We start from the raw sequence: 72089 nt of genomic DNA, 5'->3' as shown, positions 1-72089 counted from the left end.
ACCAGACAAGCAAAACGTTTCGAGTCATGCCACCCGAGCCCGAAGGACCATGCCGCGAGTGTTATCGTCTGTTGCAGCTGTTCTACAACATAAACCTGAAATAAATTACTTTATACATGCTTTATGCACACCTGATATTGAGATACCTACACTCAAAGCATTCTCCATGCAATTGAGCTAATTTGGCAAAATATATATTGCGTTTCACTGCACATATTGCTCAATACCTGTAGCCTTTGTGAAGTGGAGTAGCAGTGACTGCATGCACTTTTCTTGTTCTTGAAAGGTCTGCTGCAGAAGTTACATGGTGCATTAACGTGGAGTGGGTGCCTTTAGTAACAGCTGCATGAGGAGACAATTTGCACCCCCCCCCCTCCTCCCCTCCTCCCCCATGACTACAGTGCACGCAATTCCACGAAGCATCTTTTTTCAGACATTGCTATATGGTTCTCAAAAATGCCTGAAATGTGTATCTTTCCTTAGAAGACATCAGGGCTGTCATGAAAAGGTGGAGAAACCTTTGTGATACATTTGGCAAAAAGCTGAAAGAGATGAAGAAAAGGAGTAGTGCTGGGGCAGCCGAGCCCGCCTTAAAGGGATACTGAAGCGAAACTTGAAATACACCTATTATGGTCAGAAATAGGTTCAATATGATCAATGATATTCATAAATCATAATCGCGCGTTTGTATTTTGAACGGATGGCTATATTTTTCACCCTGATGGACCCGATTGGGCGCGCGCTCAAAAATCGGCCATCGGAGAGCGCGATGCGTCTCGGGATATTGGGCGCATTCGTGACGTCACTTGTGCCGGTCGGGAAAGGCTACGGCGTGAATGTTGTGGTTACGAGCATTGCCACTTGGTGGCGCGTCGACGATTTACGACCTGTGACAACGTGGCCGTTTGAGATGTGCAAGGGCTGCACGCACGCTGCACCACGGGACCACGGCAAGTCGGCAACCACGGCAGCACTGACAAAACCAGCTCCGAGGCCGGATTCTCAAAGCGAATTGTCTTAACCTTTGCGCAGGTTACGACAGAATTCTACGACAGCTCCGAAGCTGTCTTACGCACTTTTTACGATCAAATCAACAAGGCCGACAGCGTCGCTCAGTTACTTGGTATCGGCCACCAACGGACATTTATTTTTCTTCGTGCTCTTCTCGTGCGTCCCGACTTCAACCAGCAAGAAAAAAAGGAAGGAGTACTTAAAACAGACCACGACGATCAAGAACGCATAATCCACAAACACGCGAGAAGAGCTACAACAGCCACGATTCTGCCGACCGAGCGAGCTCGGCAGAATATAGTAGGCCTAGCAGCAACATCGACTCGGCGCACCGTTGCTCCGGCGGTCCTTGGCCAAGACCGTCTGTCCATGACCGGCTGGCCTGCTGAATGGAATATGCCCGCGCGACCCTTGTGGACCCTTACCGGATGAGTAGTTTGATCCCTGAACTAAATTTCAGAGGTCAATATTTTCCCCTTGTCATCTCGATCTCCTTGTTTTCCGAGACAGCGGTGACGAACGCTGTCGTCGAAAAGGGACTCTCATTGATTCTATCTCCTTGTTTTGTGTGATATAGAGCTCAAATAAACGCCATACGGATTACCTTGGCAACTCTGTATGTACACTCTGTTATTAGTATGCCATTTTTATTCTGACTCGACGCTACGTCAGTGTCGAGCTATAGCAGTTCGTGGGAGCTACGCGATGTCGGTCTAACCTTTGTTTGCCGAGTGTCATGTCAGTATCGAGTTGCAATCGTAAAAGATCGGCCCAGAAGCGCTTACCGAAACGCGGTCTAACAGAGCGAATCCAGCACTTCGATCAAACGCGCGTGTCCGCTCCGAGTGTGAACAGGTATTTGGCATTTGCGTGGCTCTTGCTGACACCCTCGTAGTTCAAACATATCCTTTTTAACGTCGGCTCGCAGCTCGCGACTCGCAGCAACTAATACCGGCCGTGCCAGAAGCATGTTCGGGCCGTGTCGTGCAAAGAGCCGCAACGAGAACGAGCTCACTGTGGCCAACTACGCTTTGGCTTTCTCCGCCAAGGCTTTGCAAACGCGTTCAGGCCTAGGCGAATTCTGCCGGCACGCCGTATTGCCGCAGAACGGCGCTGCTATTTTGGCACAAGTGATGTCACGAGAACTTCCCCCCATCCACCAGATGAGAATTTGAAATCGTTTAATTATGTTTAAAATTAGTTCTCCTGTGTTTTACAGCGCAATATTTATATTTCCGAGGTGGTGCCTGTCCCTAGCCCATATTTATGCAACAAGATCGGCGCTAAAATTTCGTTTCACTACCCCTTTAAAATGGGCATACATCAGTCAAATGCTCTTCCTTCGGGACATCATGGAGCCACGCGTGTATGTATACCAATTTTTCAAGTCTTTATAAAATAGAAAATTTGCATATGTGGATGATTTCAATGCACTCAACAGCCAATGAAAAAAATGTTTAATCTGTGTTTAGGACCACCAGCAACATTGAACTTGACGTGGAAAATGAAAACTCGGTGCAAGAGGTCCTGCAAGGCTACGAGGAGGAGCTGGAGGACAGCGCATCACAGATACTTTCCGCCATCGTAGACGGGCGTGGCAGCGACAGCCCTGCGCACTCGGCCTCCTCTACCCCCACCCACTCCCCGCATGCCCCTCCTACCTTGCCTTCCCAATCTGCCGCTCTTCACCCTCAAGCTTCCACCTCCGCTCCATGCCGTTCCCTTCCTTCTCCTCAGTCCGTCTATGCTGCTTTTGCAAACCCTGTCTCTCCAAACACTCTTTCCGGCACATCACGACCGCCCAGTCAAAAGAGAACTACTAACGACACTGAGCTCATCCAAGACATTGACCGGCAGTTACAGAACAAAGAAACTCCGTCCCAACAGTTCCTCCTTTCCCTGTCTAGCCATCTGGACATTGTGCCAGAGCACCTCTACGGTTACTGCAAAATACATTTCCTGGATGTGGTGTTACAGTACCGAAGAGGTGTAATACCTACTACCCTAATGCAGGTGCAAGGACCGCAAAATAATGTACAGTAGTATACACATTCTTTCGAGTGAAGTTCCTTCCCCTATCATCACATGCCCCTGTCGTATGTCTTAAGGAATGCTACTTCCCCGTCCTAGAGAGCAGATTGGGGAGCACTAAATGCTCCTATCTCATCTGCTTTGGAGGACGGGCAAGTAGCATTCCTAAGGCATTTGACATGCGCATGTGAGGATGGGGGGAAAGAAGATGTACAGATGTGTTTGTCTGCCCAATCCTTCGATTTATCCTTTATTCTTTAGTTTTACAAGATAATCGTAAAAATTTCATAACACAACCTCTAAAGGACACTTGTGCAGTACATCACAACATAATGCCTAAGCTTCTTACTAACTTTCATCGCTCTTACTAACCAATGAATCAACCATGCAACGTCGGAAATAATAAAACAGTGCAATCTTAAAAAAATTTTGTCTTGAGTGCACCACTGGAACACAAATAAGATAAACATTGGACAAATACTCTAATTTGCACCACTGGAACACAACTAAGATAACACTGCACATATATTCTAATTTTACATTCCCCTAGACCGAGTTGAGGGAAAAAAATTAATTCACAGCTTGGCAACTTCCAGCCACGAAACAAGACTGCTTATGCAGCAGTTTATTTATTTTATTTTGAGTGACACACCAACAGCCTTACACATTCTTTGTGGTGCACTTGTCAATGAGTCAATTAGCAGTAAAATTTTAAACGGGATTACAGCTAAATGTTAGGACAAAGTAGTAGTCTCAACACTTTCCAGATTAAGGCTCTTCATCAAAAATATCAAGACTAACATTTCCACAAATCTGTTCTAAATGGTTATGCATCAGTTGTAAGCATGTCATGGGTGCAGCATGGTAAAATTCGGTAGGGTAAAACAAAGTATAAAGTCTACAAGACCTACGAGGAACGTGCAAGTAGATGTAACTGAGTAGCTCTGGTGAATCAATTGCACCATTTACAATCTTATACAAATGTGTCAGTCCACGAAATATTTTCCTGTTGGGCAACGAGTAACTACACGAGTTCACAAATCCTCTTATAACTATAGTAATAATTCGGTTGAAAATAACAATCAAACAAAACACGAATGAATCTACGTTGAGCACACGTAATTACGCCTGAATTTGTCACTCCCATACACTCCCAGACAACTGAGGTATATTCAACACGACTATGCACCAGTGGAGAAAACAAACGTAAAATAGAATGTGGGTTAGAAAAACCTTGTGTCACTCGCGTAATGTCTAGCACCCTAAAGGAAGCATTCACAATTGTAGTCTCGTAATGATTTAAATTTATTGCAGGATTCATAAAAACGCCTACATCACAGATGACCTCAATCCGAGTAATATTGGTGGAATCTAATACACAGGGAAAACTCAGAATTTCACGCTTCCTAGAAAAGGACATTTTTTTCATCTTTAACTCATTGAAGAGTAGGTCATTTGAACAACAACATGCTGAAATAGAATATATGTAACACTGAAGACATTCCCAATCGTCAACCGTTTTAACCGCCGTAAACATCTTAAGGTCATCGGTAAATAACAAGAACCGCGTGTGGTGTGTTTACTACAGGAAGATAGATCATTTAGAAAAATTAAAAACAGCAAAGGACCAAGGTTAATGCCTTGAGGAACCCCAGACGTAGATAAAAAAAAAGAATGGATAATCGGCCGGATGCTTGCACAAAGTTCAGCAGATGAAATGAACTATCGAGGAAACAACAAAACTGAAGACAATAGAACAACAGTACAGAACCAAATAAAGCACATTTTCCAAGCGAAGTTGCATGATGATTAGATCTATAGTTGTTGACACGTTAAGAACACAGAAGATGCTACACCTCCAGCACATGCTTGTTGCCTTCTACCGAACTTAGACAACGCATACGCTGCAATGTACCCAAGACAGAGCGTCAAGTTCTTAACCTGTCATTGATGACAGAACATACCTACATTTCAAAACTAGTATGGAACATAATGACAATCACCAATTGTTTCCAGGCAGTGGCCGCAGGGGAAAGCTTCTGCCAAAAACATGTTTCTTAGATATTCTGCGTGCACGAGCATGTGGTTTTCCAAAAAGATATTTATGCGCAAGTATTCGCACAAACAAAAAATCTGCAGTGCCTAGCTGCACCGGAGCCTTTACCACCACTGAAAACGACTTCTGAAACTATACAACAACTCATTTTTACAAACAAACCGGAGCACCCCTAGCGGACGCCACTGGCGCTGCGCATGCGCGATGGGGTGTGGGCAAAAAGCTCGCTGTCGCCCATAAACAAACCATTGAAATGCGACGCTGTCAGCATCGGTGTGAGTCTCCCTGACCTTTTTCGCGTTTGAATTGTTGATTCTACGTCTTCTTGGCAATGTCTGACTACTTGAGCGGCCTCACAGAAATTAACGAGGCTCGTTACACCGCAATACTTCGAGTGAATAATGTGACATGCAGCGATTCATTCTGTGTAGACGCTGCAGAAAGGATGCTAAAGCCTTATTCGCATGACAAGATTTCGCTCGCAATTTTCAGTTGCCACGTCGCTCGGGCTGCCAAAGCGTGAACCATAGCTGAGATGGTTGACGTCGATACTGAAAATCGCAAGCAGAATCGGACCAAGGGAATCGGGCATAACGAGTCGGTGATGGCCACTGGTAACAATGATCAACATCTCCTTGTATCTACTGTTTACATTGAGCCTGCTTACCAACCTTTAAATTTAAGTCTTTCGAGGACTGCACTTACTTCATATCGTAAGCAACGGGCCACCATTTGGTCTACGGGTCATGTCGTCTAAGAGAGCAGACGGCAAGCAGAAACGTTTGAAAGAGCAGACGACAGTTCGAATGATCAGGCGGCCGTTTGAAGTTATAGAGGCGCTAAACCTAGTCCGCAGGTGGTCTGTAGAACTGGACGGCTTTCCGGCGTTCATGTGGGAACAAAACAAATAAATCTGATGATTACAAGTATCTGTGAATTGAACCCAAAGTGCTTCCCGCCCAAGCAATCGTGGTTCGACGGCATCTGCTTTTCCCATTTTACGGCACATATCCACGTTCTCAGACGAACCAAGCACATAAAAACTGACTTTCAAACCTTTCTCGACTCTTTTAAAACAGTCCCAGTCGAGGCGTTGTGACGAGAAGGCAGGTTTTTGTCTGGTTCCTTTCAAAACAATGCAGGAATACACGTCTCACATGGGGAGTTCCGCCCACAGCCCGACCGGAAGAGCGCCCGACGCGACACCACCACGCCGTGACGTAAGATAGATGAGTTTGTGTATACACCACATGCAGAATATCTAATTTTCTCCTGTAGGTCACAGTCTGGAAAGTGCAGGATGCTGTACTGGAATGCTTAACCTACAATAGACCATTTGCTATATTACCCAATCATCAAGGAGAATGCAGGGATTGGTGTTCCACGCGCCACACGCGCACGCCTTCCCTGTATAAAAGATTCGAAGTAAATAACCAAAATAAAGCGTTGACGAGCGCACGTGCAATATGTTATTTGTTTTAAATATTTGCTCTAGAAAAGTTGCTACTGCCGAGGTCAGCATGTGCAGCGTGAGGAACACCAGTTTCTGTATTCTCCTTGATGCTTGGGTAATATAGCAATAGGTCTATTGAGCCTTTTAGTTAACACTTCAACACAGCATCTTGCCAGGACACTTTGCCTGCAGCACTATTGAAGTACAACTTGTACAAATCCCGCACATACCGGGCCATGTCGGCAAAGTTCCGCGCCAGTGTTCGCGCCACCTGCATTGGTGGCTGAACAAGCAGTTTGCGCCACTCGCCGCCCTGCCTCTCACCAGTTGAATTCACAGAGTCTGCGTACCCAGCTGCGCAGTATGCGTCGTCTCCTGCGTGCTGCTGCATCAAAAAACTGTGGAGTACACAGAATGCCTTCACCAGGTCTTCGGCGTTCTGTGGGCTCTCCCCCAGTCGCTTTTCTAGGATCCTCCAACGTGTGACCAGGATGCCAAAGGCATTTTCCGCACATCTCCTTTAGGTGCGAGAAAAGAGCAAAGCAAGAGGTTATTTCTTCAATTCCCACTTGAGAGGCATGAACATACCTGTCAACTCTCAAAATAGTATGTCAAGTTCAAGAATTTAGGCCTCATTCCCAAATTATTTTGTCCTATTTTACAATAAATCTTTTTGTTGTGAAAAATCTTGAGAAGTGCAGAGAAAGAACCTTACGATCCACAAGGTGGTGTAACTAAGTCCCACAGATAGTTGCTTACAGGAGCCAAAGCCCACTCTCCTCCTCGAAGTTTGGCAGCTGTAGACCGAGGAGACAACTTTTTTGCACAATGTGCCCGCCACGGTGCTTTCCCCAGAATCTGGCACGAGGGTGCGCTTCGGCGGCCGCCATGATGAGCGTCTGCTACGGATTACCCTGACTGGAAATTGCGCTTGTGGCTTTGCGGTGCATATTGTCGAGCAGGTGTGCCAGGTTTTAGAAAGAACCGAGCTTCTTGCTCAGTCAACTTTCCATTACTTGTTACTTTTAAGATGCAATATCAGGAGGCAACGACTGCAGCAGGTGATTGCTGTTGAAGGAAATTTAACTGGTCATTCATTGTGACTTTTGTTTCATTTTTCACATTAAATTGCTTCATCCTTTTTTTATGATGAATAAATGCCTTGTACTTGCCTTTCTTCTCAGTCTTTCAATGCTGTGTACATCCCCTGCACCCACCTTCGCAGAACGGGGTATGGGCTTTTACCAACAGCCACCGTTAACAGATTGTTTGCTGGGTGAGATATTGCATTTACAGAGTTCACATCACCTTAGTTAACCGTGTGACTCGCAGATAATAATAATTAAAAAAAGGTATGAGTAGAGTTGAAGCTAACATTTTTTTCTAAAACCTGGAGCGCCCGCTCGGTTATATGTGCCACAAAGCCACAAGCGCCATCTCTATTCAGAGTAATACGTAGCAGACGCTCATCACGATGGCCGCCGAAGCGGGCCCTCGCGTTGGATTCTTGGGAAATCACCACACCGAAAAAGAGACTGAAGATTCATGCATGAAAAGCACAAAAAGACTCATGTGAGCTATTATGTGGTCTCAAAACTAGGTGAGCCATTAGCAGATGGAGCGCCTATGTACTTCGGTGAATGCTCATGCGTCTAGGGGATGTTTGTCTGCAATAGTACATGCTTCCGGTTTACACGCAGCGTTCACAACATTCCGATATTTTGTCAGGTTTTATAGCGCAGTGGCACAGAAAGAACGTCCACAGTGAGATTTGTGTGCTTCATACCACCGAAAAAAAAGATGTGAGGTGACGTGTAGTTGTGACATAGGCATTTTAGATAATGGCTAAGGCCGACATCAAACTGCACATTTCTGCATTCAGACACAAAAGGCATGTGCGAGCCACAGCTATCCCGTGAGAGCTTTACTAATTTTCATGTCTGCAGGTATACTGTGAACTCTCTAATTGCATATCCTTTTTTTTTAAATTCAAGTTTTGGAAATAATTGCCAGACATAATATTTTGCGATTTGGAGTGATATGGTATGTATTCATAACGTGGCGTAATATATTTGCGAGACTATTTGTATGTCACAGTTGTCAGGTTGCTAAATGAATGAAAATGACACGATTTACAATACATTGAACATGCAGATTTTCAAGAAACTCTGCCCTTACAAGAGTCTAGACCTAGTTCCTTTCACCTTGCTCGGCTGAGCCGGTAGTTAAAGATGCGCTTGTCCCCGTCAAGGCCACGTCCGGAATAGGGCCTCAGGAAATCTGACCTCAACTGGAACGCCTCATCCCTCACGAACACGCATGGGGCAGGGATCCTTGTGCTGGGCAGTGGCAGGTCCTTCGGCAGCTCCAGACGGCCTTGCTCAAGGAGCTGGCGGAAGGCAGACTGCTGGAGGACCCCTCCATCGCTCTGCTTCCCGTAGGCGCCAACATCCACAACAACAAACTTGTAGTCGCTGTCTACTACGGCAAGCAGTACAATGGAGCAGGTCCCCTGGAATGAACAACATTATTTTGCTTAAGGGCAGTGTGGGTACAGTGGACTCACAATAATTCAAACTCATACATTTTGTACTTCCGGTTAATTCAAAATATTTCAAATTTTGCCTGTCCCTCTTTGATTTTGATGCATTTATAACCTGCTTAATTCAAACATACTATTTGTTCATTGCAGCCCCATTGAGTTTGCTCCTCACCGAGCACCTGTGTACTGCAGTTTGTGTTAGTTTAAATTTAAAGATTAAATCTACAGATGTTCAGCAGAAGTCTGGCTGGTTGGATTAAAATTATAATAAAGGAAGTAACTACTAACTGACCAACTGCTCCCCCCCCCTCCCCTGATATCTAGCCGACCCTATAATATAAATAAGCATTTTGAACCCCCCTCTTCCTCTCTCCTCCCACCCGCGGCCCCCCTGGCAAAAACATTCTTGGCCACAGTGCAATGTTTTAAAACCAACTGTACCTAGTACTAAGTATGGGAGTTATTTCAATTAATAGTACTTGAGAGTTTATGTCATGAGTAGTAAGTAGATTCTGCAAAATTGCCATGAACTGCTGCATGTTATGCAGGGATAAACCTCTATATTAACATAAAAAATGTTTTATAGGAAGATACGAGTGATGTAATCGAACATTGGAAAGAAATCACTATCCGAACGGCAAAGAATTGGTTGAATTAAGAATTGTGCATGGAATTCGCGACACACATTGGAGTTGAAGAACATACTGCCAGACTTTGCAGGAGCCTGGATCAGTATGTGTTTGCCATCAACTGCCCCCAAGCAGTTCGGGAATTGCCAGCTCCTGCTGAACCCATCAGCCACCCGAAGCCAGGCAGCAGTATCTGGTTTCTAGTCAAAAGCAAACAAGAAACACAGGGCATGTGAGTTTATTTAGAGGATCACATGCATACATGCTTATTGGCCAACACTAGAAGTTCAGAGACACAGATACAGTTACTCCATATTACTTCCGATTTTGAGATGTTGGCAAGAGCAGTAATCTATGCCAATTGAAGTGGTGCAGCTTGCGACTAAGGTTCGCCTAGTATAGACCTTTGTAAAAAGAGCACTCTGGCCGCCGCTATTTTGCGATTCGAGCGATTCCTATAAGCCAGAAATATCTGCAATTCGCCCGAGCTGTAAAAACCCGATCAGCGCAACTCCCCACTTGCATTGTGCGTTCTAAGTTTGCCAGCTTCTCTTGAAGGTTTTTATTTTATTTGCCTGTTCAGGATGCTTATCCTTTATTTCTTATCTTCCACTTTGAGAACCAGAGAATACCAAAGCTCGTAGCTTGCTCAGCCTTCGCAGGAAACGAATGATGAAAGTGAACGAACACGAAGGGAGAAAGTCAAAAGCCTGTTTTTCAGTACGAAAATTTGAAAATACGGTGAAGAATTTCTGACTTCTTTTTTCTTTTAAAGCTCTTTGTCTTTTCACATTTGATGCATCCGCAATGCCCAAGCACGTCAGCCGATCCCAGCTCACACATTGGATACGAGCACCATGTCACTCGGACGTACAGTATTTTCCGATGTATAAGTTGCGGTTTTTTTCAAAAATTTCTGGCGGTGCATCCTATACAGCGGTGCGACTTGTATGCGCCGACGGTGGAATCTCGTGCATCTCGCCCGTCCACGTTGACCGTGAATGTCGACGGATGAGATTCCACTGACGTCGACAGTGGAATCTCTTGCATCTCAAGCGCTGACGTGCGGCTTTTTTTAAACAAAAAGGATCAGGAAACGCTACCATCGACGTACTAATTTTCTTAGTTCTGGCGGGCTGAGCGTTTCGGACTCCGCACGGATCCGAAAGGAGTGCGGCCACTGTTGGGGGCCACGCAGTTTCCGGCGTCAACTTCCGGTTGCCAATCTGTTTTTCTTTCTTTATGCCCCACCATCCCGGAACGTGCCTACTGTCTTTTCACCTGTGTCGAGCACTGCAGCAACATGGCACCGTCCAGAACGCGAAATAGCTACACAGCAAAGTTCCAGCTTAGCGTTGTTCCATACGCACCCCGAAAATGGAAACCGGGCTGCCGGGCGAGAATTCAATGTGAGTGAAAAAATCGTCAGGAACTGGCGGAAAGCTGGGAACTTGCTGCGTTCAATAAAAGGAACCAAGAAAGCTGATAGCGGTAAAACGGCGCACTGGCCGCAGCTTGAGGATCGTCTTCGTACGTGGATATTGGAACAGTGAGCCGAAGGCCGGGTTCTTTCGACAGTGCAAGTGCGCCTGAAAGCCATGACAATTGCGAAAGACATGAACTTGGTCAACTTTACAGGCGGCCCGTCTTGGTGCCTTCGTTTTATGAGACGCAAACACCTATCCATCGGGGCCCGAACAACAATGTGCCGAAAACTGCCGGATGATTTTCAGCAGAAGCTCGACAGCTTTCGGGAATTTGTGCTGAAGGAAATTCAGGAGCAGGATGTAGCTGCTTGCAACATTGTGAACATGGGTGAAGTTCCATTGACGTTTGACATCCATATGGGAAGGAGCGTGAACGAAAAAGGCAAGAAGACCGTTACGGTCCAGACGACCGGCCATGAGAAGTCCCATTTTACCCTGGTACTGGCTTGCTGCGCCGACGGGATGAAACTCCCGCCAATGCTAATATTCAAAAGAAAAACAGTGCCAAATGATCCGTTTCCGCCCGGAGTCATGGTGGATGGATGAAGATATGATGGGTGTGTGGCTAGACAGATGCTTTTCCCAGTGACCTGGTGGATTTTTTCACACACACAATGGCCTTTTGGTAATGGACAGCATGAAGGCCCATTTAACCGATTTGATTAAGAAAGAGATCAAATCCAAGTACTGCGTTCCAATGAAAATCCCAGGCAATATGACCAAGACGCTTCAGCCACTGGAAATTTCCGCCAACCGCAGTTTCAAAGCTGTTCCGAGACGTATATAGGAGACTTGGATGACCGACGGAGACCATAGCTTCACCAAAACGGGACGCATGAGAGCACACGTCTTTTGGCGAGGTGGCCAAATGGGTCAAAGAGGCTTGAAATTCTGTTTCCAAGGGCACGGTGATAGCCAGCTTCAAGAAAGCCTGCCTCATTGAGCCTGTGCCTGGGAGTGACGCCGACAAAGCAAGCATCAGCAGTGAGTCTGAGGACGACGCTGAAGACACACAAACCACGCTAGACCCCGAGATCGCTGAACTATTCCTTACCGACTCGGGGGAAGAGGACTTTGATGGTTTTGTTTAACCCTAACGAACGGAATGAATACAATAAACAGGAGCACAGTTGACATTGCATAGTTCGACCGCAGGTGGGTCTGTTCTTAATTTTTTTAACATTCACCTACTCGCGTCTTATTTTCGATAGTATATTTATTGTACTGCTACATTGTAACGGGTCTGAATCCATCAGGCGTAGCCTTCGGTTACTGAGGGTCGGCTTTCCCTCGTAATCCGCTCCCGACAACATCGGTGGCTAGTAGACGCAAGCACCAGCGTATCGAACCGCATTTGCCGTGCCAGTTATTTTTCTCGTTTGATTCGTTGGCGAAATTGGCTCCCGCTTCCGTATGTGTCGCGATCCCAATTTACATAACACAGGATTAGCAATGCCGCACCGACTGTACAAAAAGTGTGACTTATACAAAGGTGCGACCTGTGTACCAACTTTTGCATGAAAACAACCATTTTTAGGGGGGTGCGACTTATACAAAGGTGCGACTTATAGACCGGAAAATACAGTATGCACTTGTCAACAATCAGTCCGTTGACAGATATTTGGATTCACAAACATGGCCAATCAGTGCAATGACAGCACTTATCACTTGCGAATGACAAGTTGTATGGTGTGACGAAAATAATCCCTACAGAAGGGGAACAAAGGGCAAACACAAATCTCCAAACACAGCTAGGTGACTGGTGCACGACCGAAAAAATCCGCCTGGCTGATAAAACCTGTTTGATCTACTGACGTCTAACCGCTGGTTAGCGTAGTTGGTAGAGTGCTCCACTGGAAATGGAGGTGCCCCAAGTTCGATACCCAGACGAGGCAAATTTTTTCGGTCGCGCACCAGTCACCTAGCTGTGTTTGGAGATTTGTGTTTGTCCTTTGTCCCTCTGGTTCCCCTTCTCCAGGGATTATTTTCGTCATTCTTGTCCAGCTCGCTTGCATCTTTGCATTTAATTGCATTATAATCGTTCTATGGTGTGCCTGAAAATCACGGTGGGAGCTTGGAGTCATTGTCTCCGGTGCCAAGCATGTCACAACCACATGATTCCTCGATTCGCTTTTGAGTTGAGGTGAAAAGCTAAGGAGGGAGAAGTTGAAAAATCATTTCGTGGTCCCTTTAAGGACAGGTTAGTTGCAACATCGCAAAACCCTGCTCTTCCAAACCCATTCAAAGCAGCTCCTTACTTCAAACATGTTAACGGGCCAAGTGCTATGTGGATTATAGATGAACTTCGCAAAAGCCTGAGCTTTTAGCTGTGGCACGATAAAAAAATGTGGTGCATCTGGTATCTGCAGCAATTTAGAAAGCTGCGGAATTACCACCAGATAGAGCGGCTGGAGCCTGGTCCACAGAGCCTTGCAGGTGACTCGCACCGCCAACCGGGCCGTCGATATGCCCACCCGAAAAGAGAGGGCGATGTCTTGGATCAAGTCGCCGGAGGACAAGTACCTGCAAAGGGAAATCGGGATGTCCACAACTTCAAACAGACATGCTAGAAATTGTAAGGGCCCCTGTGACTATGAGCAGAACAAAATGCAACAGGTAGCGAATTGAGTATTTCAGTGTTAATTATTTGATTGCAGCATGTCAAATAGCCACTCTCGCATCCATTCCTCATGGCATAACATTCATAATTTTTCCAAGCAGTACTTGAGCATACCTGACCTGAAATTATGAAACAACTAAGGTAATGAGTACAGTCACTGAACACACACAGCCCCAATATCATTTCATGGGTGCTATGTCGTGATGGCATTTTCTGAGATTTTTTTTCAAAATTAGTAGCATTTCGAAACACTGATTAATCTAGGGAATTTATAAAATAGTACCTTACAATCACCACCTTCTTTGTTTCGACATGCGACATATTTTTTAAATGCAATATGTCAATTTTACTGTTTTTGTCTGTGTGGCAAAAATATTGCGGTACCAATCGTCAACAGAAATGCCAAAATATGAGTGGTAGAAAAAAACCGTGAAGGAGTGCCACGGCAATAGTGCATAGGCTTATATTTTATTTCTTTTTTGCTAGATTCAGTCTTTTTGACCAGTATCGCCCAACACAAAGGGTTCAACTGCTATAATCTAATCCAATCCAGTCCAACTGCAGTTGCATCCCTCGGTCATGAGGCAGCAAAGCAATCGCAAGGCCAGCAATAGGCAATCGTGTGCACACATTTACATTGGTTTTCTAAGAGAGAGTCCTCCTATGGGTTTTCCATGGCAGCAACAGTGTTACAAGTGGGAAGGTGCGAGTGAGATTTCATAAAACTGTATTTGCAAACTGGTACTGCTTTCAGTTCACAAGTTGGATACCACTTATGTCAGGAACATTATTTCACTTGACAAGGCATTCTTTCACTGTAGAAGTATTTATATGTGCAGAATGCTGCTTCAATTCATGGGAGCTGTGAGCCTGACTAGCATTCTTGTGTTGTACTTGCAAGGTGTTGTCACAAGTGAATATAAAAAAAGTTAATCTTGGGACATGTAAGACATTGCTGTATTATTGCACTGAAGATGAGCGCAATCCTAACTTTGTGCCAAAATATTTGGCATAATGGGTAATAAGAAGGTCTTTCTCCACTTTTGTGCTACTTTTCTTAGATCATTGTTCTATGCGGGTGTCACCACTAACAACATGGTAAATAATTACTAGGTCTGCCAACTGTTGGCCACGTTGGAAATGCGCAAATGCAGACGTGCCATAGAAGCGGCTCTTGTTTGCTGTTTTGTGTTGTTTGCAGGCTTCCACCTACTACTTCATCACGACAGATGCTCTATGTTTTTAGTTGCATGTAAGATGATTTTTTTTACCCTAGTAACAAAACAGGTGGCCTGGAATAGGCTTTGAGTACTGAACTCAATTTTTCCAAATTCAGTAAAGTGATGGCTATCAATATATGCTAATATCAATGGAAGCTGCTTCTGGATGATTAAGCCCACGGGATCAACAAGCACTTTGCAAGGTTTCGACCGTGCACCTGTTACCTGTTCCATGCCCTCTACTGCATCTTGTGGCAGTCAAATCCCATGGTCAATAGGTTTGTTGAGAAATAGAGGACGTGGAAGAGCACGCGGACAATTGGGTAGCACGCGGGGCTTAGGCACCCGCAAAGTCAGTGTTCCATAAACGGCCATCCGAACAGGACACGTCTCGGGTCCCTTCCTCCACATAGAAATTGGTGCCGAAACCCCTCGAGAGGACATGGACCGCCTACGCAGGACCCGCGGCGTTGTCCGCTCCGCCGTCACCAGGACGATATCCCAGCTGGACGATCTTATCCAGAACCCGAACACAACAGAGCTTGACTTGCGGCTCCCGCTCCACTATCTCATCCAGAAGCAGACGAGCCTAGGTGACCTGGACGGGAATATTCTTACATCGACAACCGACGACGACTTGGAGAACGAAATCGAGGAAGCAGAGGACTACCGCACGGGGATTAGCCACGGCATCACGCGTCTTCGTTACGCCCTTAACAAACTAAACCGACCCACGATCATCGCCACGCGTGTTGCAAGCACCCCAACGGACACACTGCAGCACAGCGGCCACCCTCCCACAACCGAAACCTTGAGCAGCCTTTCTTCCACCGGAACCGTCCCTACAGCACCCGCTCAGGGCAGTCATCGAAGGGTCGCCCTTCCCAAACTCCAGGTACCTACCTTTGCCGGAAACATCAGTGATTGACAGGGATTTTGGGACCATTTTGATGTCACGATTCACAGAAATCCCGATCTCCCTGCTATCGAGAAATTTAAGTACCTCATGACATACCTCACTCACAACGCAAAGCGGGCTGTCGAAGGCATTCGTCTCTCCGAGCAGAATTATGACCTTGCAGTTCGTACACTTCATGGCAGATTTGGAAGACGTGATATCTTGATCGACGAACACATTAACCAGCTACTGAATCTTCCGAAAATAAGCAGTTCAAGAAATGTCACGCAACTGCGTCAGCTGTTCAACGCCATTCGTTTCCACACAACATCTCTAGAAGGCTTGAATGTTCCACCCAACAACTACGCGGTGGTTCTTCATCGTGTACTGATGAGAGCTCTTCCCGAAGGTCTAGCACTCATGTACCGGGAGAAAATAAAGGAAAGTGCGACAACAGACAGCCCCAACGCGCTCGAATGGCGCCCAGACGATCAAGTCAAGCTTATCATGACGTTTCTTCAAATCCAGATCGAGATACGAGAGGAAGGGTGCATGGAACAACCTACTCGGGCATCCGAAGGTCCACCACATCAGCCGAACTTACAAACTCAGTCTTCATCGTACAATCCATCTGCACTTGCACTGACCAACGAATCAGTTCACCACCAAGTTCTATCGTGTCCGCTCTGTGGTTCCTCCGAACACGACGTTCAGAGCTGCCAGGATACACTATCGACGCAAGAAAAACGATTAAGGCTCACACAGGCACGCTGCTGCTTTAAGTGTGCCAAACGGAACCACATCGCCCGTGCCTGCCGCACAGCAAGGAGCCTAACCTGTAACGCTTGCGGAGGGCACCACCTGACCATTCTATGCGACGTTTCCCGACCCCCTCAAGCTGCGCAGGGCATCGGCCAATCTGGAGAAGACTCTCCTCCAAACTCTGCGGCAGTTATTAGTGCTCCAACAAACGCGGCAAAGCAAGGACCGTCAGTTCTGCTTCAAACGGGCCAAGTGTGGGCTTCTTCGCTCCATGAAAGAGTCCCTGTTCGAATATTGCTGGACAGCGGCAGTCAAAGACCTTTCGTGCGTCGCGACGTCTCAAAACAATTGAACTGCACAGTTCTTGGACACGAAGAGCTCATCATATTCACGTTTGATAACGCTCGACCACCTTCACGCTATCACTGTCGACGAGTTACCATCGAACTATGTAGTCAAACCACCGGCACACGCATCCACTTGGATGCATTGGAGGTGCTAGAAATCTTCACTGTCATCAGTCATCCGGTCAACGAAGAGCTGCAAGCTCGACTCCACTCTGAAAACATGCTGAGCGCCGATATAGCACCGAGAGGTGTGCCATGCCCAAATGAAATAGGTGTCCTCATCGGATCTGACGCCTATTGGAAGATTGCCACAGGCAAGATTAAACGCCTCAGCGAGACATTAACGGCAGTTGAAACCGTCTTCAGCTGGATGATACAAGGAACGTATACCTGTCATTCTAGCAACCCACGAAGTACAGTCACCACCCTTTCTCTGTCATGTGAATTCTCCAACGACGGCAACGAGGATTTTGATCCTTCACAAATATGGCACCCAGATGCCATAAGTGTCACCGATTTAGTCGACACTCAACCAATTGATCACCCAGCGCTCCCACCATTTGAAAGAAGCATAAAAAAGCGTGATGTGCGGTACGAAGTGCCTTTCATGATAAGCACCGCAGGCCTAAAACCAGATTGCTATGACCTCAAGAAACACAAGAGAGAGATTAGTGCGGCGGTATTGTCGGAACCAATGTCCCTGTGCAGTAGTGTTGGCCACAGAAAGATCTACGCGCGAGACTGCACACCCACGAGACTGTCGGCTGCCACACAGGATGACGTCTTCGAAGAAATGGGGCACCAATTGAAAGGTCCCGTCACTGCACGCGAGAAAGGAAGAACTACGATGCTACTCTCGGAACCAATGTCTTTGTGCGATAGCATCGCCCTCGGAGAGAGCGGCACACATAGCTTTATAGCCACGGAGGATGCCTGCGACAGACGGGTAAATCGTTCGGCCTCAAAAAAAAAACGGAAACCGCTTCACCGCAAGCTGTTGCAGTCCAGGAGGAGCGAACCCTTGCCCGACACCTTTCACCGACACCGACACCTTTTAGGCACGGTTCAGCAGTCAAGACTCGTCCATAACAAGCTGAAAATGCGGCCAGCTGCCGCGGGGCGTACGGACAAGGAACACCGGATCTCCCCACGGAACGGAATCTCGGAACCGGCGGATATCGTGTGCTCAGCACGACCCGGAAAATTCGAGCACTGCAAAGTCTCGCAAGGGAGCGAGCCGTCTGAAACGGCCGACACCACGGATGCGTCTACAAGCCGAGAACAACTCGATATGTCAAGAGTTGTGGGACTACTATCAACAGGCAAGCAGACCGTTCGACAAAGCGTACACAGCTCTAGAAGGACAAAAGATGGAGAAACGAAAGTAATACTGCCAGGTCTAAAGTACAGAAGAGCGACTGAGGGAGGGTCAGAGAAGCCGAATTCGGCGTGCGTCAAAGAATCGCCAACTTCAAACTTTTGTCACTCCGAATTCGAAGGCGACGGCAGCTGTCGGTCAGAAGGGACTTTGAAAGGCGCACAAGCGGAGGTCTGCAAGGCTTTTAGAGCTGGGGTAACGGACGGTTTTTCACTTCCGAAAGGCAGAGGGGGCGCAGCTTCTCCGGAGTTCACGCACAATCCGAACGCAAAGTCAATTGCCACAGTCCAAGCTGAGCAGAAAACGACGAATATGCTAATGAGAAAAGAGCTACCGTCCGAGGACTCCCAAGCAGATCCTCTTCCAAGCACCGAACAGCCAGCTCCTCCAAGGTGGTGGAAGGTGAAATGGAAAGACATCACCAAGCGAAAGACAAAATGTGCTCTCGGAGCGGGCGTGGCAGACGTCAACGACGACCGGGAAAGTCCGTGGGAGGATTTTGGCGGGACGACTTCTTGAGTGACGAGGGTCCAGACGAAAACATCCTGGGCGAGAAATCAACAGGCCTGTCCAGCGGCTCTTCCTTCATGATGCAGCATCGACACCAGCGCCGGCCCGGCAGGATGTTGAGAAATAGAGGACGAGGAAGAGCACGCGGACAATTGGGTAGCACGCGGGGCTTAGGCACCCGCAAAGTCAGTGTTCCATAAACGGCCATCCGAACAGGACACGTCTCGGGTCCCTTCCTCCACAATGATGATGGGTATGCCTGAATGAGGGCCTAAAGAGGCAAACAAACAGACTGTCACTATGACAGTATCACATATCAGGTCATCAAAGGACGAGTTTTTGGAGTACGGATCTGTGTACACTTACAACCCCAAGCAGACATTTTTTTCAGTTATTTATGCATTTGTCCTTCCCCTTAGCCAGTTTCCCCAGTCTGGTTGAATGATTATGTAAAAACCTTATGAAAATAATTTTGAGTGTAAACGTAGAGTTATTAAGTGTAAACACGACGAGATAAGCATTCCATGTGCCGAACATAAAATATCCACACAGCCTGTTGTTTGTTATTACCTCAGCGTCATGGCCAATCGCTCCGCAGGGCATATGGGTTCCCTGCAGAGATACTGTCTCTCCAGATCCTCACGAAGGAGGCTCAGCAGAAAGACAAACTTCTGGGGAGTCATTCTGTAATATTTTTTTTTTTTAAATATTCCAGATCTCCCTCACGCATCCTTTGCATCTGGAAAAGAAAAAAAATAATCATTCAGATCACGGCGTAGCCAAGGCACTGTAGCCAATAAAGTCTCTGAAACAACACAAGAGCAGCATTTCTTCTAAATAATGAAAAAAAAATTATTCGAGAAATGACAACAGAGATCTCTGAAAGAACACAAGAGCAGCATCTCTTCTAAATAATGAAAAAAATTATTCGAGAAATGACAACAGAGAAATGTCTTAAAGGTCCCTTTTTTCGTGCAGGTATTACCGAAAGAGCCCACCTCTTTGCACACATTCGCTACTTCGGAATGTGGAAGGGTGACACTTTCAACGCTTCATTTCAAAGGTCAAATAAAGGGTGCGGTCACAAGGACCACCACATTTGGCACGCCCTGCGAAATTCAAATTCTAAACATGCATACGTGAAACTGGGTACAGGAACATTGTTTTGCAAAGAAGATATATGCCAATTTTTTTTAGAACTCGCCTGGGAGCTGGAGAAATTGAAAAAGAGAGAATAATGGCAGCCAAGCATTTTCTGTGTCCTATACACCAACATGCGGCTCTGACATCACACCACAGCGGTGGCATCGCTAATGGCAGGGAGCATGCGTGGATGCTTCGCTTCATGTAAATCTGGTTCCTGCAGACATGCAGTGCCCACACTTTGCGTGAGAACTGCACGTTTGCCCACGCCTTGTGTGGGAACCGGCGTATTTCCCCACACCTCATCTGCGGTTGTTTGTTAACAGCATGTTGGCCTCGCCAGCTTGTTCCTTCGTCTGCATATTGGTTTCCAAGCTCGCTCCCAGATTGGATGGTGAACACAAAAACTGCTGAGATTGACGTAGGGGAGCCTCACAACAAGAAGGGAAAACCAAAATGAATAATGATTTAACGAAATATATGAACAATGAAACAGTTTCAGTTCGCATTTAGAAGCAAAAAAAAGTTTCCTGTTCGAAGAAAAAAAAATTCTAAGAGCAGACGAGTTTGTCTGCCATTTGTTTGCACATCTCTGCTGGATGCGGAAGGCACGTAGGGAGGAGTGGATAAATATCAGATCACAAAGTGAAAAAAAAAGAAAAAAAATCGTCTACTCTGGAATTTATTTTTTTTTTCAAACCAAAAAGGATTTCTTTTTTTTTTTTGGGGGGGGGGGGTTTAAATGCGAACTGAAACTGCATCATCGTTTTTATATTTTTTAGCTCCTAGTTATCCCCTCTCTCTCTCACTCTATCTATCTATCTATCTATCTATCTATCTATCTATCTATCTATCTATCTATCTATCTATCTATCTATCTATCTATCTATCTATCTATCTATCTATCTATCTATCTATCTATCTATCTATCTATCTATCTATCTATCTATCTATCTATCTATCTATCTATCTATCTATCTATCTATCTATCTATCTATCTATCTATCTATCTATCTATCTATCTATCTATCTATCTATCTATCTATCTATCTATCTATCTATCTATCTATCTATCTATCTATCTATCTATCTATCTATCTATCTATCTATCTATCTATCTATCTATCTATCTATCTATCTATCTGTCTATCTATCTATCTATCTATCTATCTATCTATCTATCTATCTATCTATCTATCTATCCATATATACCTTATATGCAACATTTTTCGCGAAACGACGTTCACACGGCCAGTTTTACGCATGTACGCTTGAAATTCGAATTTTTGCAAGGCGGGCGAAGCAAATGTCGTTGCAAACATCCGCACTCCAAACATGGACCTGAACGCGTCTTCCGCTGTGCTACCGGAACGCGGAGCGGCAGGTCCCCCTTTCTTTCCAGTGTCTTTCTGTTTGACTGATCCGCGCGATACCTCTCCAGCGGGGTAATCTCCGGGTGCCTATTTTGAAAAGTAATTCACCGCGGAATAAACACCCAACTCGAGTCCTATATATGTCTGTATTGCCCTAGCCGCGGTTTCTCATGAATATTAGTTTATTTACCCCTATATATCGCAGCCAAGGTGCAAGTGATCGCAGCAAACAAAGGAAACTGTTCTTACCGTCGTAAAAACTCGCTCTCGGTGCGTCATTTCCTCCAGGCAGGCCTCACCCACCACTTGCGCCGCTTTTCTCTAAGTCTTCTAAGAAGAAGAATCTTCTTTTTGAGGAGAAGAAGTTTCGTGCGGTGACCTAGATACGCCATCGCGAGGAACAAGACGAGTCAAAAACAGAAAGCGCGAAACTACACCATAACGAAACCTTCTTAGTTGCCAGCATTGAAGACCGAATCAACCGAACTCCTCTAGCCACTTTTTTTAAGTAATGTCTAGAAGGAAACAAACGGAATTTAGTAACCACATTGTTTTATAATAAAAAAAGGTGTTTTGCTTGCTTTACAACAAAAATAAAAACCGCTTGCTCGTACCTTTATCGTGCGGAGTCGGGCAACATTGAGATGCTGATGCTTAGTGGCAAAGCCTCCTTGTAGTGATACCGGAACTGGGCGGAGACTACGGAACGACGCGTCGGAAGCCATGTGTCTCGAACCGTCGTGTGCGGCGATTCGGAGCAGCCATCTTTCGGACAGTTCGCACGCCAGATCGGACAGGTTTGACGCGCACGTGTCTCGCGCTTTACACTTAGCAGAATTCGCGAGATGTCCGGACGACCCGCAACGGTAGCACTTTTTCTAAAGTAGATGATGAAGGCTCACCTTCTTATAAACGCGGTGGTCGTCCGAGGTTCAGTGCAGACTTAGCGTCCACCTTTTGTACCGCTGAAGATGATACGAGTTCTTTGGAGTAGCGGACTGCTTCTTCGACCAGACGGCCCATGACCAGCGCCCGGTCCAGCGTGAGACCAGAACTTTCCAGAAGAAGGCGTTCTCGTAGCTGCTGGCTTGAAGTCTTTGCCACCAGCTGGTTTCGGATGAACACGTCCGCCATGAACCCAAGTTTGCAGTTCGATCGACCGTCAATCGCAGGACGTTGTGCGCGAGTTGGAGGCGATTCGAGACACCGTAGCGGCGCACGAGCGCGCGACACGGTCGGTGGCGGAGCGCGTCCAGCTGGAAAACTCTGACCGCGAAGCAAACACCTCGGGCGACAAGAAACCCAACGCGGAAGGCAGTTCGGACTCGCGTACCAGCATGAAAGACCGATTTACCGGCATCGAGGCTTCTCTGGAGAGGCTTTGCACCAAGGTCTCGAACCATCCTGCCCTGTAGCAAGGACCTGCCGAAGGTGCGGGTGCTGCGGGTCTGTTGACGAGAGATGACACTGCGCAAGCGGTGCAGGAGGTGCTCTCCTGCCAGTCGATGCAACAGAAGGGCTTGCTGGAAGACGCCGTGCTAGGAGCCCAGGTCAGCCGGTTCAAGCCGGGAAAGAGTGTTCGGATCAAACTACCGGGTCACGTTTCAAAAGGCAGCACCAGCTACTCGGCGTTCAAGAAGGTGGTGAAGCACTAGGGAAAAGACGCGTACCTTCTCGAAGACGACAGGGTATAGAACCGGCGGAGGCTCGTGAGGTCCAACGAAAAGTCATCTCCGCAGGTTGCCCTAAACCATACCTTATGTTTTGAGGCACCATTAGCGACCTCATCATCAACAAGGGCACCACCGGCACAAAGGGTCGCGCCCCCACAGTCACCGCACACGACATCGCAAGACGTTTTCGAGACACCGTTCCCAGTTGCACGACAGTCACCCCGCACAACACCATCGGAGAGAGCGGTATCGTCATCGGAGTCATCTGTCGCCCCATCAGGAGTACAGATATCTGCCAGGCAGACATGGAGGCCTCAAAGACTGGACGATTTTGTGTCATATTAAGAGTTTGTTGTTCTGTTATCTTGAATCTGTAAATATTTTTTTTTCCTGCCATTTGTTTTTCTTTCTTGAGGGGGGGGGGGGGGGGGACTGTTGCGGCGGCGCCACTATCGCGAGGGTTATTAAACAGCAAGCACGAATAAAGATAGGTTATTGTAGTGAGTGCGCAGACAAGCTGGTAGAAATTAACCATTCTCATGTTAGCCTGAGACTGAGGCAGGAAAAGAGGAAGTTTCAAAGTAGAAGAAAAAAGGAACAGTCGAGGATACGTATCCTCGACTGTTCCTTTTTTCTTCTACTTTGAAACTTCCTCTTTTCCTGCCTCAGTCTCAGGCTAACATCAGAAAGATAGGTTGTTCTACACCGGTAATGGAGGGTGTCACTTCGGCTGCGTCGGCAGCAACACAATAACGGCCTTCCGAGCTCTACGCAAGATTCAAGTTTTACAAACGGAATTAAGCGGCGGGGGAAAGCATCGCTGACTACGTGACCACTCTCCGCAAGCAAGCGGGCGATTGGGAGTTCGGGGACAAACAGCTGCCGCTCGATGTCATGCTCCGTGATCGTTTTGTGCGTGGAATTCGCAGCGAGGTGATACAGCTGGGGCTGCTCGTCGAACACAAGCTGACGTTCGACGCGGCGTATGACTTGGCGCTTACAGCGGAAGCTGCAGACAGGCAGCTAAAGGACATCAACGAGGATCGAAAGACAGTTGCGGACGGCGACGTCAGCGTGCCCGCAACCGCAGAGAACAGCTCGCCTCACGAAAAGAAAGAGAGTTGCTACCGTTGTAACGGTAAGTATCTTCCAACTTCATGCAAGTTCAAGACTTCGAGATGTTATGTGTGAGAAGCTAGGGCACATCGTGGCAGCGTGCCGTTCGAAAACAAAACAGTGGTGAAGCCAGCGACGGGAAGCAAACCTGGAAACGCAAAACAGTGCACGAAGTGGATGAGTTATTCTCCATCTGCGAGCTAACCGTGCCACCAAAGAAGTACATGGTCGAGGGTCCCATTGCAAATGAGCATGTCATCATGGAAGTGGACTCTGGTGCATCCTGTTCGATAGTCAGCGAAGACACGTTCAGGGAAATTGAAGCAAGCTCAAGAAACAAAATGCCTATCGTGGAGTCAAGCACCTAGCTGTTCGCATGGTCCAGTAAAATGCTGTTGACTTTCGGTAAAGCGATGGTAGACGTCGTGTTCAGAGATCATATTGCAACATTACCGTTGCTAGTTGCCGGAAGGCAAGGCAACAGTTTTCTGAGCAGGACCTGGTTTCTAGCGCTTAGGATTGGAGTGCAAGGCATCCGAAAGCTGAGCAGCTCCGAAGAGGGTCTAACGGAAGCTTTTCAGGAGATTCTCGGTAGCGACTTGCCAGGATTCACAGGAGCACCCCTTCACATTGAACTGAAAGACACCACCGAGCCGAAGTTCCTCTAGTGTCGTCCGGTGCCATTTGCCCTACATGAAGACGTCAACAACGAGCTGGACCGCTTCCGGAAGCAAGGCATCTTGGAGCCTACCCAGTATGCCAGCTGGGCGACGCCACTGGTAGGGGTTGTGGTCGGTTTGCCTTGATGCATGCATACCCGAGCCGGAGGAATAACACGGAGCCAACGGTTTCAACAACAAGAAACTACATTTAATGGGACATGGTCGAGACGATTAACATGGTTACCAGCGGCGAGTGAGTCCAGGCAGCGACTTTCCGTGCGCCGCCGCTGATCTGCCTTATCAAGGCGGCACATTCGATGTGGGTGTCGCTGGCGCGACGTCGCCACCACGCGGGATAAGTTCGGCACCTTTGCCTCGCAGTCCGGCAACTAGGCTGGGAGACCGCCAGGGTGCCCACAGGGTAAGAAAAAAATTCCAGTCCCTGAGACTGTGTGCGGATTAGCGAAGCACAGTGAATAAGGCAGTTAAAAGCAATGTTTACCCTCTACCGACCACCACCTAAGTGTTTGCGGCAATAGACACCAGCTGCGTCTTCACAAAATTTGACCTCGCGCAGGCCTACCTGGAGCTGACGCTGGACGATGAGTCTGCAGAGATCCTCACGATCAACACCTTGAACGGACTGTACAGAGTCGGACGACTGCCTTTAGGTGTTTCGGCAGCGCCGGGACTGTTTCAGGGTGTCGTCGACAGTCTGATCTCTGGAATCCCTGTTGTTGTAGCATACCTGGATGATATCATCATCTCAGGAAAGAGAAAACAAGAGCACAACGAGCGTGTGGAGGCCGTTTTGCGACGGTTACAAGACGCCAGAGTGAGGGTGAACAAGGACAAGTGCCAGTTTGGCAAAACAAGCATAGAGTGCCTTCGACACTAGATCGATTCCTCGGGGATTCACCCAAGTGCCAGCAAGTTTGCACCAATCCACAGCGCTCCAGCCCCGACTAACACTAAGGAACTACAGGCCTTCTTGGGTATGGTGAACTTCTACAGTCGATTCCTGGAAGGGAAGGCGGAGGTTGCATAGATTTTGCACCGCCTGCTAGGCGACGGACGCAAGTGGACCTGGACAAGGGAACACCAGAACGCTTTTGAAAGCTTCAAGAAACTGATGACTTCTGAGTCGATTTTGGTGAAGTACGACACCAGCCGTTTTCTGGTGCTATGCTGTGGCGCCTCACCAGTGGGGGTTGGAGCAGTGTTGGCACACCAGGACGACGGCAGGAATGAGCTTCCTATCGTATATGCCTCACGTATTCTTGGCAAGAGCGAGCGGAATTATGCACAAATCGACCGAGAAGGTCTTGTTGTTGTCTACGGGGTTGGACACTTTCACCAGTATCTGGCAGGAAGAAGTTTTACGATCATAACAGATCATAAGCCGCTACTGGGATTGTTTAGCACAGACAAGCGCATGCCTGAGGTCCTTTCGCCTCGAATGTTCCAGTGGACACTCCGGTTGAATGCGTACAACTACCATATGAAGTACCGGAAGGGTCAGGACAACTCTAACGCGGATGGTCTATGCCGCCTGCCACTGCCTGGAGATGCTTACGAACCAGCACCACCCGGTGAAATCCTGTTGCTTGAAGCCATCCAGTACCCTCCACTTCTGGCTACTGACATTGCGGGCTTGGCCGAAAATGACACCGTGCTCTCAAGGGTGAAGCAGTCGGTGCTCAGCGGATGGCCCGATAACAGTTCTGGTGGAGATTTAGCACCATTCGAAGTAAGACAAACAGAACTGTCAGTGCATCGAGACTGTTAGTAATGGGGTAAAGTGGGGTGCTTCCAAAGGCAGCAAAGAGCCAAGTCCTACAGCTCTTGCGCGCGAATCATCCTGGGATGACGGCAATGAAGGCAATGGCTCGTAGCCTAATCTGGTGGCCGAAACTCAATCAAGAGCTGGAGGGGTTTGTGCGCTACTGCGACAAGTGCCAAACGAACCGTCAGAGCGACTCCAAGGCACCAGCACACTTCTGGAATAAACCGGAGCAGCCCTGGAGCAGGCTGAACGTCGACTACGCAGGTTCAGTCAGAGGCGAGGTTTTCTTGGTAGTCGTCGATGCATTTTCAAACCGGGTGGAAGTAGAGATCATGCCATCGATGACTTCTACTGTCGTAATCAGGAGCCTGCGCAAATGTTTTGCAACACATGGTTTGCCGGATGTCATTGTGTCTGACAAGGGAACTGCATTCACCAGCCAAGATATGCAAGACATCCTTAGGCTCGATGCTGTCCGCTTTGTCTACACAGCTCCATATCACCCTGCAAGCAATGGCAGGGTAGAGTGGATGGTGAGGGAGGTGAAGGCGACACTCAAGAAGCAATCGGAAGGAGATACCCAGTGCAGAATCTCACGATTTCTGTTCAAACAGCACACCACCCCCCATTCAGTGACTGGCAAGACACCAGCTGAGCTCATGATGGAACGGAAGTTACGTTAACCACTGGACAGGCTTCATCCGGATCGGATTAGAGAACCGGAGATATCAGACCCAAAGGGGAAGAAATTCCAACTAAGGGGATGCGGTCTACATGAGAAGTTTCACTCCTGGCTCGCGATGGAAAGCAGCGAGGGCGGTTGCCGAGAACGGCGAGATTCATCGATGCCACCGTGACCAGCTGCGCAAGGCTTGGCTGGATGTGAGCATCAACCCAACGAGCCGGGACAATGCCGTTCAACTGCCACCCATCACCTGTCGTCGAGAGCCAACGGAACAAGTGCCTTCACCAAATGCAGAGGTCCATGACCAGCCGAACAGTCCTCCTCCTCGAAGGTCATCAAGACTGCGTCGACCAGTCTTCCGATTGGGACCTTAAGTGTATTAACTAACGATATTGTGCACCTTACTAAGAGGGGAGGGATGTAATGTAGTGACAAGTTTCACTGTTTTCGCTATGTTTAGCGGACTTCGTGTTTTCGGTTGTCAACCTTGTTATCTGTTTGTTATCGGAGCAGCAAAGTAAAAAATACCAGGTCGTAACCAAGACAGCGATGTCTCCGGCTCAAGTCATTACAGCTGGCCTCCTCGTTTTCAATATTCTCTTCAAGTTTTTACTTAGCCCCAACTTTAGTTCCCTCGCAGCTTATTAGAGGGGAGCGCTAAGAGGGTCGTACGCCGGTTAATCACACAGCTCCTGAATCACACAAAAGACACGGTGTGCGCTGGAGACATGACGACAGAAGAATGGGCGGACCATAGAGTTATCACAATAAACGCTAGAGGCTCAGGAGGCGCTAGAGTGCTGCTGCATTTTGACGCAGACAGCAACCAGTCTAAAATTGAATTCCGGTAATGCATTCGTACGGGAAAACGCAAATGTGTTTTATCTTCGCACTCGATTATAAGAGGACCAGGGAGAGGACCAGTACAGGTGCAATACCTTCGCTCTTTCGCTGATAATTGTCGCGGTGGAGGCGCAGCGTGTTCAACCATTCGCGATTTCGCTGGGGTCATGTGATCGCGCCCCCGGCAACCAGCTCTGTTTCGCCTTCGGTCCCTGCTTTCCTGGGCGCCCTAAGCCTTTGCGCGCCAGAATGAGGCGGTCCGAGGCATACGGCGAAGCAAGCAGCGGCTGTTTGATGGCGTAAACGCTTACCGTGAGAGAGAACGTCATCGATGTGAGGCGCCGACGGCCTATACCCTGGGTGTTAGGATGGAAGGCATTCGATATCAAAATCATGCTGTGCGTGAACATGACGCGGCACGTAGAAGAGAACGTTACCGAGCGAAGGATGGAAATGCTGGTGTGTCCTTGCGATATGTGCAGGGCGTCCGCGAGAACGTGTTTGGTGCTAGCTGCTTTGTGTGTGATCGGTTATAGCTACACCAGACACCGCGCCACGCAACATCACTCGAATTTAGTCAATCACGGAGGAATATTATTGATATTGTCGCAAAGGACCATGCGAGGAAACAAAGAATAACTGGGGGAAACTGAAACGGTTAGCGGGTGAACTTGTGCCCAAAACTAAAACGGAAACAGAAGTTAAGAGCAGAGCATCGCGGCCGTGGAAGTCGGCGTAACAGCAGAGTCGAACGCTGGAGCGAACTGATTCCGGCTTGCCACGCGGAGCCCCTTTTGTACACGCGTGGGCTTCTGGAACAATCAGCGTAGAAGTTTCGGCTTGTAGAACATTCTAACCTCGAATTAGCAACATGGTTCTCAAATTTACCAGAACATCACATTAGAGACACCAAAAATGCGTACCTTCGGCTACAAATCAAACCCTGGCTTTCTGCGTGGAAGGATAGCGCGATAACCGTTAGGCCACGGCCGCGTTTTTTTTTCTTTAGTGCATTGCTTTGGCAACCACGTGTGCACTCCAACAATCCGTCAGTCTTAAAAAGGGCTTCTGAAACACTTTTCAGACGGCTCTATTTAAAAAAACTCCGCATAACTTTTATCGATTTAAATAAAGCCAGGTGTGGGTGCTAATGCACTGTAAATACTTTCCATTTGAGCGATAAGGTCAACAACATAAATATACACTTCCGTTGCATCAGGATCCGCGTTTCTCACTGCCGCTCGCGATATCCAGAGGCTAAACAGACCTAGAAGTAGGAACGAGTCATACGGCACGCAGTATTCATTTTGAACATCAAGAAAACGAATTCTACTGGGCGTGATAACAAAGCCCTACTGAAAAAAATTATATGAATTTAATTGTATGTTTATTGGACACTTGTTTATATCAGAACTTATTGGGAATTTTATATCAGTTTTTTTTTTATGTCACATATATGTTTCAGCTAGGCTAGGTGGCGCTAGGTACCACCCAATTCATATGCTACAAAAATAATTTTTTTGGCTTGCTGCTTTTTGATCACCTATTATACACACACGCAGATACATTAGGCATACCGCTAGCATTATCCAAACGTATACATTGAGCACAAATACATACACGGCACAACAAACATGAATACAACAGCACACCCGATAACTACTTCTGAGCTCTGCTTTTCCACCTTTTATACTGGTCGTTTTGAGGTTGCGGATTTTCTCGGTGAACAACAAAGCAATAAATAATATTCCCAGCATGGTATTTTGTTTTCAGTAATGTCATATCTCTGACAGTACTTCGAACGGCTCAGCGGATGAATTTCTTAGTAAAAATTAAACGCTGATGCCGTAATTATTTGAAAGCCAATAAAACAAGCCGCTCCACTGCGATTCCAAGTCACGTGTTTGCTTCCCCGCACGGCGGGTCCTATACCGAAAAAAGTATCTGAATTCACTTCTGATATGTTTACTGGAGGCATTTTCATATCGGAACTGATATAAGCATATCAGTTCTTATATGTCGTATATCAGTTTTTTCGTACTTCATATCAGTTTTATATGTCGCATATCAGTTTTATATGTTGCATATCAATTTCATATGTTCCATATCAGTTTTTGGGTATTTCATATCAGTTCTTATATAGATTCATATATTTTTTTTCAGTAGGGAATTTTTCTTCAATGTTCGCTGAAGCACGTCCCAGAACTGAGCATCCCAACAGAAGACAAACACATGGTCAACCGTTTCTGGCTGCTTGCACAACAGTTTATCGTCGATCGCACATAAATACCCTTTTTATCTAGCCACTCTTTTACAGGAAGGGTGGAGCTGCGGAGCTTAAAGATAATTCACTTTTCGAAAGATTACGCAATCATTCGCTTCACTCGTGACAAGACATCCTGGCCCTGGCACGCCGAATACAAGGTGCAGTACAGGGGCTTTGGAAACAAACTTTCAATAAGGTCACGTGCCAACGTATTTCTGCTGACTTCAGTCAAATACTCAAGCGAAAAGCGGACAGATAGAAAGTTTACTGCGTCAACTACCTCCTTCAGGTAACCGAACACTGTAACGTGTGTTGTTTCATAGGACATTATAAAAAAAGGAAGGTGATGTAATAATTTCGTCTGGATTATCACTCGTAGAAAGGGGTGATTTTGGTCTCGTACAAAGAAAAACCTGGACAAAAGTCGTCGTACAAATAAACGTGAAAGGCCTAGGCCGCCGTGTCGTACGCGTCGGAAAATGTTGTCTCTCCTCATTGGTTCCCAAGCAGACTTTCAGATGAATACAGCAAATATTCGATGAAACTGTTTTATGTTGGTACGAGCATAATGTAATACCTGAAGAACGTACCAGAGTTTTGCGGTGAGAAACATGTTGCATACTGTCGCTCTCGTAAAAATAGACAAGTCTCGGAGCTTCCATCGCAAAGCCCGGCTGTGTAGGTCGCTTGCGACCCCCGACCAGTACATGTTGCTGTTTCTAAAATGTTGCTATGTTTTAAAATGTTTAAATGTTGCTGTTTCAAAAATGTTGCTGTTTCTAAAATGTTGCTATGTTTTAATGCAGTACATGTTGCTGTTTCTAAAACAGTACATGTTGCTGTTTCTAAAATGTTGCTATGCTTAAAATGCAGCGAGTTCTTCGACTCGCTGCCGGACGCGTACTCGTGGATGTCCTCCTTGCACCTGGACTCCATGAACCCAGGCAGCACAAAACGTCGTGGAAACGTCGAGAAAAAGTCCCGGACGTCAGGGACGTCCCGCATGACTTCGATCACGTTTTTTTGATGTTGAGGTGACGTCCTTATATAACGTTCCATTAGAGTCCAATCAGTGACGTTGTGACGACGTTGTATTTCAACTCAAACGTCGTCAACGTTCCCATGACGTCGACGCACGACGTTCTCACAACGTCCAACGCTCACGTTTTTTTGACGTTGAACTGAAGTTCATAAATGACGTCCCATTATCGTCCTGTCCGTGACGTGTTGGCGACGTCACGTTTCAACTTTAACGTTGTCATCGTCGCCACGACGTCAAGACAAGACGTTTTAGCAACGTCGAACACTCACGTGTCTTCAAAGATAAAATAAAGTCCAGGGTGACGTTACATTACTGCCCCGTCAGTGACGTTTCAGCGACGTCGCGTTCACACCTAAATGTCGTAAACGTCATACAAGACGTGCTGGCAACGTCGACCACTCACGTTTTGTTCGTCGTTTCTAGATTTTCCAGCTCAATCTCCAGCCGCAGAATCACTGTGGTCAAGGTGACAGTGCTCAAGATCGAGCCGCAAACAAAACTTAATTTTTGAGAAGTTGAGAAGTTAAATTATTTATACATTAATTTGCGTATTTCAAATTGCTATTATTTGCACATCGATGACGCAAAAGAGGGCATTTACAAAACTCAATGTACACGAAAAAAAAATAATATGAAAGCATGTTGGGAAGATCATTCCTTTGAGATGTGCTTGTTATAATTTTGGTTTGTTTAAAATATTGTTACGGGTTTAATTTGCGAAGCCCATGGCGTCTATTAGCGGCGAGATGTTTCGGTGGCGCCCTCGTTTGGTTACCTTTCGTGACGTCATCACCTTGTGAACAACAAGTTCAATGGTGTTTGTAATAGGCATGGTGGAAGCCTGAAATCATTGCGCTCTCAAAGCAACACTGCCAACACCGTCAAAATTGAAGTTCTTGCATTACTCTTATTTCCGTCGATCAAAGCAGCATTCGGCCAATTGTGGTGGGCCGACCACAGCGACGCTTTCGATCGCTCACGTCGCCAATACTTCATCTCACCTTAGCACGGACTAACTGCGAAGGCTGTGCAAGCGCGAGCGGCTAGCTTCGACTGCCTTGATTGAAGCACTCGATGCACGAGCGCTCGTGTAGCCGCCGAGGCTTCATCCAAAGCAACTAGCTCGGGCTTTTGGCACGCGCGGCTAACAATAGTCCATGCTAAGGTGAGACGAAGTATAGAACGGACCGAATTGTAGCATTCTTGCATTTTGCACGCGCGTTGTCGTCTTCCATTGGTCCTGGGCCCTGGCACGCGCCTCAGGGGCGCCGCTACACTATCCCCTCTCCAGGTGATTTCAGGCCTGCATCCTTTCCTAGGAGCATCCATACTGCTCCGCGACCCCCCGAGATTGTTTTAAGGTTCGTCGATTTCTCTTCGTATTTTGTAACCCATGCTAACCTGCGCACAACCAAAAAATTCGCATCAACATCACAGTTCATTCATAACACCAACTTCCAGCGCCATAGCGCTTTCGGTAGATCGGGACGCAAAGTCTTGTCACGTGACTGTCAGTACAGATCTGGCATTCGTTGGCACTGGTGACGTACCCAAACGAAAATCGCATGCCAGCACACACTATATCAGAGCACAACTTCACTGCACACTTGCGCATTTTTAGAGTTGACTAAAAAGAAAAAAATAATAAAATGCCCGGCAATGACGAAATCCGGTAGATATTGTCAACGGTTTGTGGAAATTGACATTCATGATGCCGACCCCTGAATTGCCCAGATGACGGTCCATAAAGCGTTCAAGCCCAGTCCGCACTTACGTGCCAAAAAAAAAAAAAGAAAGAAAAAAAAAAAAACAGCCGGCACGGTGCGAGAGAGAGGGGGAAAGGTAGGCAGAGGAGATGCCAGTGGCTCTCCATAGAGCCCCATGCGATGCGTCGGGAAACTTGGCAAGAAGAGGGCGAGAGAGAAAAGTGGGGGAAGATAGCGACGACGAACAATTGACAAGCCTAAGTTCCGGGTGCGCGTATTTTCTCAGTCGTTCCCAAAATATTTCACTGAATGTTCTGTTCTTCGAATTGGCCCAGAGAGAACAGCTCTGGGACCCGGTCCAGCTTTTTCCGAAAGCCAGTCACTAGCACCGGCCGTCACGTCTACGGGTCTACGAGGCAGGCTGCTATGTCGCCGTGTTTTTTTTTTTTGTTTTTTTTTTTTCGAGTCTGCATACAGTATAAGTGCTGCGATTGGATGAGTCGTTCAAGCCGACCGCATGAAGAAGTCGGTGATCGCCATAAACGCCTTCGTATTCAGTCATGGCTCGAGGACCTTTTTCAAGGCCGTAACGCTTCACACGTTGAATCGTACTACTGCTCGGATCAAGGTGCCTGTGAGGGTATGAATGACGCCCCCCAGAAAACAAGTGGCAGTGCACATAACGGCGCGTCAAGTCCAGTCTCCAATCAGGACCCTTCAGACACCTCCGACGATCCCAATCAAGAACTCCCAGCGGACGGGATCCGCCTTCTGAAACCATTCCCGTGCACGCAGCGAGAGTACCAGCTAGGCGCAATGGGACGGCTAAAGCACGCGCGTCAGCGCATTAATCAGAAACAGAACGAGGTAAGCGGCGGAACATTCCGCGCCGCGTGACATCGTCTCTTGTTAATTTATTTACGGGAATTTGTTTGTTCTTTTATATCTTTGAGGCTGGCACATCCAGGGACGTCTTTTGGAGGCGCTCCGTTTTGCATCTCGTGTCTGAACATGCTCAAATAAACAGTTCGTACCAAACCTGTGTTTTAGTTACTTCCTTCGTACTTGCATGATAGAAACTTGCCTTCGCAATAGTACTAAAAAAATATCTTTTTTTTGTGTGTGTGTGTGGGGGGGGGGGGGGGGGGGGGGGGCGACACGACGTTTTCCCACGACGGCTAGGAAACGTAATTTGGAAAGGTTTCTCGACGTTCTGTGAACGTCGTTGGTAGTCCGGATGTCGTAAACACACGTATCATAAACGTCGAGGGAGGACGCAACGGCCCACTGAGACGTGCATGTGACGTGCAACAAACGTCATTTGAAACGTCCCCTCGACCTTCTGTGCACCTTTTCTCGCGGACATTTAAAGGTTTCATCGACGTCGAAGGAAGGTAACGTCCGGACCTTCGACGTTGTAGGACGTCACGTTACAGACGTCTTCGACGTTATTTCGACGTTTTCTTTACGTTTATGTGCTGCTTGGGAAGGGTCTGGAGTCTGGGCTCCGCAGCCACACCAGGCAGGACTGATTGATTTCGTCGAAGGAAATCTCAACCACCTCCCTCCTGGTGGGCCGCTTGGACTCCTGCGACGGCGCTGTGGGCTTGATCCCAAAGCCGCACGGGTACCGATAAGAGCGGTCAGAATCCTGTCTTGATTGCTTGACCGCTATCTCCGGCATCTCGGCGCTGCTCTCCATGAGCTGACTTGACCTCCCCGGCGTCGTCTCCGTCTTGGCGTCCCCTTCGTCATCCGGGAAGTCGCACGCTGGACGCCCCGAAGAGCCTTCTCTTCTTTCTCTCGCAGCTCGGGCGTTGGGTAGGTCTTACGCGGAACGGCGTCTGTCTTGCGTGAAACAGCGTCGGTCGCGTCGGAAGAAACCCGCTGGTTTCCGGTTACCTCGGTGGCCCCAGCTCCAGTTTTCTTCTTTTCCTGACACACCAATTCTGTCGCTGCCTCCACGTCACTTTTACCGTCCCGCGGCTCGGGGTTTTGGTCTGTCCCGCGAAGGACGGTGATGGTCGCGACGGGAGAAAGACGCTGGTCTTCGGCCAAATCTGCGTCCCCAGCTTCCATTTTCTTCTTTCCCTGATAAGCCTTCCCTGTCACCTCTTCAACGCCGATTGTCGCCCAACAAGGAGACTCCGACTCCCGCGTTTTTCTCACGAGCTCGAGCTGCTCGAACTCGTAGTCGAGCCGCTCCATTTCATGCTTATACTCGCGTTTCTCGAGCTCCCATCTCGCCCTTTCGTGAGCCTCCTCGTCGGCCCGCTTTTTGCGGTCCTCTCGCTCCCTTTCGCGAATTTCCTGAGAGCCTCAGTGACCTTCTCAGCGCTGACGTCTTCGGCCTGAAGGAGTTCTATAAAGCGCGGCTTTCTTTTTATTTGTCCCAAATCGATTCCCAATTCGGTACAGACTTATACCAACTTGTACCAGCGGAATGCCTCTAGACTCATGATCTAGCTTGTGTTGGCCCTCTTTCTCATAAAATTTTCGCTTGAGAACGGTAGCGCAGTCCTTCTGACAATGACTATCTCCAACCCCCACTGTCAAAACTTAGAGCTAATGGGTCTGGCAGATTGAGAAAGAAAGGGCCAGGCACTCACCCACACAAGAAGTCATGGTCCGGCGAATTCGATCCCATCGCTGCCCTTAGTTGTTGGAACCGAGCGGTTGTCCGGGGACTTTGGGGACGGCAGGGAGCCAAGCCAGGGCAGGACCTCATGTAGAAGCCGGAATCGCGAAGGATCAGGGAACAGGAGTGGTGTCTCTTATATAACTCTATATATAAACATATGGACAGGTTACGTCAACCCAAGAGCACATTCGAGAACACCGCCGAGAACACACGAGGACACACGCTAGTAGTGGCCTGCTGCTCATTTTATAATGTTAGATTTCCCCAGATCCCTAGTAGGGAATCCCAAGGGTTCAGGCCTTCACCAAGACTGTGGGGCCAGTCTCCCTAATCTTCAGGTATGCCCTTCCCACCTCTCTCTCACACTCCCACACGTGGCACACACACGGAAGGGCCAGACATTCTTGGCCGCGCTGTCGCCGGTCAATCTCGGTGGACAATCAAAGTCGGGGAAGGCGGAAGACATCCATAATTGCAGGCGTCCTGGCTTCCGTGTGTTAGGGGATAATCCCATGGGCGATCTAAGCTGAGGAAATTGAGTAAAGCTTCCTCCTTTGTCGAGGACGTCCCAGGGCTGTTGGGTCGCCATGCGTCGAGGTCAGAATGAAGAAGCAAGGAGAGGTGCCGGACGCCAAAGACGGCCAGATGACAGTGGCGTGGGTCAACCCGATGATCTTTCGGAGAAGGTCACGTCATCTTCGTCTACCAAGGTGCGTTGGCAACTCCAAGGCACCTCTCGCTCTGTCTCCGGGCGCAGCTGACCGTAGCCACCTGGAGACAATGCTCCAGGACGTTCACCCGTGCCGGTCGGTGGGGAAAGGCACGGTCGTCCCCTGGGGCCTTTCGCAAGACTTTGAAAATCTGTGAAGCACAACCACGTCAAACAAATTTAAGTCATGAGTCATTTCTAGGAGTGCTCGAGCACTGTGATCATATTGTATTGTGGATCCTGCCCTATCAAGTTCACTTGTTGCGCAATTAAAGTCCCCCATCACAACGAGTGCCCTTTCACAGTCTAAAACTCCCCGCACCTACCTAAAAAGGGCCATGGCCTCTCATTTTCTCTGTTTGGCGCGTACAAGCACACCACGCGCCAGTCCTTTCTTCCTAACGTAAAGTCACAAAATGCAAGGCGTCCCTGCTGGTCTGTCGTCGCTTTTAGATTTGTAAGTGGCACTAACATCCTTAGAAACAAAAAAAAAAGAAAAACGCCTGACAGGCCTTGCGAATGAGCAACGCGTACCTCATGTGCCGCGAGGAAAGGCTGAAGCACCTGAGTTACATCCTCATCCGTTGAAAGTTTGTCTCCTGTACCACCAATAAATCTATTTTTTCTGAGTTTAACAAACGCTGCAGTTGACACTGCTTCTTTCTGGCATTAAGGCCTCGCATGTCTGACGTGCCAAAAGTGATCGGTTCTAAAGTTTCACTCGCCATTCAGTTGTCTAAGCTACAGCGCCGAAAGTTTCACTACACAGCATCTTACGGTGTACTTGCCTTTAGGGCGCACTTAGACGGAATTTCAGCAATCATTTTCAGTCAAAAGTCCTCAAGACTGTTCACTTTGAGTCCTGTCGCCTCCTTTCGTCCGTCGCGGCCCGGGCCTTGTTGTTGGCCCGCGTTCGTTTCTTCACCTCTTGACAACAAGCGTCGTTTTGGGAATCTTCATTCGTGAAAGCGTCAGCCTGGTCCAGTCCTCGTTTGGTGCTCTGGGAGGTTGCGTCCTTGGCTGCCTCACCGACGTTTGTGATGGCTTGTTCTGCTTCGCCGTCGATCGGATTTCCCTCGAAACGTGCGACTGCCGTTTCGTCTTGGTTGCCCCCGGCCGCACTGCCTTTCCGCCTACAGGAGGGCTTTTCTGGACCGATTCGTCCGGAACATGGAAGAGCAGCCAGTGTACCCTCACGCGTATCTCGCTGTTGCTTGAGTCTACCGACGAGGCACCGTAGTCCCTTTACCTTCAGTTCCTTCGCTGCCACCAGCCTTCTTTTTGCGTCCTCTCTGTGAAGCGTCACCATCCAAACCTGATTCATTTGGTATGACCCGAATGCCGCCACTTCCGAATGCCGCCACTCATTGTTCGAGTTTGCTTCTAAAATCCTGGACTTGATAAGGCCGGCCTTTCAAATCACAGTAAAAAAACGCCGAGTTCACCGCGGCACTATCGTTTGGGAACAAAGGAAACACTATCTTATATTCGTCGTCAGTCGTCAAGTTCGAAGAACTACGGCCGTTATCGGCCGCTAACGCTGCTCGCTGGGAGCCCATAATCCTTGCGACCGTCCTGCTCGAGAGCCGGAAGTAGAATGAGGCCGCGGCCGCGCTGCCTACCTTGCAAGCGGAGCGCGCGGCAATATGCCGCACCAGCTGACGTTGCCGATTCCATTCAGGTCGCGTGATTATCTACGAAAACTCTATGTGTCCGTGAAAAAGTTTGCAGACGACTGCGTGATTTATACAACTGTCATTAACGCCACGGACCAATTATCGCTTAACGAAAACTTGCGTAAAATTGCTGACTGGTGTGAGAGTTGGCAGATGGTTATAAACTACTCAAAAACATGCGCTCTTAAAATAACACCCAAGAAATCTCCTCTCGAATATAAGCATCATATCCGCGATAAAGTCATTGATTTTGTGAATGACATAAGATACTTAGGTCTAACTATTAACACGAAACTTAGCTGGGACACTCACATAGATAATACTTGCGCCAAGGACTACAAACAAAATGTTTTTTTAAGAAGGAAATTGAAAGCGTGCAATTGGACTGTCAAACTTTCAGCCTATAAAGCCCTAGTCCGCCCAGTTACGGAATATGCGTCAATCGTGTGGGACCCAGATTTAAAGAAAGATATAAAAAAGTGGAGAGGAATCAGCGAGTAAGTGCACGATTCTTTTCTGATTTTAGGCGCCTCTCCTCAGTTTCTGAAATGTTGAATAAATGTGGGCTAGAATCTCTCGAAGCCAGCCGGAAATTTGCAAGATTAAGCTTTTTTTTATAAACTTTATAATAACAAAACTGGCCTAAGTTAAGCCTTGTATATTCAGCCACCTCCTCAACGCTCAGCAAGGCTAAAACACAAAAAAAAAAAAAAATATTAGACAAGTTGCTCCTAGAAATAACGAACCATTGAAGAATGAAACTCACTGCCGTCAGACTGCGTGAATGCTTCAACATCCAATGGTTTGGGATCCTTTCTTATAAACATGTTGTAACCCTCTCCTGCCAGGATGGTTGAAAACCCATCCTCGGTACTTCCTAAATAAATAAATAAAGCACTTTCAGAAATTAAGTGTCATCTAGTGGCTCAATGTTTAGTGTAAATTTACGTAAGTTAATGTCGCTTAAAATATATTCCCTATTAGTCAACGGCTGGCATACGAAAGTTGCAGTGTTCTTCGCTATAGAGTCATTTCTCCATTTCTTCCAGTTTCAACGGCGTCAAGAAACTACCACTGTGTTTGAGGCGCTTAGCTTTGTAAAACTCTTTATAAATATTTCTACATTTTATTGCCATAAGGCGTCTGGGGCGGGCCGAAGCTGTGCATTCCAAAGATTTACATGACACCCTCAAAAGCGTATTGCATAGAAGTTTGCAAGACTGGTCACAGAGATATCGGACAGCAATACAGCGAAGTTACGTTTGGAATGTTCAATCTTCGCATCAGGGCTCGTCTTAAAATTCTTGCTTTACCTGCAATCAAAGGCCGCCTTTAGCATGTACAGTGCTAATCATACTTGTCTGTAACGCGCGAGCGTGCGGCTTTCTCCGGGGGAGCTAGACTGGTGTCATTCGTGAAAACTAAGCTAGTCACGTGGCGCAGCATGAAACGGCCCGCTCGAGGGGTGTCCTGCCCACTCTATCAGCTGGCGGCGAATGCGGAAGGGTGCTCGCACGCTTTTTACAAACATCATTGCTCGAACAATAAACAATCTAAGGCATGAAGGCGCATACAATGATGTCGTCATCAAAACACAAAAACATATCATAAAGCACTTTACTTTTATCGCTTATCAAGCTGATAGAGTGGGCACGACACCCCTCGAGCGGGCTACTCCATGTTCCGCCACGTGACTAGGTTAGTTTCCGCGAATGCCACCACTCTACCGCTCCCCGGAGAACCATTAGGGTCATAGCAGAGAGGGTAAAAGAGAAAAAAATGCACTCCCCCTCTCACCCGTATGTCGTCCGCTCCGCCGAGTGGGCTGTAGCTAGCGTGCGGCTGGCGTGCAAACTCTGTTTAAAATCGCGTCATTTTGGAACTTTCAAGCGCACATGCGCAGAGTTTCGTATGCCAGTTGTGTAATATTATGCTAGATAAAAAGACTCACAGGGTCCAATTGCGCTGTTACCTGCGTGCAAATAAAAAAAAAATGGGGAAAACTGTGTCAGATTGGCCGGTCTCTCCGGCGAAAAGTAAATCCGGTTGCTGTACCTTTTTTTTACTATAGAAAAGTTCATACTCCTGTAGGCCTTTAGCGACCATGAGTGGAAGTCTGAAATAATAAATAAAAACGTGCTCTCCTGCCGCAATACACGCGGTAGTTGAGGGTAGTACTGCCGTCTGACTCAACTACTATTTAAGTAACGCAAAAAGATATGCTAGTTGATCATTTACCGAAATAGCACAAGAGAGGGCTCTAGGCTGATTTTGGAGTAGCCATAACTATTCTAAGAACGCGAACCACTTCACAACGGGAGCCACGAGCGAGAGTTCGATGTTCCGTACAGCCCGCCGATACAGCCCAAAGATGGAGAATGGCAACCTCCCGGTTTGTCGTCTGCTAGCGGAGTCGGGCGCGTGCCGTCTCTCTCGTTTTACCCCGCCGAAGCCGCTGAACTTCCGGGATGTGGGGAGAGGGCGCTGCTGTCGAACAAAGTGGTGCCGCCCAGAGAGCGCTAAATGGAATGGTCTATAGCCAAGTGTGATTAGCACTGTACAGATGATGTACAGTTAGATGATGATAGTTATGGTAGTGGCCAGACTGAATTTCTGAGAGGGTTCATTGCATGGAGAATCGACTAAATCCGTGAACATTCGTGTTTGAAAAAGGTGAACAGATATTGAAACGTGAAAACCTGGAGCAGCTGTGGAACTGGTATTTTAGCGAGAACGCAAGGTCCACCTGTTGTAGATATCCTCTGGTTTTAACAGTCATTAGGATCGAGTCAGTGCACTATTCGGGTAGAAGAGAACATGGCATGCGGAAGAACGCACCCGAGATGTGGGATGCAAATTAATATATATACTGAACTGATACCAGGAACCTTCCGCACCCCGACTAAAGTGCCCCATGTCATGTAATAATAAAACAAGCACACGTTACCGGTGCAGCTGGACCAGCGGAGGGGTAGGGGAAAGCATTTTTTCCCTAATGGGTGCAAGTCCAGATAACCATCTCGATTCCCCCTCTCGTCTCCAACCGTCCGTTGACCGTTCAGCTTTTAAACATTTACGATGCCGCTGTTGTTAGCATTTTTGGGCTAATACACCTCGCAGTAAAGCTAACTTGCGAAACTATCATTTTTCCGATTCTGGTGCATGTATGTGTGCTCGAGCGATTCTCCAAAAAATACAAAAAATTTAATTTTGATTAATTACATGGAAACTTAAAGTAAATAGGAACATTAGAGTAAAAACGTTTGTCAGAGGAACCATATGTTTAAGTAAAAAATTAAAGACGTTTACAACACGATGTAACGCCGAATTAGAGCGCAGCTCTTGAGGAGGAGGAGAGAAGGGTACTGAGGGGAGGATATACCCTTCCTCCCTCCTCTGAACCTCCTCATCCTCCCTACTCCTCCTCCTCCCCGTCCTCCTCCCCTCTCCCTCGTCCTCCTCCTTCCCGCGTATTGCATCATGGGAAATGTCCCATAGCGCACCGCGTGGGACCCTCGTGACGTCACACGTGACGTCACGAGGGTCGCGCGGAGTGCATTATGGGGCATTTTCCATAGTGCACCGCGCGGTTACGCCGACGGCGACGCCGACGCCGCTGAAGCCGGAAACGGGCGCGTAAGAGCTCCACTCTAAAAAGGGTATGCAAATTACTTTTTTTTATTATAAAACAGGCTCAATCATGGCTAAATATGGGGAAGCGTAGGGGGATGTCATCGCGTGATTTTTTTCGAAGCCTAGTAATAACAAAAAGTCGGTCCGGAAGTCGGCCGGTTGGGGGTATACTATAAAATTCTATGTCGTTCGGTGGGATTTACGAATGATGTAGTTGTCAAAACTGACGGGCGTTGGGCTAGTTGGAGACGCCAAAGCAACAGAGATGCAATGATAGATGCATCTATCCTTGTGTCCCTGCTGACGGACGGAGCCGACGGAAGAGCGATGCATGGCGATGCCCGAGATCGTCAAGATGCGGAGTCTGCGAACCACCAAAACGTGACATACGCGTGATAACGCAGAGCACCGCTTAAGCAACAGTTCTCACGACGGAGAACGACACCAAAGGTGTAGTCCTTATCGAAGAGTCACCTTGCATAGTGTTTCGATTGCGGCGGTCGCGCTTGATTGCGTGGACAAATCGTGCTGGTGTTTCCTAACCGCGATGAGACTGTGAAGTGTACGAAATTGCAGTAATTGGTTTGAGTGGTTGAAGAAGTCGCCCACTGGTGTTTCGTTTCATCGGTGACTGCGTTTACCCTTTGCTGATGAAACGCTTCATTGGCAAAGACATCATTAGTTCATTAAATTACCACATGCTTGAGAATGAACCTATGGAGAACCGCACCTATCACCTCATGCGGTCTGTTGCACAGAAGTACATGGACATCAGCAGATGAACTGCACTAATAGAAAGTAAGGCGAAGTCACACCGAACTCGCACAGTTCAAAGGCCAGTAGCCATATATATAAGCCATATTAAACAGATTACCATGTCTTCTGTCAACCTTGTAATTATTTTGTCCGTCTGACAGGGGTACCGTAACTAAATTATAAGTCAATGTTGCGTTCAAATCTATTGCTACTGTAAATAAGTGTGGAATATATTTTACTTTTCGACGTGATTCTAATATAAATAAAATACGTGAATTAAGACACTTCGAGACAATTGGAACTAGGCTTTACTCGCGGTGACGAAATGAAGCTGCCTCAGCAAGGTAAGTTGATATCGCACGAGCACAGCAGGAGGGGTATTGAGTTCACAATTCGTTTTCATTCCTGTGTCGGATCTTCCGAATCTTCGGTCGGACGCCTCGCATCGATAAATCATTTCTCGTTGCCGAAGACATCGCGATGACATCGTCTGCTCTTGTGCGTTTTCGCAAAAAAAAAAAGAAAAAAAAAAGTTCTGTTTTTTTTTTTGTTTTTTTTTTTTAGCAGCTTGGAAGAGGATGTTAAAGCGCACGGAAGGATCGCTGCCCAGGACCGGCTCGCTGGAATGCAGCGTCTTAGCTGAGACGTACTTAAAAAAACACGGTAATGGTTGGAGCGCGCGAGCGCGTAAGACGCGATTTAAGATTGAGCGCTACCTTTGACAGTGCTTTCTTGAGACAGCTTCTGCTGAGACGCTGCTTCGAGCGAGCAGCTCGACTTACATTACGATGCCTCATAGAGATTCACCAACGACGTAGGTGCACCGCAAAGAAGTGTTTTAGGTCTGCAATTTTACATTTCATACTCTGTTCGTAGCGGTCGAGAATTACAAGGCAAAAGAACAAGCAGACGCTACAAATCCGACACCCACCGCCTCAGCGCTCACTGCCTATACTCAGTTAACACAAGGCAAAAGAACGGCAAGCAGACGCTGCACACAAACCGACGCCCACCGCTTCCGCGCTCATTGCCTACTCTGTAAATACTAGGCCAACGACAAGCAGGCGCTACAAATCCGACACCCACCGCTTTCGCGCTCACTGACTATTCCGTAAATACAAGGCAAAATAAAGACAGGCAAACGCGACAAATCCGATACCCACCGCCTCCGCGCTCACTGCCTACTCCGTAAATTGAACATACCACAGCTCACCATAATAGCGCCTCTACTAAAACTTACCAGAAAAAGTTACGTGGCGGGGCCAACTGGTTCCGAGATGCATACCGATTTCGGAAAAAAATGTGAGGAGGGTAGGGGGAGAGGCGGCTTCAGAAGAAGTTGCCTTGCGGAGGCTAGGCTCGTGACGTCATGCCAGCCCCCTGGGGATGGGGGATATATAATTTTTTTTTATGAAAACAAAAATAAACTGGTACCAGTTATGAAATAGAACCTGTAAGGTCTACAGGCTCATAATATTTAGCGAGAAAAATTGGTGATGAGTTCCAAGAGGTTCCACTATATGTCACCGAGACGTCAAAGATGCAATATTTTACTTCTTGTTTTTAAACTTTGACATAAAATATCGTAAGACAGTAGTTTGAGGGAGAAAAGAGGTAATGTTTTGAAAATAGCCAATGATAAAAAACACACTATGTTTTCATTTTTTCTCTTCGTAAGAACCAACAGTACTGGGTGCATATAATCGAGCAGCCAAAATGTAGTATAATTGTAAGCAGTAAAAGAGTGCAGGCGAGTTGATAATTAATCGACTTCTTGTAAACTCTGAAATGGGGAACGGTAAAAAAACGGACGAACACAACAAAATCTTAATCCACTTAATCCACTTTAATCCACTTAAAAGGAAACCAGAGCTGCTTTGTGTTCGAGAAAAAGATTTAAATTGTCTCCGTCCGACCACCAGGATCACTACTATAGAAATTATATTTCAGTTTAATGAGCAAAATAGCAACTACATCACTTTTGAAAATAGCGCCGAAGTCCTTCCTTCCCGGCGCGTTCGGCGGGAGGAGAGAATTGTAACCTATTATACGGCGATCTCAACATTTCCACACCTTCCGCATGCTTTGCCCGAGAAATCAAAAACGCTACACGCGTTCTCTCACAAGCGGAAAACGCAAGGCAGTTGAAACTCTTGGGTATGACGTCACACCCGGCGGTTGGCATTTCGTTTTTTTTTTTTTTTGTCGCGTCTATTGGTGTGTTTGGGTCAAATGGTTGTGATATTCAAATTCACTAAACAAGAATACGCTAAATTTGTTAAAACAGAAGTTCGGACGAGTTGGTAGTTCATGACGCACGAGGACACAGCGCACCCGTAACAAACACTCAACGTTCACAGTCACACCAAAAGAAAGGGACACTTACACAGCGCTGACTTCAACTCTTTGTATATTCCCGCCTTTTCTCTTCTTTCACGTCTAATGCATAACCTAGGCCTCATCTTTTTCTCTCTTTGCTCAAGGTTAACTGTAAAAGTTTTAAGCCAGAAATTGAAAATTAAAAATTAAATGGAAAAATTAAATGAAAAATTAAAATTGAAATTACTGTAGATAAAAATTAAATGGAAAAATTAAATGAAAAATTAAAATTGAAATTACTGTAGATCAATGATGCAAAACTAAGTAATCCAGCTCTTTTTGTGACAGCGCTATAGATGGATTACTAATACACCTGCCGTTTTGTCTGGCAATGTTCTCCGCTTCTATTATTTCCCTTGTGAGCTGGTCTCGACTCCTTGCCAACACCACACACTTGTCAAGTTCCGCTGTGCACCCACAGTCCCGAATGTGTATGCCAACATGTCCAGAGTTCTTGTTGATGGTGGACAGGTTGTGTTCTCTAAGGCGGTGGCTTAAACACCTACCCGTCTGTCCGATATATGTTCTTCCACAGGACAGGGGGAAGGAGTATACCACATTTTCAGTGCATCGAACGAACTTATTTCTGTGATTCGTTGTGCAGGACGTCGGTGTTCTTGATGGAGTGTTTACCCTCTTGCACAGACTGTAGAGCTTGTTCGGAGCGGAGAAAATAACGTCCGTGCCTACTTTGTTTGCTATTTTCTTGAGGCCATGAGACAAATGATGGAGATATGGCACAATCACTGGTCTTTTTGCCCTGTCCCGATGACTTTTCTTAATTCGCTCATCATGCTTAAAATCTCTGAAAAGTCCTTCCGCCACTGATATTAACAAGGATGGTGGATATCCAGCGCGTTTTAATCTCGACACTTGCCCATCAAAGCTCCTTTGGATGGAATGGAAGCATGACTTCGTAAGAGAGTTCTTAACGCACAACCGCGCTATGCCTCTCTTTACGAGTTTTGAATGCGCTGAGTTGAATGGCAAAAGTGGCTTCTTTCCCCTTGGCTCGTAAGTCCAGCACGTATGGTACGGTGACGTACAAAGACGAAGATCTAAGAATCTCAAACTTTTTTCACTTGGAAGTTCGTGGGTAATCTCCAATGGGTTCATGCACCTTTTGAAACTGTTGAGAATGTCTGGTACCAAGGCTGTCAGATTTTGGTCATCGGTGGCGAGGACAATTAAATAATCGTCGACATATCTGAATACTTTTTTAACTTTTGACCCGTCGAGAGTTTGGTTTAAATTCCTGTCAAGGTGTGCAAGATACAGGTCACTGAGGATAGGTGCAATGCACGACCCAATACACACCCCTCTCTTCTGAAGATACGTATGTCCATCCCAGGTGGCGAAGGTAGATTTTAGATAGATGTCAAGTAAGTTTAAGAATTTGCTTTGGGATAGGCCTGCCGCATTCTGAAAGGCGGTAATGCCATATGTGTCTATGCAGTCCTCGATACACCTTAGGAGATGAGGTTGGGGCAGGGAATAGTAGAGATCCTTGATATCGATGGAGAATGCTCTTAGATCTAGGTCGCTATTTTGATCGAAGAAGCTGATGACGTCATAAGAGCTATGAATCAAGTAAGGATCATCGATGACTAGCAGCTTCAGTCTTTCTTGCAAAAATACACCTACCGACTTCTGCCTAGTTTCCCTTTCTGAAATTATAACTCTAAGAGGGCATTCCGGTTTATGAGTTTTGGAGCTGAAGAATAATTGAAGGCTCAAGTTTTTGCTGCGTTCAATTCTGGAGCAAAGTTGATTCAAATTCTGTGACTGACAAAACGTTTTTGCTACCCGTTTCACTTTTTCCAGGGAGATCTCGTCGTGGCTGCTGAAGACAGATTCGACTGCTGAAGCCAGCGCTGTGTAAGTGTCCCTTTCTTTTGGTGTGACTGTGAACGTTGAGTGTTTGTTACGGGTGCGCTGTGTCCTCGTACGCTAAAATTCTCCTCTTAACTTGTTTTCTTTTCTTTTTTTTAAGAAGGTTTTTGGAACCAAATGATTTGTACTAGAAGAAATTTAGTGTGGTTTTGTTCAGTATGGAAAGGGGGTTATAATATCTGGTTTGTCGAGGCAAATCAGAACACCTATAGCAGACACCTGTGTTTGATTTCAAGCCCTCTGCCTGGTTAGGAATAGACATTTCAAATGAAACCACCCAATATACACAATTCATCCTTCAGTTCAGTGGTTCTCAAATGGGGGTCCGCGGACCTTTTGGGCTCCGCGAAGGCATTCTAGAGTCCGCGAAGCCCTGCCTTATCAATCAAGCCCGACAATAAACGTTATATTTTTTTTTTAGATTCAGAAGAAACGTTCCAGTTTTCAGGTGAGTTTTCTCGAGCATATGTCAATGAGAGAAGTCTACTTCATGCAGCCCTTAGTTATACTCATTTATTCAATCATTCACCTAACTAACCGATACCTTTATCTTCTCCCGCCCCCCCCCCCCCCCAAACACACGCACACGCACCCACACACGAATGGAGTTCTCCATCCTCTCCGCCGATCCACAAGGGGCCGCGAAACATCAATGATTGAGGACAAGTTCTGCAGTTCATCCAAATATTTTGCGAAATTCTATTCTGGTAATGAAGAAAGAAGTTTCTGTAATTTAGATCTAAATACTTCTTTATAAGAATAAACAATTTTGTCGTTACCATAAAACGATTCTTGTAAGACCCAGTACTGACTCATGTATTATTTATTACATTAGCACTCTATATTTATTGGCTAAAGCTTATCAGTTGCGTTTCCGGGAGAAAAAAATAAGGCATTTGACATCTAAAAAAACTGTGCGCGTAATTATTGGCGGAAGTTGCTTCCGTCTATTTTTGTTATTATATGGAATAATATTCGGAACTTGAACACGAGGATCACATCATAAATTAATATTTTTTTTATATTTTTTTTTGGGTGCCCTAAAACGTCAATAGTGCCTTCTGTTACGTGATTTATGTATCAATGTTTTCCAGCATAACTAATTATTTACTATAATAATTACATATCAGATAAAATTACTGAGTATTTATATCAATCGCATTTGCCAACCACCGGGCACAATTCAAAATTGTGTTCTATCTGTATGTAGCGTTGTCTCAGTTCTTGGTGTGTGTCGGGCACTCACGTTAACTTAATTTGAACAGCACAAGATCCATCAATGCTTGGCCGAAGCGGGGGAAAGTGGTCCATTAGGGCAAAGCCAGAAGATAATCTGAAAGACGGAAAGGCCTTTCTTTCTTGTAGATAACAAAACTAAAGCAAAACAAGAAATGAAAGGGATGTGCGGAAACAACTGACTGATTGCGGGTTGTTTACAAGTTGGTCACTGCCACAGCGGACACGTATATGGGATTTTGATTTTGCGGTTATTTTTTTTTTTTTATTCGTGACGCCAGATTTGGTGGCCGAAATAATTGGGCACTAAATCAAGTATTCGTTCCTCTGTGAACTTCTTGGGATTCGCGTTATTGTGTTTTCTGGTAGTCGTCGTATTCTGGATCATTTGTTTGCGGTAACACGATGGGTTAATGTGAAAAATATCCCCATATGGCTTTTTCCTAATTACCAGAAGTTCCGATACCTTTATTCTAGGGTCAATCTCTAAAAGCTAGGGCGAAATTCGGAATATAGTCCACCCGCAAATGATATGATCAGCCCCTCGATAGTGCATACACTTAGAACTGAAATTACCAGGCTTCTTTAAGATAATTTAACTGCTTTGAACTTTAACTGTTAAAAAATATGAAATGTTGGAACTCTGTTAACGAGCAGTGGGTGGTTTTGAAGATTTTCAGACAAAGAGATCCTTCAAGCTCGTGGTGCAATTTTAACACCGGAAAAAAAGGAATTCCTTTCTTTTTTTTCGGCTTTTTGAATATCAGAGAATATCTCTGATATTCAGAAACATTTTGTTTCTAGTACTTTCAATGGCAAACTTGAATCAAATAAAGAATGAGCGCTCGTCAGTGGTCGTCAAAATATAAATGAACTAAACCTCTAGGTTAGCATTAAAATATTGTCAGAGGTAAATATTTATACACGTATAGACCATTAACTCTAGAAATCTCCAATATAAAGAAGAGTCAGTTTATTACTTTAATGCAAATAATAGCAATAACGAGGCCTATATGAAACACAAAACGCTAGGACGCGAACCGCGAGTACAACTGCCGAAAAAACGTGTCCGAACAACGTCCGAAGCCCCTTTCGCTCTCAAGGTCTCCCAAGAAAGAGCTGGCATGCTCTCCTTCCATCCACGCTGACATTGCCCCGAAGCGTGTGACGTCACTGTCCCTAGAGCACACGTCACGTTCGTTTTTTTTTCTTCCCTAGGAGATTCCGCGCAGCCGATCGACAACTCCCGCAACGCTCCGGCGCGGGTCAGTCCGCGGGAGCGCACGCGGGAGTGTGGTGGCCACGAGAGACCGTCGGCTTTTACCGAGGCGCGCATCTGTTGATGATCACATCGAGTGTTCCGCCAACTACGGCTGGCTGCTTTTGCCCCTCTTTCGCTGACATGTCACCCCGGATTCACAAGTCATCTTGACGTCGTTGTCAGTTGTTTGCTTATATCTTTCCGCTTTGTTGTATGACACTATTTCGCGAAGGAGCGTCCACGTGGAGGATTAAAATAGAAGTTTCCTCACCAGAGGTAAGCCACTTGCTCAAACTATATATAAAAGCCGGTTAGAGGGACACCTCGCGTTAGCTTTGTAACAAGATTAATCTGGGGGACTTGCCTCTAGAGAAGGATTGTCTGAAATCTTTTACGAAGACCCAACGAAGCATGAGCTGAGGTGGTACGAGAATATTGAGCCGTCAACGGTAAGGGAGCCATCATACATCAAATTGACCGCTATCCGAGATGGTGCTGGACGTCGTCGAGCCGTTCATCAACAGCACGGACGGTGCCGCGGACAACCTGTCCCTAATATTAGGGATGTTGCCCGACGTGCTGAACGCCTCATCAAAGCTCTCCGTCATCGAAGTGGGCAGTGAGCGTCAGTGGGTGCTTCCTTGGTGGGTACAGCTCATCTACGGACTGCTCTTCGGCTCCATGGTTATGGTGGCCGCCCTAGGGAACGCCATCGTGGTGTGGATCGTGTTGGCTCACCGCACCATGCGCACGGTGACCAACTACTTCTTGGTCAATCTGTCGATCGCAGACGCCATGACGGCGACCTTCAACGCCATCTTCAATTTGGTGTACATGCTGGAGAGCCACTGGGCCTTCGGGAGCACCTACTGTGTGTTCAGCAACTTTGTGGCGAACCTGACGGTGTCTTCGTCGGCTTTTACCATCGCGGCCATGAGCATAGACAGGTACGTCAGGTCAGGTTTAAACATTTCCTTTGCCGTTCTCGAGTAACATTATTACGTTGCGTATGTTGTACTTCTATTAGAGACCTATATGTTGCTTCTTACGTTGCTAAAACCGACGTGAAGTAATGATAAATGTGTGAGTGGAAATTCTCCATCTGATAGCGGGTATAGCAACGCTGCAATCGTAATCTTGAAGTGTCGGCAGCATTGCAATAGTCCCTATCGTAACATCATCCAGAGCATATTATACTGTGATATTAATATGCATTTCTAATCCTTTAATAGTTCATCAATGTTTCCGTAAAAGAATGCCCTTCACGACAGCACTGGAGGCGAACCACGTCAAGGTGCCTTTTGAGTGAGCCGTTTGTCGAGGAAATTACTATAGCGCTGCAGGAAACATTTTCGCCTGCGCTCGGGCAACATCACAGCCGCGTGCTGAGGTTTGAGTTTTATTCTAAAGTTTGAACAGCTTCAAGAGTGGCAATCGTAGAATTGAGCGGGCTCTGCACCATTATGACCTCCGTGTTAAGAGGAGCGCTATTAAAAACGGGAACAATATAGTGCATGATTTAGCACTATTCGACATTTGACTTAGTCACATCTGTTGTTCACAATGGCTTCAGTGAACATTTTTTTCATGTTTTGTAAGCTTTTTAGGTGAGTGGTCTAACCAATTAGCTTCGGACAGCGGAAGCCGTCGCAGCCTGCTCGGGCTACTCTCGGCGTTCCAATCACTCGGTCGCTCTGTTGAAAGCGAGAAGTGAATCGTTTAAACTAAGTTCAAGTTTGAGTTTACACATGCTTTTCTGAAGCATTACCCTTCGTGTCTGGTATTTCCGACTTTAAAGGAGCAGGTGATAGCTCCGATATGCGGTGGAGCAGTGGTTTGATATGTTTGTCAAATGTTCGACATGCATCGTTTTCTCGCGGAAGAGGTGATGAATGTGCCTTTACTCTATCGTACTGAAGGAAATTGTCAAATACGACAGAAAAAAACTAAAGCTATTAAAAATAAAAATGTTGAGACGCCTAAATTTACCACTGATGAAAACTGTGCAAAACAAAAAAAAAATAGTTTAGGAAAATCCTATATAAAATTACCTGCTTTTTTGATCTGCATCGTGGATGAGTGGCAAACGCGTTGCGTTTGGCGACGGTAAAAAAAAAAAAATATGTGTACGAACTTTTCTTTGCGTAACTTTATTTTACCTTATTTTGAATTTTCAATTTCATAATGTAATATTTGTACTTTACGCACTATTGCAACTTAAAGCAACTATCTTTTGATTGCAAATGAATAGTGTATTTGTGCATTTTATTTTATACGCTTGTCAGTGCACTTCTATGATGTTTGGTGTTGTCGTTCTGGAGTTCTTTTATTTTAGGGAGCAGCTCTTAGGCACCCGTTTCCGGTTTCGCAGCGTGGAAGCAACCGCGCTAAATTTAGCGGTAAAATTGACGTCACGTGGCCTAAACACCAATTCGATTCCATGCTAAACTTAGAGAGAAAATGACGTCACATGACTTGGTGTCACGTCACCTGTGTTCAAACTCAGATTCTCCGCTAGATTTAGCAGAAAATTGACGTCACGTGGCTTCAACAGCTATTCAATTTCCCGCTAAATTTAGGAGAAAAATGACGTCACGCGACCATAACACAAATTCAGTTTCCCCACTAAATCTAGCGGGAAAAAGGACGGCACATGACTTAATGTAACGTCACCGATGAAGACGTTCAGTTTCTCCGCTAAATTTAGCGGGGAAATTCACGTCACGTGACCTCAACAGCAATTAAATTCCCCGCTAAGGAGGAGGAGGAGAAGAGAGGAGAAGAAGAAGGAGAAGGGGAGGAGGAGGAGGGGATAGGAGGTGGAGAAAGAAAGGAGGAGGAGGAATAGGGGAGACCAGGAGTAGGGGAGAGGAGGAGAATGGAAGGAGCAGGAGGATGGGAGAGGAGAAGGAGGAGAGGAGGAGGAGGAAAGGAAGGGAGGAGGAGAGGAGGACGGGAGGAGGAGAGGGTATGGAGAAGGAGAAGGGGCACACCCTCCTTTCCTCCTCCTCAAGAGCTGCGCTCTAATTTCGCAATACAGAGATTTGTAACCGTCTTCCATTCTTTTTTCATTACCCCACGATCTCAATGAACACTAACTTCCGTCAACCTGGCGTACACGAATGCGATTTATTAAACTCAATACACCATTTTAGTGTTTTCGAGAATACTGTTTATATGTGACAGGTCGCGGCCCAGCACACGCGTGTTAATAGCTTCGAGAGGGAGCAAAGTACGCGCCACGCGCACGAACACTGAAAATGGCAGCTACCAGAACCGCCTTTCTAGAATGATCTAAAGCCGTCCTTCTACTTTACCAGTGTTGAGGAAAAAAATCCAGATGATATAAATTTTTATTGAATTCATTATCTAAATCATGAAATAATTCACACGGGTTATACTATGATGCTTAATAACGAGGTTTTCTCACAAAAATATTTCTGAAAATATTTTGATTTTTTCTTTATCTATCAAGTGACTCTTTTTTATGCGTATTGTTAAGATACCTTGGCCCTAATATGCTAAACAATTGCCAGAGTTAAGGAAGCAATGCGAATGGATTGGTTCATAACTTAATAAATAAAAATCAGCGCGCAAAATGGCAGGAACAATAAGAGAATCACACAGGACGAGCGCTGACCTGTGTACGTCCTTCCTTGCCCTTCCCCACTTTTTTGCGCACTGCCTTTAATTTATTCATTGGCCGAGTTAGGTTTAATTCCATGGTAGTTTGGCTGCCATTTGGTATCTTTGGGGTGAAAGAGTCAGAACAAGTGCAAACGTTATGCTTTACTTTCTTATCGTTCATCTGACACCTGACATCTTCAGGCCCTAATCGCCACACAAGCGCCAGAGTTAGGTTTACTGCGGGTAGTTGGACTGTTATCTGGAATTTTTTCGCCCAAATCATGAAACAAGTGCCAATGCTAAGCATCACTTTCTTACATTTCGGCTGTCATCTAGAACATCTGGGCCTAAATCGCCTAACAATTAGGTGGCAGAGTTAGACTCCCTTCATCAGAAATTTGGTTAAAATCTGGCGTTTTTGGTCCGAAATGACCAAACAAGTGTCAGAGATAGCTTTTATTTCCGGTTAATCCGGTTATCATCTGGCATCTTTACACTTTTTGCCAACTGTGTGCTGCCACTTAGACACGCGACTGGTTTGAGAGAGTGTGGCTAGAAAACAATGCGCGCGCAACGCCTTTCCCACCTGTTCGACAACCACAAAATCAGATGCATCCTATTGGCCAATTGAGCCCCTGTGACCCAGATACGGCTCCCCAAACTTCGCTTTTTTTTCATATTGTGGGTTATCTTGGGCCCCAAAGTTGATACAAAGAAAAAACCCTCTTCCCTCTGCTAACCAGAAAAAAAAGGTGTTAACAAATTAACTTCCTCCCAAACCGATATTTCTGCACTTATTTAAATACAAATTAAATTTAATTTTGGTCGCAATTTTTTTTTGTCTTGTGAATTGATATTTTGGTTCAAAATATTCCGCTGAAGGGTGGGCGGAAGTTTTTTGTCGCGGCAAGACAAAGCAACGCTGATTTTTGCAAACGCAGAATACACCGAGTGTTTGTGCTCGCGTGTAGGTACACACACTAATGTCCGGTTGGAGAGTTACAGCATCTCTAATAGACGCGCCGTGAGACTGCTACGACGTTATTACCACTGCTGCCATCGAGCGAGTGAGGGTCTCCTAGACACCTGCCGTCATTAGGCGACGCCCTACAGAAGTGAACGTAACTGTGTGTGTATCTTGCATCGTGATTATTCACTGTAAAAACCTGGCGATAAAATAAAATAAAAATACATGCGGTCGTATTTCTGTGGTACCACGCCCGCTCCACATCGTTCACACCATCGTGCTTCTAACGCTATTAAGGCGAATGTCTTATATGTCTCATCGTTCAGTTGACCTCCAAAGTCCTTGAGCGAAAAAAACGTCGACGACAAGAAAACGACGAAAACACGACAAAAGTGCGTCAACAGTGCGTCGTCAGAGAGCGCTCTGTCTTCGGAGGTTCGCTATCACGTTTACATCGGTCGTCTTATGGATAACATATCAGACCCTGTGACTTTTTTTGTTTTAGTCCTGGCTTGCGTGAAATAGCATAATGGCAAACCAGAGTAAAGCCAAACTTCAGCACGCCTTCGGACTTTCTACTGCATTTTTGTGCATATTCGACACTCCAGTGCTTGACCAGAGAGAAGGCAAACGTTATCATGCCCTCGACTCCCTAAATTAGGATTCACTTTAGCACTTACGAACCAAGTCTGGCACTTACTTGGACCCTGCTCTGGCGGACCAGAAAGGAAAACAAACTTTGAAATGCCCCTGAATTGTTAGGCAAAGCACTTTTGCACTGACAAGCGCCAGGTAGCAATACCTAACTAGGTTGGAGTTTGGCGTTTACGTTTGCCAAACGTTTTCCAAGATAGCCGTTTCAGATGGATTTTACAAATATAGTCGCAAGTGCTCACGTCTGCAGCAGTTACTTTTCTAAAGTACATCTAAATTAAATGGCACGTCTATTCTCGCAAGACGAATCTGTGCAGAACCTGTTAGGTAGTCTGTCAAAAAGTGGATTGCAAGACTCTTCTATCTTTTTTGTGCCAGCGAAAGTGACTGGTTATGACAGGAGAGCTGATTTACGCCAGCGATTTCACGAAACTAACAAGCCTCCGGATTGACCATACCGAATTGCAAAAACGGTTTCATCAAAATCACAATTACATTTTTTTTTTCATCTTCGTTCAACACGCACGTCAAGTTAATACTTTGTGCAAACATTCGATGCGATGACACTGGCGAAGGATGACCCGTCTTGCAGTGCTCCGCTGGTGAACGTGGGCGGTTCGTGCGCAGCGCGCTTCTACTCGAAGCAATAATATCTGGTTTGTTCGGCCAGTTGCAGCAGAATTAAGTACAAAACGAGCGTGTTGGTAACGGTAATTAGACATTAGGAAGATACATAGAAAGGGGGGACGGACAACGACTTCGTTGTCCGTCCCCCCTTTCTATGTATCTTCCTCATGTCTAATTGCAGCAGAAATTTCATTGTAAATGCATCGACGTCAGTCTCGAGGAAACCGGGGCAAGCACTTTCAAGTGTTCCGACAGCACTAGGCGACGTAGCGTATCACTGAACGCTGCTGGCGATTCTGCTACAACCGCCAACGACATTTTGAACGCCCCGGAGTGTGAGTCAGCCGCAGCGCAAGAACGCCTGTGCATTTCATCTAGCTTTGTGCATGTCAACGACGACATGAAGAGCAAACACGAAATTTTGACGGCGGAGATCAAATGCCTCCGCGCGGAAAACCACAGTGTTCGCTTTGAAGTTCCGCAGCTCCGCAAAAACGTTCTTAACCGAATTCCACTGTACCGCCGTCACAGCCATCGTTTGCTACCATCGCCGCAAAGCTCACAGACACGAATATATCGGAGCTTGATGCCCCCCTTGTGTCAACACGGCTGCCGCTGAACGTGCAAGGTCAACCCTCGTCAACGCTTGGTCACGAGAAGTTGTCGCATCAAGGCCTGTCCAAACAGGATACTACAAAACTCACGACTCCGGCAAATCGTGCCGCGCTCCGCTTCCGGCCGTCGGAGGGAAATTTCCCTCCGTCAAAGCTCCCGGGGGGAAAGTTCCCCCCGTGAAATTTCCCCCTCGCTTCCTCCACGGCGGCCTTGCTCTGCTCATCACGTGGGTCCGGAGAGACACTCACACGCTCTGTTGGCTGTCGGTCAATCGCTCAAGGCCTCCGCTCACAATACGGAACCGCGTCGAACGCCATTACGATGAAAGTGAATCTCGACAAAGAAAGCAGATCCGAGGCGGGCGAAACGCAAACTTCGACGCAGGAATGTCCCAAATCCACCCGAAGCCGAGGCGGCGGCGGTACGCGAGGGCGTTGGCGAAGTGAGCCAGACGCAGGTAACGTGTGACGTCGGAGAAAAGTGGAGGAGGCAAGGAGAGCAGTCGTGATCGTGAAAATTTTCACGACTTCTGCAAAAAATTTTACGACTCCGACAAATCGTAGAAATAGAAGCGTCCGCTTCGATTTTCATGATTTGTCGGAGTCGTGCGTTTTGTAGTGTCCTATTTGGACACCCCTTCATTCGCCAAGCCGACCGGACACTGCGAGTGCTGACGAGCGCAATTTCCCATCGCTGCTCTCTGGATTACAGGGTGTTGACGGAGCGAATTCAGCGAGCACGACGGACGACGGTTTCGTTCTGGTAAAGCCCCGGCGACGAGCCAAGCCGTCGTCTGCAGGTACCGTGAAATCGCACAAGGCGAATGCTGTTTCTCGCCCCGTATGACGCTTCGCGCTATTTGTGGCCAGACTCGACCCAAACACGTCTGTTACTGACATTTTATCCCTCATTGAGCCTTCTCTAGAAGGATGAACGGTTGTCTGTTCTGAGATGACAAGTAGGTTTCCATCATACTTGTCGTTCCACTTGGATTGCGACGAGACAGCGTTTGCATCTCTGAACAAACCCGAGGATTGTCCCAAGGGCAGTGTCTTCCACCAGTTTTTTGGTCGCCTTTACAATGCGCGTGCTCAAAATAAGGAAGCCGTAACACGCGAGAATGGCTGTAATATTTAGTGCATTTTATCGAGACGTGAGGGTCCTGCGAACGAAGGCCGATAAGTTCATGCCCAACCTAGTGACAATGAATTTTGACGTTTTTTGCCTCATGTAAACTTGGCTCCGTAATAGGGTACACGACTACAACTATTTTACACCTAACTAAAAAGTGTATCGTCGTGGTCGAGATAAACAGTCTACTGGTCAGAAAGTTTGGTAATGGCGTTTTAATTGCTACCAATACATTTCTTTCGGCACATCGTCGTTTTGACCTGGAATCATATTCTGAGTGTTTTAGGGTTGAGATTAGTGCTGGCGATGGCTTCAACTATCTAGTTGGAAACTATTATTTTCTATTACTTTCCATTAAAGTCACTCTCCCTTAAAGTCACTTCCAGAATGGGACTGACCGCTGAGGTTCGCTAACTGCTAAAATCCTATAGACCTTTTCATCTTCCTCCCTATGGGCTCTGCCATCTTGGAACCACGTGACGCGGCAGCCATTAGGTTGCTTCAACTTGCTGTTCCGCTCTCCCCCAGCGCCCTGGCGGATGCGTTGTGTTCGTGTTTTTCGTCGCGTTTCACCGCGCTTTCTTGCCTTACTTCGGAAATTGTAGTCCGATACGTCTACTCCACGACTAAGACATCACGAGGTTTCAAAGGTCCTTATGACAATTGAGGTTTGTTTAGTAATAGTAGTGGAGCATTCTCAGTAAGAAGCGCGTATATTTATATCACGCATTTTGATCGGTAGGGCGCAAGGAGACTATCTGTATTTCCAGGAAGTATCGTTCTTTGTATTCATAATGTATCGAAAACAGTTTATTTTGATTATGTGAGGAAACTCGCGCAGAATATAGAAAACAAATGTTTAACTTGTATCTCATCTGAGGCTAGAAGTAATGGTACGTCAACATCAGGCGATTTGTTTGTTCAAAATGTCACACCTACATGGGGTGTAGGTGTGACATTTTTTTTTTATTTTGCGACGTAAACATTCGGTTGGTCGGTTTATTAATGGATTTTAAGAAATGGTGTACCGTGCTCGCTCCCATTTCGACAGTGATGTATTGATTATATTTAGATAGCTTGTCCCATCCACTTAATTTATTTTAACACAAAGGTTGGGACTTCCCGCGTAAGAAATGTTTTATTCTGCGGGGCGCAGAAGGAAAGAGACATAGTCGCTGTGGACTAGCAATACAAAAGGGTTTATCTTACACTAAGGTCAGCAACGTATGTACAAAAAGAACACCAACCAGTCCGCCATGCCAAGCCATGCACAAGCTCGCGAGAGTCTCCCCGCGCGTGAACAACCTCGACGTCTTTTTCTTACGCGCGTGAACTCCAATATGCTATATCCAACATCCCCCTTTCTTAGAATAGAAGGAACATAGCTGGACTGTATACAGTTCTACAAGTCTCTCTTGAGTTCACAGCTCTGGACACAAGAATTGCTCCAAAGCTCTCTTCACGATGGCTGAAAACGTTTCGGAGGAATTATGCACCTCCCACTCCTAGTGTGCTCGTGTGTTGGGTCGTAACACGACGTATGGACTTTTGTGCTTGTAGATGTGTCTCCACTGTCATCCATAGCAGGCGAAGACTGCTCCGGAAGCGGTACTAAGTGAGTGCGGTTACGGCGTACGGACTCTCTCTCAGTTTCTACCCAGTAGGATCTGGGCTCATCGGCTTGACCACTGACGACGCCTTGGCGCTGGAGGTCTACCAGCCAGACGTCTGTACCATCGTCTAGCGGGGACAGGTCCCGGACACCGTGACGCCGATCGAAGTCTTGCTTCTGTTTTCGACGACTTTCTCTCTCGAATAGCCTCAGCTGTTTCTCGTCGGGAGTATGAGGACGAAGACTCTCGGAGGCCACTGGGAGGGTCGTACGAAGCTTCCTTCCCATCAAGAGTTCGGAGGGGCTGTACCCGTTCTTGAGGGGGCTTGTTCTATATGCAAGCAGTGTCTCGTAGGGATCTTTTGATTTGTCTAAGGACCCTTTTATTATTTTTACCGCCGCTTCGGCGAGCCCGTTGCTCTGAGGGTAGTGCGGACTCGAGGTCACATGGCGGAAGTTATACTCTTGTGCAAACTTCGCAAATTCAGAATGGCATGTCTTAGAAAACTGTGGTCCGTTATCTGAGATAACCACTTCCGGAATGCCATGTCTGGCGAAAAGAGACTTGCAGTGGTTGACTACCGCGGCTCCGGTAAGGCTGCTCAGGCGGACTAGCTCTGGGTAACGCGAGTAGTAGTCAACCACTATCAGCCACCACTGACCACTGAGGTAAAAGAGGTCCATTCCCACTTGTTGCCATGGTCTTTCAGGGAACTCCATCGGCTTCAGTGGCATTTGTCTGTTTCGGCTGTGTTTTAGGCAGATGTCGCACTTTTTAACAAGATTTTCCACGTCTGCGTCGATGTTGGGCCACCATACAGAACCTCTGGCTCTTGCTCGGCACTTTTCTATGCCGAAATGTCCTTCATGAAGTTGGACGAGGACTGACTTTCGGAATCTTTGAGGAATGAGGATCCTGGTTCCGCACATCAGGACGTCTCCGCCCATAGCAATGTCGGATCTGTGAGTCCAATAGTCTTTAAGGTCGGCTCCTATATCTCGGCGACTTGGCCATCCAATCGCACAAAATTTGCTGATACGTTGGCATTCCTTGTCCACTTTCTGCTCAGCAGAGATTTGCTTAAGGCTTGGCGGAGTCACCGGCAGAGAGGACGTCACGTGGTCTACGAAGCCTTTGATCTCCTCGGCGAGCTCGGTCGTTCCAGGCCGTTGAACTGGAGACCTAGACAGGGCGTCAGCCGCGGTGAGATCCTTTCCTGGAACGTAGGAAATGGTATAGGTGTATCTCATGAGATGCATTCGCATCCTCTGGAGCCGTGGCGTTAAGTCGTCGAGTGTTTTGGATCCGAAAATTGAAACCAGGGGTTTGTGGTCAGTTTCGAGTTGGAAACTTCTCCCAATCAGGAAGTCTCGGAACTTTTCACATGCCCAAACTAGGGCGAGGCCTTCCTTTTCAATTTGCGCGTAGCGGCGCTCGGTGTCGTAAGGACCCTGGATGCATACGCGACGACCTTGAAGTGTCCGTTTTCCTGCTTTTGTCTCAGGACGGCACCAAGGCCGTACGACGACGCGTCAGCCATGAGAACTGTCTGTTTGTTGAGGTCGTAGATGCCGAGTACAGGATCCGATGACAGGAGAGCCTTCCACTTTTTGAAGGCTTCTTCTTGGGGGCTTTCCCAGACGAAGTTCTGCTTCGACGACATCATTGACGACAATGGCCGCAACACTTCGGCCATGTTGGGCACAAATCTTGCTAGATATGCTGCCATCCCCATCACACGCCTCAGCCCTTTTTTAGAGGTAGGGTGGGGCATCTCGGCAATAGCACGAAGTTTTTCCCTGTCGGGCCGCACCTCATCGTTTTCAAGGATGTGCCCCAAAAACGATATGCTGCGCTTGCTGAACTCGCATTTGTCCTTGTTCAGGGTAACTCCGGCTGCTCTGAGACGATCCATCACTTGTCGTAGTCGTTGGTCGTGTTGCTGTCTTGTCGACCCCCAGATGAGTACATCATCCATATGGCAGACGACTCCATCCAGACCTTCCAGGATCTGAGCCATGCGTCGCTGGAAGTGTTCGGGGGCGGAAGAGATGCCAAACGGCAAACGGTTAAAGCAGAAGCGTCCGAATGGCGTGATGAACGTAGTCAGGAGCTTGCTGTTTTCGCTGATTGGGATTTGCCAGAACCCAGAATTTGCGTCTATCTTGGAGAACATTTTTGCACCTTGTAGCATACCCAGAGTGTGTTCCACGGCAGGTATTAGATGCCATTCTCGCAGTATGTACCTGTTTAGTTCTGTGAAGTCCACGCAAATGCGGAGCGCTCCAGATGATTTTGGCACAACTACCATTGGCGCGCACCAAGATGTTGGCTCCGTTTCTGGTGATATCACTCCTTCGTTCTGCATGCGTCGAAGTTCCTGCTTTGTTTTCTCGTACAACGGCAGGGGTACCCTCCGAGGAGACGTCAGCGCGAAAGGCTTAGCTTCTGGCTGTAGCTTGACGTCGTATTCATCTTTCAAGGTTCCTAGACCTTGGAAGAGGTCAGGGTACTCGGATTCGACGTTTCCTTTTCCGATAACGCCGATGCGTGCAGCGAGTTCAGTTAGAACATCAAGCTTCTCGATGGCAGGCTTTCCTAGAAGTGGTGACTTCAGGCTCTGAAGTACGTAAACTTCTTCAAAGCTTGTTCGTCCGTTGAAAGTCATGTGCATCTGGGCCGTGCCGACAACGATAAGTGGCTTACCGTTGGGGCAGTCAAGGGGCCGTTTCGCTGGCTGGAGCTGCACACCTTCGAACAGATGGCGGAAAAGGCCTTCTGGAAGCACTGTTTCATCCGCTCCTGTGTCGGCTTTGAATACAACTTCCTTGTTATTGACGACCACTGTGACGTCCCAGTTTGAAGACCTTCCATGGCTTGTGAGACCGAGGAAGCCTGGTTCTTGCTCTTGAACGTTGCGTACAGCTGGCGCCGACCGACAGACGGTGGCGAAGTGTCCTTTCTTTGAGCACTGTCTGCAAGTAGCGTCTTTTGCCGGACATGCATTCTTTGAATGTCGTTCGCGACCACACCAGCCGCAAGAGCTTGTCTGGTTCTTGCCTTTTGGGACCTTTGCAGTCGTTGACGGTAGAGGGCTCGATGCACCAGCGGGGCTTTTTGTGAGGGTCTTCCGTGAGGACGGTCGATGTTTCCCGGTCCGCACGTTGTCTATGGTGACTTCGCTTAATGGCTCCTTGTGCATTACTGCCTGTTGCAGATGGACGGCCTCGTGTTGGCGTGCCACAGTCAATGCTTTCGTATAACTTAGATCCGCATCGAGCTGCAGTTTTTCAGAAACTTTCCTGTCTTTGAGGCCAACGACGAGCCTATCTCGGATTAGCTCCTCTCGAAGGACTCCGTAGTTGCAAGTCTCTGCCAGAGCATGTAAAGCCGTAACGAAATCTTCGACGGACTCACCGTCCTGCTGAGTTCGTGTGTTGAAACGTGCCCTTTCAAAGATAATGTTCCGACGGGGAATGAAGTAGGCGTCGAACTTGCTCAGGACTAGATCGAACTTCTTCTGTTCAGCATCGCTGAGCTTGAACGTGTTGAACACCTCTTCAGCCTGTGTACCCATCAGGTAAACTAGTGTGTCGACTTGGCTGGCTTCTGGCCTGTCGCTCAGTCCCGATGCCGTGTGGTAGCGAAGAAATCGTTTCTTCCACGTAGGCCAATCATTGGGATTCGCGAAGGCAAACGGCTCCGGCGGCGTAATCTGGAACGACGTCATGGTCACGGGCGTTTTGTATCCCAGCTGCTGACCTGAAGCTTGGCTGTGGCCGGGTGTATCGGCGCTGTCAGCATTTGACGAATCAGGAACTCCAGCTTGAGACGTTGCCATTGCTGACCTTGGACGTTCGCAGGTTACCGGGAGGATACATCATCATCAGGCTGGCTCACTTCTGACACCATGTTTCATTCTGCGCCCCGCAGAATAAAACAAGAAACTGCCACTGACACTTGACAGTAGGGTGATTCCACGTCAGTTCATGCAATGATGGTCCGGGTCATAATTTAGATATTTTTGTTAAAAATATATATGAAAGCCATGTTCTTGGGAGGAACATTCAGCTAGATATGAACGCCGTAACAAATATTTTCGCTGAGATATAAAATAGAGAAGCTTGAGGCGCGGAAATTGAGAAGATTTTACGATGCTACTTTGCACAGTCGTCATTTCCTTATCGAACCTTTCACGGCACCATAACTTTTTTAATAGGTTTTTCAAAAGTTATACAACACATACACAAACAATTAAAAATATCCATACAATATTTCAATGCAAACAAAAATATCAAACATGGCACAAAAACACGTTTTAGAGACATATTCACAATTTTTTTGCAAAAAAACCATCTTTCATAATACTTCACAAAACATATCAAAATGCGCGTATTTAGATATTCTTTACGAATATATAAAGGTAATATGCCCACCCTTAGATATATTTTTGTTATCAACGCGGAAATGCGGCTGACTTCTCAAAATGTGGCAAGATTGGGCGTCAATATTTAAAAAACTCCATCTTTTATTTTCTTTAAACTCCCCTTGGCACTTTGCAGTGACTTGAACTAACCTGTGATGGCAAAAGATTGAGTAACATATGACCTCCAAGCGGGAAAAGCTACGACAAACCTTCACTCGGAGCGAGCCGATGTCTTCGTCATAGCGGCTTTGCCGCACAGCACCAAACGTTTTGAGCGTTAGTTATGGCATGTATTTTATATTATTAAAATTCTTTTTTTATAAGCGGTGAGTATTAGTGACGTGAAAGGGAACTTTGAGCTGGAATACCATTAATTAACTTACAATTCACAGGAATAAAACGGCCCCACTCTGCAAATTCGCTACCTATGCATCATACATAAGCCTAAAACTCTCAGTTGCGCGAATGGCCATGTATACATCTGGCCTCTCGGCATATGATGACTTTCACAGGTGAGTTGCCTGGATTCCTTTGACAGGTTTTACGGTGGTCCACTTTGCTTGCTTCACCGCACGAAACTCTCGAACTCGAAGACAGTTGTGAGCACTGCGCAGAGTGGTTTGAAGCGTTTTGCGAAGTGCTGAAGGCATGTAGTTCCCAACCCGGAACGCAAGCGATTGTACGTGCTTCTGCCACCAATCATCCTGAAGAAAAAAATATTGCGTCTGCTGTCGGAAGCGACTGCCTACATGATTGATCAAACATGAAAACTGAAGCGCAAAGGTGGTGTTTGGGCAACCCCTGATCCCTACATGGGGAAAAAGGCGAATGCCGAAGACGTGAGGGTTGCGATTGAGTACTACACACGCGACGACCTCGCATGCCCTGTCCAAAGCCCCAACAAAAAGGACGTCGTCAAAGCCATGATCAACGACATGTTCAAAGTCGTAAAAAGGTTTATGACCCGCTCTATTAAGGAAGTTTACCAGCTGTTTAGGAAGGATCATCCCCATCCCCAGCTAGTCATCTCCAAATTTTATTCCCTACGACCAAAATGGGTAAAAAAGAAGTCAGGAGCACGAGGTGTGCGCATGCATATATTGCATCAATTTTCAGTTGCTTTTAACGGCAATAACAAATGCCTTAAAGAAGACATTTACTGAAGACGACCTCAAGCGCATCTACCTCTTCTGCGCTCCACAGAACGATTGCTTTCTGCGCCGTTGCGAAAAGTGCCCAAAAACGCAGAGCATCTCGCTGCAGTCGCTTCATCTCGACGAAGACGAAGAGATATGTTTCGCGTTATGGGACGCTGTCGAACTCGTCAAAAAGGTTATGGACACTTCTGCCTTCCTGCGGCAATAGGAGAGCGAAAAGTATATGAGGCATTCTTACATCCTTGACCTTGAACGAAGCCTGATACATGACACAAGAACCGCCTTACCACCCAAGGCAGTGATGTTCCGCTTCGATTTTGCGGAAAAATGGACAGTACTCTTTCCAACCGAAGTGCAGAGTTTTCATTGAAAAAATACTCAAGTATCTCTCTCCACAAGTGTGGTTACGTCCACGCAAGGCACGCAAAGCTTTGCCGTTGTCACCGATGGTACACGACACATGACACAGCTCACGCTCTTCTAGCCACATAGGCCATAAAAGAGTATGTTAATGTTCATTTCCCAGTCTTTTTTTAAATAATTTTTGTATCAGACGGAGCGGCGGCGCATTTCAAGAATCGCTTCCAATTCCACGAATTGTCTCGGAAGCCGCACTTTTCGGCAAGATGGATCTTTTCAGCCACTGGACACGGAGAAAGCGCTTGTGATGAAGTAGGTGGAAGAACCAACGCTCAGCAAGTTGAGATCTTCGCTCAACTCAACGATTGCCACCGCTAAAGACTTTGTGGAAGTGCTACGTAAAAAAGTAACAAATGTCTGCATGTTCCACCTATCTGTGGAACAGGTTCGAGAGTTTCGTGCGGTAAAGCAAGCAGAGTGGACCACCATAAAACCTGTGAGAGGAATCCAGGCTTCTCATCTGTGGAGGTCATCATATGCCGAGAGGCCGGATGTATACATGGCCACTCGCACAACTGAGAGTTGTAAGCTTATCTATGCATAGTTAGCGAATTCGCACAGTGGGGCCGTTTTGTTCCTGTGAATTGTAAGCTGATTAATGGTATTCCAGCTCAAAGTCCATTTTCGCGTCACTAATGCTCAGCCCTTGTGAAAAAAAGAATTTTAATAATATAAAATGCATGCCATAACTAACGCTCAAAACGTTTGGTGCTGTGCGGCAAAGCCGCCTTGACGAAGACGTCGGCACGCTCCGAGTGAAGGTTTGTCGTAGCTTTTCGCGCTTGGAGGTCATATGTTACTCAATCTTTTGCCATCACAGGTCAGTTCAAGTCACTGTAAAGAGCCACGGGGAGTTAAAAAAAAAATAAAAGATGGAGTTTTTTAAATATCGACGCCCAATCTTGCCACATTTTGAGAAATCAGCCGCAATTAAGGGTGGGCATATAATTTTTACATATCCGGAAAGAATATTTAAATACCCGTATTTTTATATGTTTTGTAAAGTATTATGAAACATGGTTTATTTGCAAAAAAAATTGTGAATATGTATCTAAAACGCGTTTTTATGCCATGTTTGATATTTTGTTTGCATAGAAATATTTTATTGATATTTTTAATTTTTTATATATGTGTTGTATAACCTTTGTAAAACCTATTAAAAAAGTTATGGTGCCGTGAAAGGTTCGATAAGGAAATGACGACTGTGCAAATTAGAATTGTGAAATCTCCTCAATTTCCACGCCTCAAGCTTCTCTATTTTATATCTCAGCGAAAAAAATTGTTACGGCGTTCATATCTAGCTGAATGTTCCTCCCAAAAACATGGCTTTCATATATATTTTTAACAAAAATATCTAAATTATGACCCGGATCATCATTGCATGAATTGACGTGGAATCACCCAGTAGCAAGTTTTAGAGTAGCGTGTACAAAGAAATGACGTCATTTCTATTTGCAAATCCGAATTGTACCGCCGTATTCAGAAACCTCACTCAAACTACAGTCAAACTGAAGGGCCCCTCCACTTCCTCGAGAAGTGGAGGGGCCCTTCAGTTTGAGTGTAGTTTGAGTGAGGTTTCTGAATTCGGCAGATAGTTTGGGTTCGGCGCTTGCGCAATAATGATGATGCTTTTTTTTTTTTTAGGGGCGAAGCTCCTTAGGGGTTAGCCATGTCCGTATGTCCGTCCGCCGTCCGGCGTGCGATGATGAAACCAAAAGAAAAAAGAAAAAGAACAAAAAAAAATAGGAGGCTCTGAGATGCCATCCCATCTGTCTTCTTTAAAAAAAAATAATAAGAAAACCACACATTCTTCTACTGGCATGAATGAAAACGGTACCACCAGCACTACCTATGACCAAAATCAGTATCATCAGCACCACCCGAGCTTCACCCCAATCAACATCATTCACCACGTAAAGATGCAGTAATTTCTTTTTTTTTTTTTTTGCGTGCACTGTTTTAACTTTTGCCAGTATCTGGAATGAGCAATTTTTTACGAAAAAAAAAGCCGTCTGCATAACAACTACTTGAGTCTAGGATTGTCGATGGCGAATAGAGGTTTACTTTTGGTGGCTGACGACGCCGAAATTTAATAAGCGAATCTGTAGAAACAAATAAATATTTGTTCACACAGGTCCGTGAAGTGGTGCCTAGTGCTAGACTCCAGCCAAACTTTCCGAGCTAGTTCTCCTCCTGCGCTTTTTAATTTTATTTGGCCAATTTTACGGAAGACAAATGCCAGATTTAATTTGACGGGCCTGCCACCTACATTATATCTTGAGTCCGCAAATGTTTATACAAATATAATTTATTTCCGAGGGCCAATATCGCGAAATGCTGCTTCTCAGTACTTTAACAGGGTTGATAATTAACAACATTTTCTACTCGGCCTGTCAAAACATGCTCGAGTACTGAATTAAAAAAAAGAGGCCGAGACGATACTACTTCTTTATATGAATTATCTGCGTCATCACACGGTACGTTGTTAGTCTACGTAGTCCACTAAAGGTTGGCTGCCCACGAGAACCAAACAGTGAGTAATGAACTTGCGAGTTGATCTGTTCTGGCCGATTCAGCACATTGCTAATCAAGCCGTCGATACGAATCTTTACATTCACGTGTTAGTGTCTTCATTAGTTCGCTTTCCCGGAAACTGTTGGCATCAAGTACGGCCGCAGGCGATGGTAATCTTCCATCTACATCATAGAGGCGTTTCGCAACCGACCATAATCAGATCATCAGAGGAGTTGGTAAAAAAACGCCAGCAATTAAGGATAATATACACCTTGCAGTCCTCAAAGTGGCTCAGTACTACTGTTTCGTTAGTATTGTGTTATAAGGAAAATAATCGTATCACCAAATTAAGCAAAAACAACGTAAAACAGCAACATATCCGCGTTCACGTTGAAACCGGAACCAACCAAATTGAAGCAACCTAATGGCGCCGAGCGCGTCAGCGCCCTCTATCCGCCGGTGATGCAACTAGTAAAATGAAAAGGTCTATAACATCAAATAAGGCTTCAGGGTTACTGCCATACATGGAATACTGTGTGCTTCATCAAGAATAGCCCTGGAAATGTTCTTGACCTCGTTTTATCTAGCATATCAGTCGATTTTGTGACCCCTGTTACACAGTCCTCAGTTGGAACAGATGCGTTTCACCCACCATTCGAGGTTATATTCTGCCTTCCACGGAAAAAAGAAAGCCAATATCCCGTAGTTACTGTACTTACAACTATGCCCAAGGAGATTATCTGAGCATTTACAGATACTTCGAAAACTTTAATTGGAGTGGGGTTCTTGCAATAGCTGACGCGAAAACAGGGACTGAGAAGTTTTCGTCGATATGTAAAGACGCGATTGATGCTTTTGTTCCTCAGAGAATGTTGAAACCCTCAATTTATCCCGAATAGTTTTCCAAGAATTTAAACACTTACTTGCATAAAAAAAAGACTTTCTCAGGCTGTTTAAACGAACCGGCAATGCTTTATGGTATATTCAGTTTAGCATTTATCGCGCTCTAGCGAAAAGGTTGTACACACTTTAGATAAGCGCTTACACCCTGACCGAATAAAACGTAGCTTGAACTGAAGCCCAAAGATTTTTGGAGATTTGCAAAACAGCACACGCGCAATACTAGCCAAAATATTTGCCTACGCGAACGCTCACTTAACGATAGCTGTCTGACCGCGCAAGCATAGGTTGCAGGTATGTTTGCCGATTACTTCAGTGACCTCTGCTCCACCGTTCAACAAGTTGTTTATCCAACAAGTATTAAAATCATCGGCCAGGACTTTTTATCTGGTATTAAAGTAGATATCGAAAAAATCGCTGAAGCTATAGAGAAACTAAAACCAAAAATATCTACCGGGGCTGACTCCATTCCATCTTTTATTAAGAGTTGTGTGAATTGTTTTTACCTATTTTAAAGCACGTCTTTAACCTCTCTCTTAGGTTCGGTGTTTTGCCATCACTTTGGAAAAACGCAGTGAGTTTACCAATTTTGAAAGGTGGTGACGCTTCTGTTTCTGATAACCATCGCCCCATATCTTTAATGTCTGGCTTTCTTAAGGCGTTTGAACGCGTTATGTATAACCGAATCCATTTTTACTTCCGACAAAATTGTGTATCTTGCCAGCACGCTTTCCTGACGGGACGGTCAGTTGAAACTAACTTATGCGAAAAAATTGTAAGGGTGCAGGCGAGCTGGTGGAAGTTAACCATAGTTTTGTTTAACCCGAGACTGGGGTATTTCGGAAAAGGGACGAGAAGAAAAGAGGCCACAAGGAGGCGACGTCTCAAGAGGCCACAAGGAGGCGACGTCTTGAGACGTCGCCCCCTTGTGGCCTCTTTTCTTGTCGTCCCTTTTCCGAAATACCCCAGTCTCGGGTTAAACAAAACTATGGTTAACTTATGCGCTTTTTTGAACTGCTGTGCCCCGGTTGTTAGGAATAGAGGTCAAATTGATTCTATATATCTTGATATGTCGAAAGTGTTTGATTACGTAAACCATGAATTGTTATTTTTATATAAATTTTCTTCATATGGTTCTTGTGCAGAGCTGCGCAAATGGTTTCGAAATTACCTGTCATGTCTTCCCAACCGTTTTCGAATAGATGATAGTCTCTCAAGAACTTTTTGTTTTCAATTCTGGTGTTTACCAGGGGTCTATTATTGGGCCCCTCTTGTGCCTTATCCTCGTAAAGGATTTAGCCTCATACGTTGAAAATGTCGAGTTGTTTTTTGCAGATGACATTAAGCTTTTTATTAATGCTCATAATCCTGTAAACTGCGAAACTTTACAGAATGATATGCTGCTCGTAGTTCAGTGGTGTAAAATGGATAGCTTGTCACTAAATCCTCTCAAAACAAATGTCTTGTCCCTGTGCAGACATCGTAATGCATTACATAACGATTATGTATCAAAATATACATTAATCAAACGCATCTCTGTTGTAAGAGAGCTTGGCGTGAGCCTAGATAATGAATTGACATTTATTTCCCATGCGTCTTCTATTGTTGGCAGCGCGACAAAGAGTTTGGGACTGATATCTCGCATCGCGAAGCAATTTAAAAAAACCTTCCTGTATTATTCGTGTATTTTACCCTCTGGTTAGGTCAAGGTTGGAATTAGGTTCTATACTTTGTCTCACCTTAGGTCCGAGCGCGGACGATGTTATGAGCCGAAGGCCCAATTAAGCAGCGCAATAAGCGCAACGTCATGGCGTGCTCTCTACGTTTGATAGGACTAGCCGGCGGAGGAGCACGCACCGAGAGACAGCGAATACCGGCTAGTCCTATCAACTGCAGAGTGCACGTCATGACTTTGTGTCTCTTTCGCTGTCTGATTGGCCCTTCTGCCCATAACATCGGCCGCGCTCGCACTTAGGGTGAAACGAAGTATAGAGCTTGGGATTCTTTGCCAGGAACGCAGCCAACAAAAATTGAAAGCCTGCGGAAACGCTTAATACGCATCGTTTGCGATCGCTACCTTCAGCGCCGCTTTTACTTTGATTACAACTTTCTTCTAAAAAATTTCCTTCTGAGGTCATTGTCTCACTGAAGAACAGAACGCGACCTATTCTTTTTGCGCAAGATAGTAAATATCGATATAAAGAATAATTCGTTTTTATCCAATGTTTTTATTCATGTCCCCTCCCATTTGACCAGGAATCACTCTATTTCTTTATGTCAATGCCATATGCAGATCTGCAGCCTTGTCACGCATGCAATCACTGTTTACTTTGAAAATGCAGGTATTTGAATACTCGGTGATTTTTCACTTTACTGCAAGCAATTGCTAGAGATCGCTACCAAAAGTGAGTATTCGCATGTTTGATACTATCTATTATTTTAACGCGTTAGCATTCGAACGCTCGTTTTCATGAAAACCCGCCGGTGTCAGTTCGTGTGTCAGCGTCCTGCATAACCTCGCAAGAAGAGTGGGGTGATGAGGAGGTATTGTTTCGGCAGCGTGAAAAGAAGGAGGTGAGCTGCAACAAGGCGTGAAGTTGGGCTAGTTGGTTCGTAATGCAAACTTGGAAACAGCGCGAAAAAAACAAGGGATAAGAACGAGAAGTGACAGCGTTGTGTTCGTTCACTTCTCGTTCTTGTCCCTTGTTTTTTTTTCGCTCTGTTTCCAAGTTTGCTTTGACAGAAGGAGAGTATGAGGCGTGAGGACGTCAGCACGTCAGACCAATACGAGCGTCGCACAGCTGTCGCGGAGCCAGATATGAGCCGGCGCCGCGCCGCTTCGGAGTGCGATGGATGTGGCTCTGTCCACAAGTGATAAAGCTGACCTTGTCCAAGAGCGACAACGAAAAAAAAGCCAAGGTCAAGTGTTCATTGAATTGAATCTGATGGAAATGCTTACGGCACTTCTATGTGACGAATCCCATTTACCGTCGAACTAAATTTTACCGTAATTAGCTTTCTGAAATATATCATAATTTATTGGAGTATTTCACAAAATGTGCCGCGTGACGGGGCGTCAACTAAGTATTTCTAGATCGTTTTTTCCGCAAAACTACGAGCGACGTTAATTCTTCAAAATGTTGAGCCAGATGACGTCTGTTGATACTTCAGGATTAATGAAAATACTTGCAAACACGCAAAACAACCATAAGGTTTAGTGGTCTGTGGCCAGTCCGCTCGAACATATCCAAACGAGGTGCGAATTTACAAATAGTCAACAATAACTTCTGATTTCTTCAGTGAGGTGAAAGAGGACGAGATTAATTTATAATTATTTCTGATGTGAGGTCAACAAATGAATGTAAGTCCTACATTGCGATCAGGTCTGTAGTTGTTGTTGGTCGAATAGTTTTCTACTGCGTACGCACAATATTTCGTAAATCACGGAGCTTAGAACTCGCTGGACACCATACGGTAGTGACATACAGGCAACACCTAATAAAGTACAAATGGTGACTACCTCTTGAATTCTACTCGGCAGTTGCTATGTAGCTCGGCCATATTGTCTCTATTGTTATAGCTTCCTAATCATATCGGACACATTTCCACTTTTTGTCCCACCTCCGCCGCCAAAACAGACCGTCTGAAAGCCCATGACGCAGCCATCAGTAAAACAATTAATCCCAAACGCTTTAGTAAAGTAAGCAGCGCTCGTCCTGCCCAGTTCCTTCCTCTGTCCTTGCAAAAATTTGCGCTGTTCCATTATGAATCCATATAAACTCGTCCAGTTATCCTGTTTACTTAGGCAAGTAGTAATTTGAGCTATATAAAGTTGTTACTTCAACGTTATAAAACAGCGCACAAAACATGTGTTCTGTTTTCTGTGCGCTGTTAAATTATGCCAAATGCTTCTAGTGCCGGCTGAGGGCGGTCTTGAAGTTTCAAGAAAACACACAAACAAGCAGAACAACATGGAAGGCATTTCGAACCAATGCTTTCCTCAAGTAATGGGACA

General features: G+C 46.3%; 2 protein-coding genes across 2 annotated transcripts in view; both read left to right on the top strand.

Annotated features, from left to right (window-relative positions):
- The window catches only part of LOC120850076, a 4140-nt gene extending 1086 nt beyond the window's left edge, over positions 1-3054 (top strand). The window contains exons 2-4 of the mRNA XM_042292836.1: positions 484-588; positions 2317-2377; positions 2484-3054. Of these exons, the coding sequence (XP_042148770.1) occupies positions 484-588; positions 2317-2377; positions 2484-3054 (737 nt within the window). The remainder of the gene's footprint in view (positions 1-483; positions 589-2316; positions 2378-2483) is intronic.
- A 46858-nt stretch (positions 3055-49912) lies between these two features.
- Positions 49913-50416, top strand: LOC8031225 (tachykinin-like peptides receptor 86C). The gene has a single exon (XM_040211606.2). The coding sequence runs from the start codon at positions 49913-49915 to the stop codon at positions 50414-50416; it is 504 nt and encodes a 167-aa protein (XP_040067540.2).
- The last annotated feature ends 21673 nt before the right edge of the window (positions 50417-72089 follow it).

This window comes from Ixodes scapularis, unplaced genomic scaffold, assembly GCF_016920785.2.
Source record: "Ixodes scapularis isolate PalLabHiFi unplaced genomic scaffold, ASM1692078v2 PGA_scaffold3__209_contigs__length_174095766, whole genome shotgun sequence".
In the NCBI taxonomy this organism is placed as follows: domain Eukaryota; kingdom Metazoa; phylum Arthropoda; class Arachnida; order Ixodida; family Ixodidae; genus Ixodes; species Ixodes scapularis.
This window is presented reverse-complemented; position numbering and strand designations above follow the sequence as displayed.

Bases quoted from the DNA above. Each gene is read 5' to 3' on its own strand.
- LOC8031225 (XM_040211606.2), top strand. From the start codon at position 49,913: ATGGTGCTGGACGTCGTCGAGCCGTTCATCAACAGCACGGACGGTGCC.